The sequence below is a fragment of the Spea bombifrons genome, chromosome 11 (genome assembly GCF_027358695.1).
Source record: "Spea bombifrons isolate aSpeBom1 chromosome 11, aSpeBom1.2.pri, whole genome shotgun sequence".
Lineage (NCBI taxonomy): Eukaryota > Metazoa > Chordata > Amphibia > Anura > Pelobatidae > Spea > Spea bombifrons.
The window spans coordinates 5,902,612-5,961,694 of record NC_071097.1 but is presented as its reverse complement, the minus strand read 5'-3'; the positions used below and the strand labels follow the sequence as shown (position 1 = coordinate 5,961,694).

General features: G+C 49.1%; 11 protein-coding genes across 11 annotated transcripts; 4 read left to right on the top strand and 7 right to left on the bottom strand.

The window, feature by feature from the left end:
* Window positions 1-7,762: 7,762 nt before the first annotated feature.
* LOC128469004 (histone H4) lies at window positions 7,763-8,109 on the bottom strand. Its single transcript, XM_053450806.1, has one exon. The coding sequence runs from the start codon at window positions 8,075-8,077 to the stop codon at window positions 7,766-7,768; it is 312 nt and encodes a 103-aa protein (XP_053306781.1). The 5' UTR covers window positions 8,078-8,109; the 3' UTR covers window positions 7,763-7,765.
* Window positions 8,110-8,844: 735 nt separating this feature from the next.
* On the top strand, window positions 8,845-9,278 carry LOC128468881 (histone H3). The gene has a single exon (XM_053450699.1). It carries the CDS (start codon window positions 8,868-8,870, stop codon window positions 9,276-9,278), a length of 411 nt encoding a protein of 136 aa, XP_053306674.1. The 5' UTR covers window positions 8,845-8,867.
* A 489-nt stretch (window positions 9,279-9,767) lies between these two features.
* On the bottom strand, window positions 9,768-10,413 carry LOC128469046 (histone H1B-like). The gene has a single exon (XM_053450842.1). The coding sequence runs from the start codon at window positions 10,389-10,391 to the stop codon at window positions 9,783-9,785; it is 609 nt and encodes a 202-aa protein (XP_053306817.1). The 5' UTR covers window positions 10,392-10,413; the 3' UTR covers window positions 9,768-9,782.
* Window positions 10,414-27,973: 17,560 nt separating this feature from the next.
* On the bottom strand, window positions 27,974-28,369 carry LOC128469059 (histone H2A type 2-B-like). Its single transcript, XM_053450853.1, has one exon. It carries the CDS (start codon window positions 28,364-28,366, stop codon window positions 27,974-27,976), a length of 393 nt encoding a protein of 130 aa, XP_053306828.1. The 5' UTR covers window positions 28,367-28,369.
* Window positions 28,370-28,648: 279 nt separating this feature from the next.
* Window positions 28,649-29,134, top strand: LOC128468981 (histone H2B 1.1-like). The gene has a single exon (XM_053450786.1). The coding sequence runs from the start codon at window positions 28,722-28,724 to the stop codon at window positions 29,100-29,102; it is 381 nt and encodes a 126-aa protein (XP_053306761.1). The 5' UTR covers window positions 28,649-28,721; the 3' UTR covers window positions 29,103-29,134.
* An 860-nt stretch (window positions 29,135-29,994) lies between these two features.
* LOC128469007 (histone H4) lies at window positions 29,995-30,347 on the bottom strand. The gene has a single exon (XM_053450808.1). The coding sequence runs from the start codon at window positions 30,313-30,315 to the stop codon at window positions 30,004-30,006; it is 312 nt and encodes a 103-aa protein (XP_053306783.1). The 5' UTR covers window positions 30,316-30,347; the 3' UTR covers window positions 29,995-30,003.
* A 645-nt stretch (window positions 30,348-30,992) lies between these two features.
* On the top strand, window positions 30,993-31,406 carry LOC128469051 (histone H3). The gene has a single exon (XM_053450846.1). The coding sequence runs from the start codon at window positions 30,996-30,998 to the stop codon at window positions 31,404-31,406; it is 411 nt and encodes a 136-aa protein (XP_053306821.1). The 5' UTR covers window positions 30,993-30,995.
* A 479-nt stretch (window positions 31,407-31,885) lies between these two features.
* Window positions 31,886-32,572, bottom strand: LOC128468863 (histone H1B-like). Its single transcript, XM_053450683.1, has one exon. The coding sequence runs from the start codon at window positions 32,537-32,539 to the stop codon at window positions 31,901-31,903; it is 639 nt and encodes a 212-aa protein (XP_053306658.1). The 5' UTR covers window positions 32,540-32,572; the 3' UTR covers window positions 31,886-31,900.
* Window positions 32,573-56,524: 23,952 nt separating this feature from the next.
* LOC128468948 (histone H2A type 2-B-like) lies at window positions 56,525-56,927 on the bottom strand. The gene has a single exon (XM_053450757.1). It carries the CDS (start codon window positions 56,915-56,917, stop codon window positions 56,525-56,527), a length of 393 nt encoding a protein of 130 aa, XP_053306732.1. The 5' UTR covers window positions 56,918-56,927.
* A 293-nt stretch (window positions 56,928-57,220) lies between these two features.
* On the top strand, window positions 57,221-57,659 carry LOC128468965 (histone H2B 1.1-like). The gene has a single exon (XM_053450772.1). It carries the CDS (start codon window positions 57,270-57,272, stop codon window positions 57,648-57,650), a length of 381 nt encoding a protein of 126 aa, XP_053306747.1. The 5' UTR covers window positions 57,221-57,269; the 3' UTR covers window positions 57,651-57,659.
* A 955-nt stretch (window positions 57,660-58,614) lies between these two features.
* LOC128469019 (histone H4) lies at window positions 58,615-58,973 on the bottom strand. Its single transcript, XM_053450819.1, has one exon. The coding sequence runs from the start codon at window positions 58,941-58,943 to the stop codon at window positions 58,632-58,634; it is 312 nt and encodes a 103-aa protein (XP_053306794.1). The 5' UTR covers window positions 58,944-58,973; the 3' UTR covers window positions 58,615-58,631.
* Between the last annotated feature and the right edge of the window lie 110 nt (window positions 58,974-59,083).

The following is a 59,083-nucleotide window of genomic DNA, read 5'->3' as shown; positions in this document are numbered from 1 at the left end:
ATCCTGTTATTTTAAATAAATGGAAAATTTACATTTATTTTTTTTTAATCCAAAAAAAAAAAAATCGGCCAACTAATTGATTATGAAAATAATCGTTAGTTGCAGCCCTAATTCCCACTAAAATCTGCAATTTCTGAACAGATAAACACCCATCCATAGCACTGGCCAAGCCAGCACTAGAGTTGAGTTCAGCATATCCTGTGAAGGAATATTTGTCCGGCTGAACAACGCATGCACACAAAATAGCCGGGGGAGGGAATCTCTAGGATTTTGCATTTCATTTGCAAGAAGGATATCACAAAAAAGGTGCCATGTAGTTATCATATGCATTACAATGATTTTAGCTGCAGTATCCTGTTAAACAAAGCCTAAAAGGCAGTGAATACAATGAGAATAATGCATGGTGCAGTTGCCACACTTTCTGCCTAAAAAAAAATAAAAAATGGAGCTAGCACTTACTATTTACCACACTTTAAATACCCTGTAGTGTCTAGTTTTTAAAACTGGTTTGATGAGATAAATTGAATTGGCCGAGTTCAAGGATATCCCAAATAAGACATGGGGGCAGGATAACCAGATGGTAAAGTTCTAACTTGAAGAATGCACACCTCCCAAATGTGGCATTTGAGACCCAAAACACTACTTGTACTTATTGCCCAATAACTTGCAAGAAAAACACTTGGTAGCAGTTTTTTTTCCCATTAGCTTTTGTAGATGAGTAAGAGATTTTTTTCTTTTCACATTTTCAGCATATTTTTTTTTAGAATAATTAAAGCCCTTCTTGTTCTGAAAGAAAAAAAAAAATATATAACTTGTGTGGGTTCACTAAACAAGACAGAAGAAATTTACAGCTAAACACGAGCACCAAAAAAGTGTTAACAGTCTGGGTCACAAAGGGTTCAAAAAATAAACAGCCTGCTCCTTAAGGAGTTAACTAAATAGGAGAGAATGATTACGTCACTTCTCAAAATAGGCAGGGCCGGACTGGGACTGAAAAGCAGCCCTGGAAAAATTTGGAGACCAGCCCCATATAGTTTATCTCCCGGTCGCGCTCTTTAACCACACGCACCCCTTATACACACCCGAGTCACACTATGTGCCATTCTTTTTATCTCATTATTTGTATTAAAATGCCAGAAAGCAAAAGTGTTAAAAGGCCTTAATAAATGAAATACATTACACATAATGGGATCAAAACATTTACTACTGCGAACATTCTAGATGAAAAAGTTCAGTGGAACAAAACACTGATCACATTATTCTTCACGATATTCTGGTAAGAAACTTTTGTTTCTTTATTAATTCATGTAGACTATTTTTTTCATATTTAATATAAGCTATGATTGAGACATGTGTTTTTTTTTTCCTTTTATTTGCCAACCTACCCCCGAGTTATGCACATCTGCCCCCCTGATATGCCTTCTAACCCCCTATATGCCACTCTGCCTCCAGAAATGCCTTATACCCCCATTCTGCCATATAGGGGTCAAAAGGCATATCATGGGACAGAGTGGCATATAGTGGGTATAAGGCATTCCTGGAGGCAGAGTGGCATAAAGGGGGTTAAAAAGGCATATCATGGGGCACTCTGCCTCCAGAAAAGCCTTATGCCCTCATATATGCCACTCTGCCTCCCCGATATGCTTTATACCCTCCTATATGCCACTCTGCCCCGTGATATGCCTTTTAACCCCCTTTTTGCCACTATACCTCCAGATATGCCTTTTGACCTCCTCTGTGTCACTCTGCATCCAGAAATGCCTTATACCCCTATATGCCACTCTGTCTCATGATATGCCTTCTAACCTCCTATATGCCACTCTGCCATATAGGGGGTTAAAATGCATATCATGGGACAGAGTGGCATATAGGGGGGTATAAGGCATTTCTGGAGGCAGAGTGGCATAAAGGGGGTTAAAAGGCATATCATGGGGCACTCTGCCTCCAGAAAAGCCTTATGCCCCCCTATATGCCACTCTGTCCCATGATATGCCTTTTAACCCCCATATGCCACTCTGCCTCCCTGATATGCCTCAACCCTCCTATATGCCCCTCTGCCCCGTGATATGCCTTTAACCCCCTTTTTGCCACTATACCTCCAGATATGCCTTTTGACCTCCTATATGTCACTCTGCATCCAGAAATGCCTTATACCCCTATATGCCACTCTGTCCCATGATATGCCTTTTAACCCCCTATATGGCAGAGTGGCATATAGGGGGTTAGAAGGCATATCATGGGACAGAGTGGCATATATGGGTATAAGGCATTTCTGGAGGCAGAGTGGCATAAAGGGGGTTAAAAGGCATATCATGGGGCACTCTGCCTCCAAAAAAGCCTTATGTTCCCCTATATGCCACTCTGTCCCATCATATGCCTTTTAATCCCCTATATGTCACTCTGCATCCAGAAATGCCTTATACCCATATATGCCACTCTGGCATATAGGGGGTTAAAAGGCATGTCATGGGACAGAGTGGCATATAGGGGGATAAAAGGCATTTCTGGAGGCAGAGTGGCATATAGGGGGACACACTTACATACACACATGACGATTTTTTTGTTTTTAACAAATACAAAAAACATTATACAGTACAAAAAATACATTATTTTACTCACCTTCTACTTCTCTTGACTTCCTGGTAGCTGCACACTGTACTCCTCTATGCTGACAGGATGTCACTGAACTGACATCCGGTGCTGCAGCAGTCTGAGTGTGAGGGGGCGGAGCTTCCACCTCACGCTGCTCCCATCACTATGCAGCCGTCAGACTGCTGGGAATGTAATCTAAACGGCCGGTGCGTGCTGATGCCGCCGGCCGGAGCTACTTTAACACTTTTTTTTTTATTTATATGGTAAGCAGGATCGGCTCGCCATATAAAGTAAAAAAAAAAAAGTATTAAAGCAGAGGCGGCCGGCGGCATCAGCACGCATTGGCCGTTCAGATTACATTCCCAGCAATCTGATGGCTGCATAGTGATGGGAGCAGCATGAGGGGTGAAAGGTCAGTGCGAGGGGGCGGAGCTTTCACCCTTCACGCTGCTCCCATCACTAAGCGGCCATCGCACACGGCTGCTGGGTGCCGATGTGGCCGGCTGGCGATACTGTAATACATTTTTAAAATTTAATATGGCAAGCCGGACCAGCTTGCCATATTAAATTAAGAAAAAAGTATTATAGTAGTGCCGGCCTGCCGCATCAGCACCCAGCGGCCGCTCAGGTCCCAGCCCGCCCCTGGTCCCAGCCCACGGACCTGCCGGCCCACCGGGAAATTTCCCGGTATCCCGGTGGGCCAGTCCAGCCCTGAAAATAGGTATTTGTTTGGAATACTTAACAGATCCACTTTAAGACGATTTACCTTTTTCCTTCTGAGGTGTCAGTCTTTGGAACCGATAGGGAGCCGAACATTCTTTGAACATATCATGTATGTTGTCAGCTGAGCTCCGCTAAAGGAAATGTCAGATGACGTATAACAGGTACGAACATAATATTGGGAACATCATAACGGCACAATTACTTGAGAAGTGTTAATGGAGGATATTAGAATAGCTATAATAATGTTAAATACAATCAGAATACCGTATTTGCTCGATTATAAGACGACCCTGATTATAAGACAACCCCCCAAAAGCTGAATATTAATTTAGGGGGGGGGGAAGAAAAAAAACTGAATATAAGACGACCCTAAAGGAAAAAAGTTTTACCAGTGAAAGTTAATTCATGTATTTATTTTTTTTTGTGTTTTAACCCCTTCGTTCCCCTATAGACATACCGGGACGTCCAAAAAACGCCCACTAAGAAAACCCTATGGACGTCCCGGTACGTCCAGCCCTTCGTGCAGCGTCAGGGACACATCCCTGCCGCTGCACGGGAGACCAGGCTGTCGTTTGACAGCCTGGACTCCCCACTGACAGCAGAAGCCGGCTTTGCCGGCTTTCTGCTGTCCGATCGCCTGTAACAGCTTCCGGCATGAAAGCCCTCCGATGAGGCAGAGACGCTACGATCTCTATGCAGGTCTGTGAGGACCTGCATAGAGATTGTGACGGGACCGACCTGTACCCCGACTGGGTACGCCCGCCGAACGTTGCTTCCTTCGCCCCATGGCCACCGGGGCACCAGAGATTAACCCCTTCACTGTCTGTGGCTAGCCGAAACTGAGCTACACAGGGTGGCTATCGTCCTGAAAAGGACAATACGTGATCATAGCAGAGAACACAGCTCTTCAGGAACCTCGGCCGTACTGTAGTATACCGAAGTATAGCAATACAGCACCCTACCGCCCTAATAAGGGCAGCACCGAGGCTTACCTCAATAACAAGACAGGACTCGTAGTGAGGTAAAACAGGAACTCCCTTTATTTGGGAACACAGGGGTATTTAAACAGTACAAAGGATTGAGTTACGTCCAATCGACACACAAGGGAATTGCGTCCAATAGACACAAGGGAATTGCGTCCAATAGACACAAGGGAATTACATCCTGCCCTCCTTTGCATATGACTGAGCATTAGCACTCAGCCCAGTAGGGGGTCTCTACTGTAGTCTGTGTAAGGAGGGAGGGGGCAGGACATGTGGCACCTGGACAGGGTAGCAAACAAGGGGAACAAAAGCACACACCATAATCACAACATATACTGGGAAATGCAGGTATCACAAACAAGAACTATCACAGACGGCACTGATTAACCCGGGGCCGTCACAGAGATCACAGTGTGATCGGTGCAGGGGGATCGCGGGGAGGGGAGTGAGAAACCATCTCTCTCACTCCCCCTCCCCCTCCCGTCCTGTAACAGAAAAGCTGGGAAAAAAAAACCAAAACGGTTAGTGATTTAAAAATAATATTAAATAAATCATTAAAATAATAATATAAATAATACTAAAAAAAATTATATTGTGAGCTGTGATGTCACTGTGACATCACTGGCATGTTCAGGAGGTCCCTAGGAGGACCTCTTACCATTACTGTGTAAAAAAAAAAATATATATAAAAAATGAAAAAAAAATTAAATAAATTTTTTTTTAAAAATATATATAAAAAAAGATAATAAAAAAAATTCTTAAAAAAACCTTACATCCCATTGCCCCCGTTCACAACCCCCAAACCCGTTAAGCCATAGGCATAAAAATTATACAAAATTGTACACCTAATAGTATGCTCCCTGGTGCTGGGAAAGTATGGAAAATCTATATAAATTAGGTATTTCTGAAATCAGGACACCTGAATTGATAAACTTGGAGGGGATTTTCCATCACTTTACCTAATTTTGTGAGGATTCAGAGGGAAAATGTAAAAAAAAATTAGTTTATTTTTCTAATCTTCGCTAGTTTTTACTAAATTTCTCATTCTAAATTTTCAGCTAATCATCCAACTATGGTATCAAACAAAAGCTCTATCTCTCCTTGAAAAAAACAATATATAGTTTACATGGGTACACTATTCACAGGAACAGAGAATAATCGCTAAACCGACATACCCCAAAAATGGCAAAATTGCTCTGGGCTTTGAGGTACCAAAAACCCCTGGGATTGAAGGGGTTTTAACAAAAGCTATGATTGAGAAAAATATTTTGTTTTTATTGCCTTGTATTTTCCAACCTGCCCCCCCCAGTTATGCACATCTGCCCCAGAAATGCCTTATACCCCCTATATGCCACTGTGCCCCATGATATGCCCTTTGACCCCCCCTATGTGACACTCTGCCTCCAGAAATGCCTTATTCCCCTATATGCCACTCTGGCATTTAGGGGGTTAAAGGGCATATTATGGGGCAGAGTGGCATATAGGGAGGTATAAGGCATTTCAGGAGGCAGATTGGCGTATAGAGGGTTAAAAAGCATTTCTGGAGGCAGAATGGCATTAAGGGGGTTAAAAGGGATTTCATAGAGCACTCTGCCTACAGAAATGCCTAATTCAAAGGGGGGGGTATGGTGTATAATGTAGTTTGTATGAATGGTGTTTAGCCAGCGTGAAGCTCAGCAACTAAACATCGGGCTGAAAAACTGCAGTGGAAATCAGTTGCCTTTAGGCTAGGTTTCCACTTGGGTTTTTTTAGCTAAAAACGCCTAAAAAAACGCCAATAGCGCCACCTGGCGTTTTTTTGTGAAAAACGCATGCAGCCAGATGTTAGCTGTAATTCAATAGGAAATCGCAAAATGCCATTTCCACCTGGCGTTTTTCTGTTTGGCGTTTTTTTAGTCCTCTTTGGCGTTTTTCTGCTTTTTTGGGCTCTGTGGCAGTTTTTCAAAACTGCAGCATGTTGACACTCTGGCGTTTTTTGCAAGAAATCTTGGCTTTTTTTCTCCAATAGAAGTCTATGGGAGAGAAAAAACGCCATGAAAAAGCCATGTGGGTTTATTGCCTTGGCGTTTTTTATGGCGTTTTTTCCACAGTTACAATGCAGAGGATGGACCCAGTATCTGTGTGTCCTACGAGAAATAGGCTGAAAACAAACAGTTTCACACAAAACAAAGTCCTGGACTGGTTCATATTGAATTTTACACCATTTGGAACAAACATGCCATTACAAACAAACATACGCGACCGGATCCTGCGTGCCAAAAGCAACAGCAAACAATTTGCACCATCATTTGGGGCCAATCTTCCCAGAGGAGCAGACATTCGGAATAAAGCATGCCTTACAAACCACAGAAAAGAGACAAAAGGGTCTACCAAGTAAATGACATCAGGAGAGGGCAGATACTTGCCATTTATCCTAATCCCTTTTAGCTGGGTGAAACTTCTAACTTGTAAAGGCTGGAAAAACTGCCTAAGGTCAAAAAAAGCAATTTCCACAGAAAGGCTAAAACGCCAGAAAAAACTGCAGAAAAAACGCCAAAACGCAGGTAAATGCAGTGGCAGTTTTCTTGGCAGTTTTCCTGGCGTTTTTCATCAAGAAAAAAACGCCGGACAAAAACCCAAGTGGAAACCTAGCCTAAGGGAAGTTTGCAGCAAATTTATAGCAAGACAGATATAACTTGTTTCAGAGATTATGGGTGGCTCTGAAAAGAGCCTTTGGTGGTGTTGGCTAATTGCCCTGCGGTTACCGATTACCGCACTCACTTGCTCTTGGCAGGCTTGTGGCTCTCGGTCTTCTTGGGCAAGAGCACCGCCTGGATGTTGGGTAGAACACCTCCCTGAGCAATGGTGACCCCTCCGAGCAGCTTATTGAGCTCCTCGTCGTTGCGATGGCAACGACCTGTACTCTGTCTGGGTATTCCAGCTGCTTTCTACTGCTGGGACCCCAGAAATTAACTCCTTCACCGCCGGACAGAACCAGCGTTGCGGAGAGAAGGGGCTGCCTTAAGACTGTGACCCCAATACGACATGAATGGGTAGTGTCATGGGCAAGACATGTGGCACACGGACAGGATAACACATGAGGAGACAACTAAGGCATAATAATCACACACATACAGGATTCAGATAACTACCACAGACGGCACCTATTAACCCTGTGCCGTCCCAGCCCCCATTCAAGCGAGCCCCGTGCCGTCCCAGCCCCCATTCAAGCGAGCCCCGTGCAAGCCTTTGGAGGACACCAGCTGCCGATCCCAGCACATGTTCTGCAAACGGGCCCAACTCCCAGCACTCCGATCCTGCCAGTAGCTCAATCTATAGCCAGACACAGCCACTGTTCAGCTGGTTATTTCAAGGTATGTATAGAAAAGCGCGGGCAGACTCTGGGACAACATGATCATAGCCTAAGAGAGGGTGTGGGTGGCTCTGAAAAGAGCCGTTGGGTGTTTCAGGGTGACGAGTCAACAAGCTTATCCTCCGAAACCGTACAGAGTACGGCCTTGGCGTTTCAAGGCATACACCACGTCCATAGCGGTAACGGTTTTCCTCTTGGCATGCTCAGTATAAGTGACTGCGTCACGAATCACGTTCTCCAAAAACACTTTGAGCACACCACGGGTCTCCTCATAGATCAGTCCAGAAATACGCTTTACACCTCCTCTGCGAGCCAAACGGCGGATAGCAGGCTTGGTGATACCCTGGATGTTATCCCGAAGCACCTTCCTGTGCCTCTTTGCGCCACCTTTCCCGAGTCCCTTACCTCCTTTGCCACGGCCAGACATGCTCACGCTTACTCCACGAGTTCCACAGCACAATACTCGCCTACGGCCGGCCCGCTTTCTTTAATGCTTACTGGACGGACCTGATGGGGAACTGCACCATTCTGCCTCAAGGGGGCGTTGCTTTTTGAATATATGCTTCACGTTGGTTGGCTGGAGAATCTTCCAAGCATGCCTCAGACACCGATTGGCTATTTAGGAAATTCAAAGGAAACCGGATATGAACAATTCAAACCAACCTCCTTTGTGCCACTCCCTACACCAAGGCCGCATCTGCTTTCAAAGACGCCTAGCCTTTATTAATCAAGCCTCTCTACTGCATGACGTACGTTAAGCTTCTGCCTCCCTCACCTCCACGTGATCGCTTTCGACGATCCCTCATTTACCACTAGGTGGCAGCATATCGCTGTAAATAAACGCCAAACGGCGGCCAAGGTAAAGGCGGGCTTTTAGCTTTCGCCGTATCGCTGTTAACGGTCAGCCAGTACACAGGTTCACTAGGTAGGAGGCTGACCAAAAGAAAGGAGATCAAATAAATAAACAAAAAAAGAACCGCAGCTAACGAATAAATGAACGATTCGAGCATTTAATAAAATAAAATACTCTCCACACCGAAGTCTCTTGATCAAAGTATGGCTTTTTCAAAACATCGTCCTAGCCTATGAAAAAGAGGGGCGTGATTAAGCGTATCCAATCACATCTACCGCTACTCTATAAAGAGCTTGAGTTGGCCACAGAATCGCTATAGTTACGTTGTGTCCGTCGGTGAATCGGATCAGCACGCAGAAGCAGCATGGCTCGCACCAAGCAGACAGCCCGTAAGTCCACCGGAGGAAAGGCTCCCCGGAAGCAGTTGGCGACCAAAGCTGCGAGGAAAAGCGCTCCAGCTACCGGTGGCGTGAAGAAGCCACATCGCTACCGCCCGGGCACCGTAGCTCTTAGGGAAATCCGCCGTTACCAGAAGTCTACGGAGTTGCTTATCAGAAAGCTGCCTTTCCAACGGCTGGTCCGTGAGATTGCTCAAGACTTCAAAACCGATCTACGTTTCCAGAGTTCTGCTGTTATGGCTCTCCAGGAAGCCAGCGAGGCTTACCTCGTGGGGCTTTTCGAAGACACCAATTTGTGCGCTATTCACGCTAAGCGGGTTACTATCATGCCAAAAGACATTCAGCTGGCTCGCAGGATCAGAGGAGAACGTGCCTAAGTAAATGCGGTGTGGGCGAACGCTGTTTCCTCCTCACCCTCCCACAAAGGCTCTTTTAAGAGCCACCACATTGTCACTCAAACGAGCTTATGTTTTGTGTTTCCCTTCGCTTGCGCGAAATTAACCCTGTTGCCTCGGCCAAGCTTCAAACTTCTCACACCATTGATCCTTGGCCCTCTACCGAGCGAGCCGTTAAGCGGCCGAATCCCCGGCTGGGCATAACGATTAACGGCAAAGCACAATCTTTAAGACCGCCCCTCATCTCTATTATGTTACGGACAGGGCTCCGAGCGAGAGCTCTGGCCGAATATGTGAATCCATGCATAACACACAAGTATGGGGCTAGGCTTTCAGCGGGTGGCCCACATAGCCGCGGCCGGTGATTAAACGCTTTTTTTTTTTTCTTTTTCGGAGGATATGATGGTTCTGAAAAGAACCTTTTGTGTTAAGAATTAAGTGAGAAAGCACACACCAGAGGCGCTGCAAAACCCACGCCCCCCCTTCTCACTTTTTGGGGGCTGCCTTTTTAGCCTTGGGCTTAGCGGGGCTTTTAGCCTTGGGCTTTGTGGCCTTCTTAGCTGGGCTCTTGCCAGCTTTCTTCGCTTTAACAACCTTAGGCTTCTTGGGACTCTTGGCAACGGCCGACGGTTTCTTGATCTTTTTCGGGCTTTTCTTCACTCCTGCAGGGGCTTTCTTGGGCGACTTCACAACCTTCTTAGGGGCTACTTTTTTAGGCTTTACGGGAATTTCCTTCTTCTTTGATGTCTTCTCTCTGCTCTCCAGCTGCTTCTTGTTCAGCTTGAAAGAGCCAGAGGCACCGCTTCCTTTCAGCTGGATCAGGGTCTCTTTAGACACCAGACCCTTGAGAGCGAGCTTCAGGCGGCTGTTATTCTTTTCTACGTCGTAGCCGCCAGCAGCGAGTGCTTTTTTAAGAGCTGCGAGAGACACTCCGCTGCGCTCCTTGGACGCAGAGACCGCTTTCACAATCAGCTCGGAGACACCGGGACCGGACTTCACAGGACGGCTTTTTGCAGCTGCCGGCTTCTTCGGCTGTTTCTTCTTGGCAGAGGTTTCTGCCGGTGGAGGCGCCGGGGAAGGAGCTGTCTCGGCCATCTCACTGCCTGGATCCCGCCACAAAACAGTTCAAATCGAACGTAAACACGGGGTTAAACCGCCAGAAGTTTGGCTTTTATAGACGAGCTGCCGCACATTCATTGGTTCATGAGCAGTAGCCTGCGAGCCTATGATTGGACGCCGTTTCTGAAACCTCCCCATGCTGCCGATCGCCGGGGCATCGCTGGATTTGCAGTCGGGGGAGGGGGGTTTGAAAGGAAAATATATTTACCGTTTGCGCGTAAACGTCTCATCACACTTCTAATTATAGATCCTAACTCCAAAGCAGTTGAATTTCTTTAACCGTGCAGCCCCCCCCCCAAAAAAAGAAAGAAAAAATAAACTGCCAGGGAACAGCACCCAAGAGGTGTGAAATAATAAATAAATAAAATAATGAATACAGATAATAAAATAAATTATTTAATACGGTATCACCTATTAAAGATTAATTTACCCTTAAACTTAATCTACAAATTTATATAACCCAATCATTTATTATTATTTAAGAATCGCCTAATATTTATACATTAAAGAATAACATTAAAAATGATGGATATTTTTAACTAATAATAATCAATTAAATAATTTAAAATAAAGTGTATTTCTACTGCTAGTGCCTGGCTGCCTGCCGGTCTGATGATTGTCTTAGGACTCGTAGCTGACAAGAGTTTACTTAGGGGTTATTTATTATTAACGTATTATATTATTTATTTATTATTCAAAATAATAAAAGTAATTATTAAGATTAGGTTCTGTCTTATCAGGACGTTTTATGTGCGAGAGTGTGTTTGTGTGTATTAGCGCGTGAGCATACGTTAGTGAGGAAAGGGTTAAGCGTGAGAATGTGTTTGTGTGCATGCACCACTGTGTATTAATGATGTATATACTATTTCTTTAACGTGAGTGCGAGTGTATAGAACTAGAAAGGGGAAATAACAGGAAAGATCCTTGTGAATTGTGTGTGTGAACTCTGTAAAACACAGCTTTACATCTATGATCATATAGACTGACCTCTGTATAATAACACACAGCCTGACTTCTATACAAAACCCCCTGACCTCTGTATAAACCACACACCAGGACCTCTGTATAGTAACACACAGACTGACTTATGACTATACGTTAATATTGGGGGCCCAGAGCAGCAGAGTTGACAAGGACTAGCGTGCCCCCTCCCCCTGCCCCCTCCCCCCTCCCCCTGCCCCCTCCCCCTGCCCTCTCCCCCTGCCCTGTAATCAGCCCTTCGAAGCCTGTATTTTTGTGACAGGGGGAGCCGGCACCAGACTTACTTAAGAGGGCGGGGCTTCCTCTTCAGCAGCCGACACCAATACAGAGACAGGGGAGGGACTATCTAGCCGTCTACTACCTCATTCTCCTAGCCCCTCCCCCGAGTGTCTGTTTGGATCAACCCCTTCCTTTCTTGTGTCTTCTGGAGATCCCAGATCTGCTCAAGGTAAGAAAAAGTTGGAGGAGGGAGAGAGCGGATGGACGTGAAGTTACATTTTTAATATATTTTTTAAATAACATTTTAAATGGATTCCTGCCTTGAATAGGGAGCCGAGTCCCGCTCCTTAGGTATTTAGTTTCTTGTTGTTCTTGTTGAGTACTTTGATGGTTTTGGCAGCAGTCCCGGTGTTCTTGTTGCGGTTTGGCAGAAGTCCCGGTGTTCTTGTTGCGGTTTGGCAGCAGTCCCGGTGTATTGATTGGTTGCGGTTTGGCAGCTGTCCAGGCGTTCATTGACTTGGTGTTGTGATAAATGAATGCCGGCGAGTAGAGGGTGCCGAACGTTCCTTTAATTGTCAGTAACAGGAGGGGATGCTTCTCCGTGCGGATTGAGAAAGCTCACACAGCTCCCTGACTGCGACTCGGATGATTGACTGCCACGCGGGGGCCACTCTCCCACAGCTTCCTGACGGCCACTGGCCCCCCCCCTCCAGAAGGCCACTCGGGGCCCCCACCCACAGCTTCCAGACTGCCATTTGGGGGCCCACATCCCAAGGATTCCAGGGGGCCACCCGGGGGCCCCCTCCAAACGGCCAATGGGGGTCCCCCTCAAACTGCTTCCGGACTGCCACTCGGGGCCCCCCTCCCAAGAATTCCAGACTGCCACTTGGGGGCCCCCCTCCCACAGCTTCTGGACTGCCACTCATGGGCCCCCCTCCCACAGCTTCTGAACGGCCACGCGGGGGCCCACCTCCCAAGGATTCCAGACTGCCACTCTGGGGGCCCCCTCCCAAGGATTCCAGACTGCCACTGGGGGACCCCCTCCCACAGCTTCTGGACTGCCACTCATGGGCCCCCCTCCCACAGCTTCTGAACGGCCACGCGGGGGCCCACCTCCCAAGGATTCCAGACTGCCACTCTGGGGGCCCCCTCCCAAGGATTCCAGACTGCCACTGGGGGACCCCCTCCCACAGCTTCTTGACTGCCACTCATGGGCCCCCCTCCCACAGCTTCTGAACGGCCACTCGGGGGCCCCCTCCCACAGCTTCCAGACTGCCACTCGGGAGGCCCCCTCCCAAGGATTCCGGACTGCCACTTGGGGTCCCCCCCTCCGAAACCTTCCAGACTGCCTCTCAGGGGCCCCCCTCCCAAGGATTCCAGACTGCCACTTGGGGTCCCCCCCTCACAAGGACTCCAGACTGCCCCTCGGGGGCCCCCCACCCAAGGATTCCGGACTGCCACTAGGGCCCCCCCTCCCAAAGCATCCGGACTTCCACTCAGGGGGCCCCTTCCCACCGCTTCCTGGCCTCATAATGTGTATTTATACCAGCAATGTATTATATATATAAATAAAGTTAGTTCCATTTATATGTGATGGCTCAGAGTAATAGTATTGTTCGACAACTAAATAATGGATAATAAATTACACTGACATACTATATACAGTGCTGCAGAGTATGTTAATGTATTCTGTTACAGTATTATATAATTGTGGCATATTTGTTACATTGTGCATTCTATTTGATAATGTCATATATATATTCATTGTCGCTTCCCAATGGTATTTCTTTGATTTACTGTAAAAGTTATGCCATAGTTAGTAAAGGCAGACAGATGCCCAGACTATTCTTTAATTCTCTGATCAGGCCCCAGTTACCCCTGCATTCCTGTGAAAATATTTTGTCGTTCCATGTCAGTAATGTCACAGAGCTGGCTAGTACGACCGACTACCTCCGCTGACTTGTGCTCCCTTAGCTTTGGACAACTCGCCCTTCCCAGATTCCCCAGTCACTAGCAGTGTAGGGTATATAAAAATGAAGAACACTTTATTTTTTACACACATGGCTAGATATAGCCAGCAAAGCGAACATTAACATAAACAGTCAGGTATTGGATTACAACGGCTACAGAACCGCCCCCTTAATCTGGGTAATTTGGACTCCCAGGGGCAATAGGGCAATTAAAGTGATTAACAATACAATGGGGTCCCCACCTCCACTATATATTACTGGCCAACATTTCCAGGGAAAACAATGGTTTGGCCGGTGTCAGACAATTATTGCGTGGAAAGAGTTAAAATGCTAGCATGTTAAATGTCCATGGGTTGTCTAGTGTTTTTTTCAAAATGTATGATTCGATGGGTAAATTGAATTGGCCGGGTTCAACAATGTCCCAGATAACACGGGGGGCAGGGACCACACGTCACATTTCCAATTTGAAAAATGCACACTTCTCAAATGTGGCCTTTTAACCCCCCAGACGAGGACAACAGTCCCACTCGCCAGGGGAGGGAGGCAGGGTCCATAATCTGTGGGTAGCACTCCATCACACTGTTGAGGTGTAAATATACTAAGTATGCACTGAGTTCAGCCTTTGGAAATTGAGAAACAATTTCTTTTTAGTGCCTGGATTAACTAGCAAATCCGGCAACACTGAAATCTGGTACAGAAAAAGATGGAAAATCTTTTAGTTATCCCACCACTGACACCACATTTGTCACGTTCAGGACTACTTGCCAAGCTGTGACGGTGTGGAGGGTGTGGGCATGAACAGAGCCGGCCTTAGGTGTTCCGGCGCCCTGTGCAAACTACTCCTCTGGCGCCCCCCCTCACTACCCCCCCTCTGCCCCTTCAAACTACCCCCCCTGTGCCTTCAAACTACCCCCCTCTGCCCCTTCAAACTACCCCCTCTGCCCCTTCAAACTACCCCCCCATCCCTTCAAACTACCCCCCTCTGCCCCTTCAAACTACCCCCCTCTGCCCCTTCAAACTACCCCCCTCTGCCCCTTCAAACTACCCCCCTCTGCCCCTTCATAAACTACCCCCCTCTGCCCCTTCAAACTACCCCCCTTGCCCATTCAAACTACTCCCCCGCCCCTTCAAACTAACCCCCCTGCCCCTTCCTTCAAGCTACCCCCCCTCTCCCTACTTCTCCTTATCCTAACTTACCTTGAGGAGTCCTGCCGGCGCTCAACATGAGATGCCGGCACCGTGACGGAGAGTAAGGGGCGTCGAGCCGTTGCTGAGAACTTCCCGAGCAACTGCTTGGCGCCCCTGCCCGGGACATAAATGAAAACATTGTTGGTTTTTTTTGTTGTTGGTTTTTTTAACTTTATTTAACATCCTCCATGTTAAATAAAGTAAGAAAAAACTTAATTTAACATAGAACAAAAAAAAACAACGTTTTCATTTAGGTGCAGAGGGGGCGGCAGCGGACCCCGCGGCGGCGGCGGTGGAGGAGGACCCCGCGGCGGCGGAGGAGGACTCCGCGGCGGCGGCGGACCCCGCAGCGGCGCCCCCTGGAGTGTGGCGCCCCCTGGAGTGTGGCGCCCTGTGCAGTCGCACACCCCAAAGGCCGGCCCTGGGCATGAAGTGGTTAATAGCACCAGGCCTCTGTATTTACTATCTTCACCACTTAACAAGGCATCAGTTATACCAAATGAACCCCCAAATCCTGCCTTTATCCCCTCAGGTAGTCTGCCACCACTCACGATTTTGATACCGGATTTGTGAGAAATCCGAACTAGAACATTTATCTCTCTATGTATATAACAACCCACCACGTATTTGCCCGAATATAGGCCGCACCCCCCCCCCACTTTAAGTCTTTAAAGTGGGGGTGCGGCCTATATTCGGGGTCTAGCGCCCGACACCCGGGACATGCGTCCCTTTATGATACAGATCCCCCGCAGCGGTGCAGGGGACCTGCATCCTACTCTCTGATGCGCTCAGACAGCCTCCCCTGCCGGAGGTTGTTTATGCTCACGTCGCCGCAGCCGGTGAATATCTGCGTGATGTACGTTAACAATCTTCCTTTCCGGTACTTCCCACGGCGGAGGGGGTAGAGTGGCAGCAAATCTCGGGAAGGGGGGGATAGAGTGGCAGCATATCTCGGGGGTGGCAGAATTTTTTCCTTTAAAAAAGCACCTAATTTTTAGGGTGCGACCTATATTCGGGTGCGGCCTATATTCACGCCAATACGGTATATATCCTCTAGAACTTAATAACAATACGGTAACGTGTTATCCTCTCTTAGGGTTTGTGGATATCTATAGTAGAGCCAGAGCCGGCTTAGGTGTTCTGGCGCCCTGTGCGGACTACTCCACTGACCCCCCCCAACCCCCAAAAAGAAAGGAAAAAAAATCTTGTCACGAATCTCCCCTTTCTCACTATCTATCCCCTCTCCCCCTTTATCACTATCTACCACCTCTGCCCCATCACACTATCAACCACCTCTGCCCCTTCTCACTATCTACCACCTCTGCCCCTTCTCACGGCCTCCCCCCCGCCCCATCTCACTGCCTTCCCCTCCCCCCCATCTCACTACTTCTCATTATCCTTACTTACCTTGTTGAGTCCTGCGGTAGGAGTGGGAGGCGTCCATCTGCCGCGGTGCATGTTCACAGCTGAGCGCTGGAATATGACATCATATTTTGGTGCTCAGCATGAAACGCCGGCACCGGACGGAGTCACGGAGAGTGAGGGGCACCGAGCGGTTGCTGAAAACTTCACAAGAGTCGCTCGGCGCCCCTGCCCAGGACTTAAATTAAAACATTGGGGTTTTTTTTTGTTGTTAAATATGTTAAATAAAGTTAAAAAGTGTATTTAACATGGAGGATGTTAAATAAAGTTAAAAAAAACAAACAAACAAACTAAAAAAACAATGGTTTAATTTAAGTCCCGGCCACACAGGTCGCACACCCCTAAGGCTGGCCCTGACTAGAGCCCAAAGACAGACTTGGATTATGAATATTTTAATAACAAAAAGACAAAGATTACACAGTGCCACAATTACAAAAAAACAAGAAGTACAAAAGAAAACCAAAATGGCAAACAGTTCTTAAAACGATGGGCCTTAAACACAGAACCCTCACTCACGAGTTTCTTCAATAAGCCGGCCTGTGGGAACTCCTTAAGTCCAGACGGTTTTTTTATGATGTTGTTCCGATTAGAGTATATCGTGAAGTTCTGCTTTGAGGTCGCTGCATTGCCCCTAAATCAGATTCTGTTTCAAGAAAACATCCCTTTGACCACATGGCCAATTATATGACACCTTTTCCAAGAATTGGTTCCCATCTTTGATGTGCCAATAAATTATGGTGGGGTAAAGGTGATGGAAAACCCCTCCACTTAAGATAGGAATGGAATTCCTACAACTAAGGATCCTTATCTGTTAGGCCATGAATCACCACAGGGGTCCTGGGAAGATGACACCTCTTGCCAGATCAGATATGAAGGGCATGTACAAAGAAACTGATTTAGATGAACATTGCTAACACAAAAGAATTAACCACCTCTGCTGGATTATCCTTCCATGTATCCACTACATTATATGAGTTAATCATGACAACTACACTTCCGTATACTACAGTGCTGACGAGGCTGTATTTCCTGTTAATCCAAGTCTTGTATGTCCGGTGACTATGGGCAGAGGGAAGCAACGTCTGGCAGGTGTAACTAACCTGTTTATAAGCCCGTGTGTTTCCCAAATAAAGAGTCCCCGTTTTGCCTCACTACGAGTCTCGTCTTGCTATTTAGTTAAGCCTCGGTGCTGCCCTTATCAGGGCCTCCGAGCCCCGCAATGGCCGTACCACATTAAACCGGTGTTTTCGGGGGTGATCCTGAAGGAGCGGCGGCGATCCCCGGGTGCCGATAGCTTGGGGTCCTGAGTATATCCTGTCCAAAAGGTTAGGCGATCGGTCGAAGGGACCTCGAGCGGCAGCAGTTCAAAGTTTCCCCGTGACGGACCGTGAGATACCCCACGGGTGGTGGGTGCACGGACCAGGGGTGGTTCGGGGAAGAGGCCTCCTATAGATTACCGGCTGCTGGGGCTGCTAGGAGAGCAGAGATCAGCCGGCGTCGTAACCGAGGTTGGTAACTTGTTTCTGGCTCTTCATCAAGGTATCAGCTGCATCTTTAGAGAGACCTTGTGACGGATCGTCCTGTGCCCCAGACTGGACACATCCGCCAGCCAGCTCCTTCCCTCTCCCAGTCAGCGGACACGCTGTGGCTGTCCGAAGAAAGCAGTCACAGACCAGCACTTCCCTCAATCATGAGACAGGACTTCATGCTTTGAGGTTAAAACAGAACTCTCCTTTTATTACACACAGAATTTATATACAATCTCAATTCAATGAGCACCGAACCCAACCCCCAATCCCATCAGCCATATCCCATCACAAATCCCATCAGCCACATCCCATCACAAATCCCATCAGTTTCCAGGGGATGTATCGGGTGAGGAGATTAAGAGATACAATGGGTTTCCCCCACCTGTGTTATCCCCCCTGTAGTGCGGGTGCCGCCTGGGCAGACAGGGCTGTGCTGGCTGATTAAGAGCCCCAGCCGGATTACAGGATTGTCTCTGAAGGTTGGAGCTGCAGCTACATTCAAACAGGTTACAAATAAATATAATAATAATAACAGTGAAGATGAGACATGGTTCTTCACAGAAATGCCTGAATTAAAGTCTCCCTTTCAGGAGCCAAACTGAAAGACTGAAACAGGCGGGATTTGGGTGGAGGACAGGCCCCTGCTGGAGCAGGTCTGGTTTGATCTCCAACCTTAGAGGGCTCTCTATGGACAGACAAATTTAACTCCGGGTACCAAATCCTTTTGGGCCAGTCGGGAGCTATCAGAATCACCCGACATATGTCCCAGGCGATGAGAGGAAGAGGGGGCAAGATATAACCCAGGTCGAAGGCCCAAACCTGAGAAAAGGCATTCAGAGCTAAGGGATGGCCTGCTGCTGACAGAGAATAAAACAGAGGGAGTTTCTTGTTGGCTGTAGTAGCCATGAGGTCGATCTCTGGAACTTCCCAGATCTTCGTGATCTGATGAAACGTCGCATAGCTCAGGCTCCACTCTCCTTGAAGAACAGAAGTTCTGCTTAGGAAATCTGCAGTGACGTTCTCCTTTCCATGGATGAAGACGGCCGAAAGGTGAGAAAGATGAAATTTGGCCCACTTCCCGATCTTCTGACGAAGACTTCCTAACTGAAGACTTCTCGTGCCACCTTGTTTGTTCAGGAAAGCCACTACCGTGCGATTGTCCGACAGAATTCTTACCGCTTTCCCTCGTAGCCTGGACTGCCATGAGAGGAGAGCTTTCCAAACTACCCGAAGTTCCAGCATATTGATTTGAAGATGGCGCTCGTGGTTGGACCAAAAACCTTGACGGAATTCTTTGTCCATCGTAGCTCCACAACCGGATAAACTGGCGTCCGTGGAAACGACTGTCCAAGAGGGCTCGGTCCAGACCAGACCTGAACCCAGCCTTTTCGCCTGAAGCCACCATCTGAGGGAAGAACGGACGCTGGGAGGAAGAGAGACCTTCCTTGAAAGTGCCGGAACGGATCGATTCCATGACTTCAGGATGAGACATTGTAGAGGACGGATATGCAGAAGCGCCTATGCCACGGCAGGCCTTGTAGAAACCATCAGTCCAAGAAGTCACATGAGAAGCCGTAGACTGGAAAGACATCTGGAAAGAATCAAGCTGGTAAGGCTGATAATGTTCTGAATTTTGTTCTCCGGCAGAAAAATCTTTTGACACGTAGTGTCCAGGATAAACCCCAGGAAGGGAATCATTCTGTTGGGAAGCAGGTGGGATTTTCGAAAATTGACAATCCATCCCAAATCCTGAAGCATGGAAACAGTCCTGTGAATCTGTTGAGACTCAGCTGATAGAAGCCAGTCGTCTAGGTATGGGACTACCTTGATTATTTCCTGAGGAAAGCCACGATCCCTGATAGTAGTTTCATAAAAATTATCGGTGCTGAAGCGAGACCGAAAGGAAGGGTCTGGAACTGGAAATGACGAATCCCTGATGTAGACGGAATGGCCACCCGAAGGAACCTCTGAGAATCTTGCTTGTTGGGAACATGGAGATAGGCGTCTTGAAGATCGAGAGTAGCCAGGAAATCCTCTTCGGAAAGAAGTTCCACGGTGGATTTGATAGATTCCATCCTGAACTTCCTGGAACTCACTAATTGATTTAGAAACTTGAGGTCTATGATAAGCCTGAAGTCTCCTGATGGTTTGTGTGACGAACCCTGTCTGATCTTCACTGTTATTATTATTACCGTATTTGCTCGATTATAAGACGAGGTTTTTTCCAGAGCAAATGCTCTGAAAAATACCCCTCGTCTTATAATCGGGGTCGTCTTCTAATCAGACCCCAAAAAAATGGCTGGGGCCATGCTGCTTACCGGTCGCGAGCAGCGTCTCTTCCGTTAGAAGCAGGAGGACAGGAAGCTTGTAGCTTCCTCACAGAACTCTATCTCCCCCTCCCTCCTCTGGGGGCGGGGCCAGAGAAGTTGCTGGTACAGCCGGTCCCCTGCAGAAGTCTTCGAGTGAGAGATCTGCAGTTCAGGTAAGGGGGTGGGGGAGGGTTTTTGGGTAAGTATGTGTGATTAATGTGTGAAGTATGTGTGATTAATGGAATGAATGAGTATTTAAATGTTTGTGAATGTGTGTTTGTGTGTGATAGCATGGATGTGTAAGGGGGGTGGGGGTTGTAGCATGGCATAGGGAGGCTGTAATCCCACTACTATCATCCCCAGGTTCCAGCATGTACTGGCTGCCTTGGCTTGATAGTAGTGTGATTGCTGTTAGCAGCAATCACACTCCTATCAAGCCAAGGCAGCCAGTACATGCTGGGTTAAAAGGCATATCATGGGGCTGAGTGGCATATAGGGGGTTAAAATGCATTTCTGGACCTCCAGAAATGCATTTTAACCCCCTATATGCCACTCAGCCCCATGATATGCATATATACCTCCAGAAATGCATTTTAACCCCCTATATGCCACTCAGCCCCATGATATGCCTTTTAACCCCCTATATGCCAGAGTGGCATATAGGGGTATAAGGCATATCATGGGGCAGAGTGGCAAATAGGGGGGGGTATAAAGCATTTCTGGGGGCAGAGTGGCATAACTGGGGGGGCAGGTTGGCAAATAAAAGGAAATTTAAAAAATATATTTACATGAATTAATATTTACTGGTAAAACTTTTTTTCCTATAGGGTCGTCTTATATTCAGGCTTTTTGTTTTTTTCCTAAATTAATATTTTGATTTTGGGGGGTCGTCTTATAATCGGGGTCGTCTTATATTTGAGCAAATACGGTATTATATTTATGTGTACCCGGTTTGAATGTGGCTGCAGCTCCAGCCTTCAAAGAGACGATCCTATAATCTGGCTGGAGCTCTTAATCAGCCAGCACAGCCCTATCTGCCCAGACGGCCCCCGCACTACAGGGGAGATAACACAGGTGGGGGAACCCATTGTATCCCTTAATCCCCTCACCTGATACATCCCCTGTATACCGATGGGATTTGTGAGGGGATGTGGCTGATGGGATTTGTGATGGGATGTGGCTGATAGGATTGGGGGTTGGGTTCGGTGCACAGTGAATGGAGATTGTATATAAGTTCTGTGTGTTTGTAATAAAGAGAGTTCCTGTTTTACCTCACTACGAGTCCTGTCTTGTTATTGAGGTAAGCCTCGGCGCTGCCCTTATCAGGGCGGTAGGGTGCTGTATTGCTATACTTCGGTATACTACAGTACGGCCGAGGTTCCTGAAGAGCTGTGTTCTCTGCTATGATCGCGTATTGTCCTTTTCAGGACGATAGCCACCCTGTGTAGCTCAGTTTCGGCTAGCCACAGACAGTGAAGGGGTTAATCTCTGGTGCCCCGGTGGCCATGGGGCGAAGGAAGCAACGTTCGGCGGGCGTACCCAGTCGGGGTACAGGTCAGTCCCGTCACAGTTTGGGAACCACGAAGATGTGGGAGTAAACACCTCTTCCTCTTTGGGCAGCAGGCACTGGGATAAGTACTTGTTTCTTGACAAAATCCTGCACCAGATCCAAAAGCGCCTTTCTCCTGGAAGGATCCGCGGGAGGTGTAGACATCATAAAACGCTCTGGGGGAGTGCTGACAAGCTCCAGACCGTACCCTCTGGAAATGATCCCCAGGGTCCAAAGGTCTGGACAAACAAGAGCCCAAAGGTGGAAAAAAAATTCTCAGCCTGCCCCCTACCGCACAACTCCTGGCGTCAAGGTCTCTTAGCGGCTCCATCTTCATGTTTAGATGGGAAGGGTCTGCCCCTACCACAAAACCGAGCCTGGGGTCGGAATCTTGACCTCTGGAGGACCTGAACGAACAATTTGGACGAAAACGAGGTAAGGGTTTACGTTTAGGCAAGAAGTACTTATCCCCAGTAGCCTTTTCCAATAAAGTTTCCAGCTCTTTCCCAAACAGATCTTTGCCAGAAATGGGAATCCCGCACAAATGTTGCTTGGAAGCGGAGTCTGCTGACCAGGCTTTGAGCCATAGAGCCCTTCTAGACACAACCGACAATGCAGAGGCCCTAGCAGCCATGCGTACGGATTCCATAGCTGAGTCACATAAAAAAATCAGCAGCGCTCTTCACATCTGAGATGCCACGGAGGATATCCTCTTCTCCTGCACCGCTTAGGATATCATCTTCAATTTGTTGAAGCCATCAGCGCATAGCCCTAGCTACTGAGGCTGCTGCAATGCCTGGCTTAAAGATAGCTGCTGAGGCTTCAAAAGATCTCTTAGCTGCCCCTTCTGCCTTCCTATCCATGGGATCCGAAAAATGAGAGGAATCTTCTAAAGGTATAGCAGATCTTCCGGTGGCTCTGGCCACTGGAGCATCAACTTTGGGAGTTGAACAGAGCTCAGAGAAATCGTCTGGAAAAGGAAAGAGTCTGGACACCCTTTTACAGGTAGTTAGCCTTCTTTCCGGAGCCTTCCACTGGTCAGTGATTATGGATTTTAAGGTTTCATGAATAGGAAAAACCTTAGATTTCTTAAAGGAGCCCTGGTTTGTCTTTTGGCTGCTCTTCTTCCAGATCCGGAGCAGCCCTTACGGCAATAACCAGCTTGTTTACTTCTTCTGCTGGAAAGAAGAAGGATTCTTCCGATAGTTCCCCCTCCTCTAGGGATTAGGGATCTTCCATATGCCATTCCTTTTCAGAATCTGAAGTGTAAGGTTCCTGACCAGAGGGCCGGAACCCAGGCCGAGGGTCGGGGCCCACAGATCTAGGCTGAGGTAAAGAATCCATAACAGAGGTTTTAATCTGCTGAAAAGTGGACTGAAGCTCAGCTTTCATCCATTCCTTGAATTCTGAAATGGACTCCTCTCTGGCTTTGAGGCAGGATGAGCAAAATTTCCTAGAGGCGTCAGACATTGTAGCCTTGCGGTTTTTACAGGCAAAATGTTTTGTCTTGGATGCAGCCTTCCTAGGAGCTGGTGACTCTTCAGGGAAGTCTGGCTTATCTAGCGACATCCTAATAATAAAGGATAGGAGACGGTTAAAACAAAAAGAAAAAACAAATGCAGACAAATTCCCATAGACTCATAACCTACTTGGGTTAAGAGGCAGAAAACACCAGAACAGAAAATCTCAGGAAGCCAGTATTCTTCATCAGAAGAAAACTGCAAACTAAAAGCAGTACAAGCTAATAAAAAACCTTACCAAACCGAGGGACAAAGGTCCAGAAAACCGCCAAAAAACCTTCTCTGACCTGAGAGCTGCTTACAGATCTGCCCCCTTCCTGACCTCAGATGCCTCCTGGCAGACTGAGATGAAACCGGAAGCACGCCACCGCAAAGATCAGACGCTTCCTGGCTGAAATCGTCGGCAGACTGAAGCAGAGTCCCGATGTTCTGCTTACAGCTAGCCCGCCCAAGGGCTGCTAAAGGTAAGTAGGCTAGAGTCCTTCCGAGGACCCTGCCTGAAGGAGCCTTTCCCTGCTCCGGTAAACAGGTTCCTACCGAGGACCGGACCGGAGAGGGTTAAAACGGGCAAAAAACCCTTGCCCACTACCCAAAGCGGGACTGCAGCGCTGGACAGGAGAGCTCTCCCACGAGCTCTGAAAACAACAAATGGGGGATGTACCTACCTGGATAGGGCAGGAAAGTACTGTGGGTAAAGGGTTCTGGGGGTTTAAATCTTTCCTACCTTATTCGGATAGGCGGCGCTATCTCCTATGCTACCGGGAGTAACAAGGGAAATATATCCTCACTGTCGTGGACTATGCCACCCGTTACCCGAAGGGCCGACCATAGTAGAGTACGTGTTGGCCTTCTGGGATAGATTGAAGGACCACACGGACATGGTCCGGGAAAACCTTCAAGTGGCGCAAGGTTGGCAGAAACGGTGGTACGACCGGACCGCCCCGGAGCCGCGCCTTTGAAGTAGGGCAGAAGGTCCTAGCGCTTAAACCATCCCGTCAGGATAAGCTGCAGGCGGTGTGGCAGGGACCGTATCGGGTGGTGAAGCAACTGTGCAACACCACCTACATGGTAGCTAAATGTGCAGACGGAAGGATCCAGCGAACCTTCCGTGTGAACATGTTGAAAGCCTACCAGGAGCGTCCTGAGGAAGTAGCAGTTATTTGCGCCCCGGCGATAGATGACCCTGAGGGATTACGCTGCTAGAATTGCCCAGGTAGTGTCAGGGACGAGGGAACTTGGCGCGATACAGTTAGCGGCGTGGTTAGGGAAATCCCAGAAGGCCCAAGTTCGCCAGCTGTTAGACCAGAGAGGCGGCTTACTCTCTGCCCTCCCGGGATGCACCACCGCGTGGAGACTCCAGGGCAGACCCCGTTACGCCAAGCTGCGTACCGAGTTCCTGAGTCTGTCCGAGAAGGTATGTTAAGGGAGTTTAAGGAGATGCTCGATCTGGGAGTGATTGAGCCGTCCGAGAGCCCCTTGGCTTTTCCGGTAGTCCTAGTGCCTAAGAGAGACTACCGCAGGCTCAATGACCGGACTGTGACTGACACGTACCCCATGTCCCGAGTAGATGATTTGTTACACCGCATCTCTCGTGGTAAGTTCCTATCCACCCTCGACCTATGCAAGGGGTACTGGCAGATTCCTCTTGTGACGGGCCTCGGGTACCCCGGCTGGGTACACCCGTCAATTCTTAGTTGCTTCCTCCCGGAACCACAAGGGTTAACCACTTCCAGCTGTAGCCTATACTAGCAGGGAAGGGAGTAGGAATGCGGCTTGGATTCTTGGGTGAAGGAGCACCTTAGCTCGCCGAAGCGTAGCTGAATCCGGTGCTGTAACTGTCCTGAGAAGGACAGTGAGTGATCCAGCAAGCCCCTGAAGCATTAGACAAGACTAATGTCCAGGGAAGTGACACACTTTATTGGGAAACACACAGGCTTATATACAGGTTAGGTGATAAAAAGGTCATAAATCAGGACACATCTTCCCGCCCTGCCCAGACAGTCCGGCGCCGTGCTTAGGCTACCGAGCCCCGCAATGTCCGTATACATTTGTTCATCGTTCTCGGGGTGATCCCGATGGCGCAGCGGCGATCTTAGGGGTGCCGAGGGGGCGGTCGGGGACCAGGAAGATCTGGTCCAAAAAGCGACGTGATCGGTCAACGGGGTCCCGAGCGAAACAACAGTTTCAAGTTTCCCTGGGACGGACCGCGAGATAGCCGGCACGCGTTCGGCAGCCGCGCCGTCCGTTTTCCGCTCCTCCGGAAGTCCCGGCGACCAGGCATCCAGGGGAGGCTTTTCCCCACGAATTGGTCTTGCTCCATACCCCACCCCGGTGGGTTAATAGCAAGGTAAATGGTGCGGTAGGTGAGGGCTGATGGCGTCCGGGATACGAGGGGTTAACGTATGGGGGCAGGGCATGTGGGACATGGACAGGGGCAGCACGGGAGGGAGAACAAAGGCACAGAAGACAGACACACAGATAGATATACATAACTATCACAACAATGATATTAAACTGCATTTTTCAGCCCAGGTTTGTGACACCTCTGGCGGCGGAGGCAATTCCGAAGTCGGCCTTCATCACCCCATTCGGACTATACCAATTTAGGATTATGCCTTTTGGGATGAAGAACGCTCCGGCGACGTTCCAGAGGATGGTAGATCGACTCCTCGATGGCCTCCAGGACTATGCTTGCGCGTTGTCTCGGCAATCGGAGTTAGCCACCTAACCAAAGAAACAGCCCTAAGCCGACCCGTTGGGGTCTAGCCGGGTCTGTCACTGCAAACAAAGGGGGGAGTAATGTGATGGTTCCTACAGTCACCCTACCCCTCAGATAATGTTATCCAGTGACATGAAACTCTTTAATGTGTTATTAATAAAAATGTATATTATTGCCTTATTTTGTAAAAGTTTGCACACGGCACACTAAGGTCTGAGAGATAATCTAATAAAGATAATGTGTGCTCTTTATCTCCCAGACTTAGTGGTCCCGGTGTCCTGTTGTATTGCTCCTCCCCCCCTCGTGGTGTCCCTACCTATAAAAGGCGACACCTGTCCCATAATAAACAGTTATTCCTTTTGTTGTACCTAAAGACTAGTCTTGCCTGGTTATTTGGGTACCGGATAGCGATATCCCTTTACTTTGCTTGGGGATATTGCCTACAGATTGCGGGGAATTATTGTCCTGAAGGGAGAAGTCGCTCTTGGCGGAGAGGGAGAACCTGAGGTCCCTGGTCGGTCCGTCACACCGACACTAGCGGAGCAGGGCTCACGAGCTGGTCCGGTGACCCTAGCTTCACGGCACCGGAGCCCGCCGAGGCGTAGCTGAGTACAGTGCCGTAATTGTCCTGAAAATGACAATTAGTGATCCAGCGGGTCCCTGAAGCATTAGAGGAAACTAACGTTCCAGGGAAGTAACAGACTTTATTGTGGAAACACACAGGCTTATCTACAGGTTAGGTTATAAAAAGGTCATAAATCAGGCACACATCTTCCCTCCCTGCCCTGACGGTTCGGCGCCACGCTTAGGCAACCGAGCCCCGCAATATCCGTAGGGACCCCAGGCGGCAGCAAATCGAACTTTCCCCGGGACAGCCGGCGTTTGTACGATAGCCGCACCGCCGGATTGCCACCTCTCTAGCGGCTCCAGTGACAAGGGATCCCCAGTCTCTGCGAGGGTGTCTGGGCTACGAGAGCCGAAGTCCATGGGTAGAGCAGGTGATACATGGATGAGGTAGGACAGGAAGGGGAGCCAAGCGGCAGTAGGTTGAAGCTTCCCCCGGGATGGACCGCGGGACAGCCGGCGTGGGTCCGATAGCCGCGCTGGGGCAGTTATGGTTAATGAGGGTCTTTAGGGTTAATTTAGGGGCAGTAATGGTTAATGGGGTGTTTAGGGTTAATTTAATGCTGAGGACTGAGGGTTAATTTAACAAAGTTAACTAAAGGTGCAGTTAGAGGTAAAGCAATCTAAAAGCAATCTTAAGGTGGGTAATCTAAGAGGAATCTAAATCCTGGGGGCAGTGAAGATTATTAATGTATTTATTTATAAAAGTGTGGTGTCAGTGATATTCTCTGAATGGTTCGAATCTCTGAACGATTCTCTTCCTTCAGTGACATCGCTAGAGTAGGCAGCCAGGCAGGAGGGTTCATTGACCCTAATGAAAGGGGCGGGGCCAATCGTTAGTTTGACTGCAGGGAGGGACTGGGGAAACAGTAACTCCTATGAGTCACACTGAGTGATCCGAAGATTCGGATCATAAATCGGATCATTTCAATGACCGACTCGAAATGATCCGATTCACTTTACTGATCCGAACTTCGCATCACTACTTTGGGGTATAGGAAGGGTTAATCCCTTCTTATCAATAAAGCTTTCAGAGGCAAGGGAGATGTCTACAGTGGAGCTACTCACGGCTCTCTCTCAGTGATTATCAAATTCATTAATACGCTCCCCAGACCATTGCCAGCTACACGATCATCACACAGCTGAGGGATTCCCCGGCTTCTGCCACATTAATTTGCGGTAAACCACAATTTCCTATGCAATGCTGCCACCGTGTGGTAGCACTTGCCCACCCACCTTTCTTGAGAACCATATTTATCCGTGTAAGTGCTGGCAGCTTTGCCTCGAATTTTAGCCCTGAAACGGGGTATGGTGTATGATGTAGTTTGTATGAATGGTGTTTAGCCACCGTGAAGCTCAGCAACTAAACATCGGGCTGAAAAACTGCAGTGGAAAGCAGTTGCCTTTAGGGAAGCTTGCAGCAAGTTTATAGCAAGACAGATTTAGCTTGTTCCAGAGATTATGGGTGGCTCTGAAAAGAGCCTTTGGTGGTGTTCGCCAATTGCCCTGCGGTTACCGATTACCGCACTCACTTGCTCTTGGCAGGCTTGTGGCTCTCGGTCTTCTTGGGCAAGAGCACCGCCTGGATGTTGGGTAGAACACCTCCCTGAGCAATGGTGACCCCTCCGAGCAGCTTATTGAGCTCCTCGTCGTTGCGAACGGCAAGTTGCAGGTGGCGAGGAATGATACGGGTCTTTTTGTTATCGCGTGCAGCGTTACCAGCCAACTCCAATATCTCAGCAGTCAGATACTCCAACACCGCTGCCAGATACACGGGTGCGCCGGCTCCTACTCTCTCGGCATAATTACCCTTGCGAAGAAGCCTATGCACACGGCCAACAGGAAATTGCAAACCAGCACGGGAAGAACGTGTCTTCGCCTTAGCACGAACCTTTCCGCCTTGTTTACCTCTGCCAGACATGATATCTCTCGAGAAAAATCCACCCTAATAACTGACGAAGAGAAACACGTTAAAGATGATCCGCCGCACACTTACCCAGCTATTTGTAGCTTCCCCCCGTGACGCTAATCGTCACTGATTGGTTCCTTTTCAAAACATCCAATCGGGTGGACATAGTCTGAGACACCAATCGGTGTAGGCACTGCGGTTCATGGGCGGCCGCATCTGCACACGTGACAACCTCATCGAATCGGACGCGAGACAGCAGAACGGCCTTATTTGCATGCGGTGCCTATAAAGGGAAGGGCCCAGGGCAGTAACGCTTCGGTGTTCATCACTTTCTTCTGCGTTGCGTGTTGAAAGGAAAGCAGACGCGATGCCTGATCCGGCGAAATCTGCGCCTGCTCCGAAGAAAGGCTCTAAGAAAGCTGTTACGAAGACTCAGAAAAAAGACGGGAAGAAACGCAAGAAGAGCAGAAAGGAAAGCTACGCGATCTATGTCTACAAGGTACTGAAGCAGGTGCATCCAGACACTGGCATTTCCTCCAAGGCCATGGGCATCATGAACTCGTTTGTTAATGATATCTTTGAGCGCATTGCCGGGGAAGCTTCACGCCTAGCCCATTACAACAAGCGCTCCACTATCACTTCTCGGGAGATTCAGACTGCTGTACGCCTCCTCCTTCCTGGAGAGCTGGCCAAGCACGCTGTGTCAGAGGGCACCAAGGCTGTTACCAAGTACACCAGCGCCAAGTAAAGTTCTTTGTTCTCTCTCTTTAAACAAAGGCTCTTTTGAGAGCCACCCACACGGTCTGTCTCAGAGCTATGTGAATGATCTAGCCCTTTTGTCGGACTGTTAGCTCTCCAGGTTAGCTGGGGTATTGTGCCCATCGACCAGACTGCCTGGGAAGAGAAGCCCAAGGTGAAGGGGCTCCTGTGATGGCAACGACCTGTATCCCGACTGGGTATTCCAGCTAATCGCTGATTTCTCTTGCTGGGATCTAAGGGATTAACCCCTTCACCGCCAGACAAAACTAGCTTTGCAGAGAGAAGGGGCTGCTTTACCACTGCGGCTAGCCGAAGCTGAGCTACACAGTGGGGCTATTGTCCTGAAAAAGAAAATGCGTGATCCTAGCAGGGGACACAGCTCTTCAGAAACCTCGATGGCGCTGTAGTATACGGAAGTATAGCAATACAGCGCTCTACCGCCCTGAAAAGGGCAGCGCCGAGTCTTACCCCACTAAGACATGACTCGGTAGTGCGGACATGTGGCACACGGACAGGATAAGACATGAGGGGACGACAAACTCATAATAAAAAACACACACATACTGAGACATACAGAGTAAGAGAACTACACCATAGATTGACCTACTAACCCTGGGCCGGCCCCCCTTCAAGCCAGCCATGGGCCAGCCTTTGGAGGACACCAGCTGCTGATCCCAGCACATGTTCTGCAAACGGGCCCAACTCCCAGCACTCCGATCCTGCCAGTAGCTCAATCTATAGCCAGACCCAGCCACTGTTAAGCTGGTTATTTCAAGGCGTGCATAGAAAAACGCGGGCAGACACGGGGACAACATGATCATAGCCTAAGAGAGTGTGTGGGTGGCTCTGAAAAGAGCCGTTGGATGTTTCCGGGTGACGAGTCAACAAGCTTAACCTCCGAAACCGTACAGAGTACGGCCTTGGCGTTTCAAGGCATACACCACGTCCATAGCGGTAACGGTTTTCCTCTTGGCATGCTCAGTATAAGTGACTGCGTCACGAATCACATTCTCCAAAAACACTTTGAGCACACCACGGGTCTCCTCATAGATCAGCCCAGAGATACGCTTTACACCTCCTCTGCGAGCCAAACGGCGGATAGCAGGCTTAGTGATACCCTGGATGTTATCCCGAAGCACCTTCCTGTGCCTCTTTGCGCCACCTTTCCCGAGTCCCTTACCTCCTTTGCCACGGCCAGACATGCTCACGCTTACTCCACGAGTTCCACAGCACAATACTCGCCTACGGCCGGCCCGCTTTCTTTTATGCGTACTGGACGGACCTGATGGGGAACTGCACCTTTCTGCCTCAAGGGGGCGTTGCTTTTTTAATATATGCTTCTCGTTGGTTGGCTGGAGAAGCTTCCAAGCGTGCCTCAGCCACCGATTGGCTATTTAGGAATATCAAAAACCTTAATGCTTTTGCCTCCCTCACCTCCACGTGATCGCTTTCGACGATCCCTCATTTACCACTAGGTGGCAGCATATCGCTGTAAATAAACGCCAAACGGAGACCAAGATAAAGGCGGGCTTTTAGCTTTTGCCGTATCGCTGTTAACGGTCAGCCAGTACACAGGTTCACTAGGTAGGAGGCTGACCAAAAGAGAGGAGAAGAAATAAATAAAAAAAGAACGGCAGCTAACGAATAAATGAACGATTCGAGCATGTAATTAAAATAAATATATAAAAAGATAACGCTCCACACCGAAGTCTCTTGATCAAAGGCGGGCTTTTTCAAACCATCGTCCTAGCCTATGAAAAAGAGGGGCGTGATTAAGCGTATCCAATCACATTTACGGCTACTCTATAAAGGGGTTGAGTTGGCCACAGAATCGTTACAGTTCTGTTGTATTCGTCAGTGAATCAGATCTGCGCGCATCAGCATGGCTCGCACCAAGCAGACAGCCCGTAAGTCCACCGGAGGAAAAGCTCCTCGGAAGCAGCTGGCGACCAAAGCTGCGAGGAAAAGCGCTCCAGCTACCGGCGGCGTGAAGAAGCCACATCGCTACCGCCCGGGCACCGTAGCTCTTAGGGAAATCCGCCGTTACCAGAAGTCCACGGAGTTGCTTATCAGAAAGCTGCCTTTCCAACGGCTGGTGCGTGAGATTGCTCAAGATTTCAAGACCGATCTACGTTTCCAAAGTTCTGCTGTTATGGCTCTCCAGGAAGCCAGCGAGGCTTACCTCGTGGGGCTTTTCGAAGACACCAATTTGTGCGCTATTCACGCTAAGCGGGTTACTATCATGCCAAAAGATATTCAGCTGGCTCGTAGGATCAGAGGTGAGCGTGCCTAAGGAAACGTGGTGTGGGTGAACACTGTTTCCCCCTCACCTCTCACAAAGGCTCTTTTAAGAGCCACCACATTGTCACTCAAACGAGCTTGTGTTTAGTGTCTACCTTCGCATGCATGAAATTAACCCTGTTGCTCGCACCCAAGCTTGAAATATCTCACACCGTTATCCCACTACCGAGCGAGCCCTTGAGCGGCTGAGTCCCCGGCTGGGCATAACGATTAACGGCAAAGCACAATCTTTAAGACCGCCCCTTATCTCTATTATGTTACGGAGAGCGCTCCGAGCGAGAGCGCTGGCCGAATATGTCAATCCATGCACAACACACAAGTATGGGGCTAGGCTTTCAGCGGGTGGCCCACGTAGCAGCGGCCGGTGATTAAACGCTTATTTTCTCTTTTTCGGAGGATATGATGGTTCTGAAAAGAACCTTTTGTGTGAATAATTAAGTGGGAGAGCACACACCAGAGGCGCTGCAAAACCCACGCCCCCCCTTCTCACTTTTTGGGGGCTGCCTTTTTAGCCTTGGGCTTAGCGGGGCTTTTGGCTGCCTTGGGCTTTGCGGGGCTTTTGGCTGCCTTGGGCTTTGTGGCCTTCTTAGCTGGGCTCTTGCCAGCTTTCTTCGCTTTAACAACCTTAGGCTTCTTGGGACTCTTGGCAGCGGCCGACGGTTTCTTAATCTTTTTCGGGCTTTTCTTCACTCCTGCAGGGGCTTTCTTGGGCGACTTCACAACCTGCTTAGGGGCTACTTTTTTAGGCTTTACGGGAATTTCCTTCTTCTTTGATGTCTTCTCTTTGCTCTCCAGCTGCTTCTTGTTCAGCTTGAAAGAGCCAGAGGCACCGCTTCCTTTCAGCTGGATCAGGGTCTCTTTAGACACCAGACCCTTGAGAGCGAGCTTCAGGCGGCTGTTATTCTTTTCTACGTCGTAGCCGCCAGCAGCGAGTGCTTTTTTAAGAGCTGCGAGAGACACTCCGCTGCGCTCCTTGGACGCAGAGACCGCTTTCACAATCAGCTCGGAGACACTGGGACCGGACTTCACAGGACGGCTTTTTGCAGCTGCCGGCTTCTTCGGCTGTTTCTTCTTGGCAGAGGTTTCTGCCGGGGGAGGCGCCAGGGAAGGAGCTGTCTCGGTCATCTCACTGCCTGGATCCCGCCACGAAAGAGTCCAAATCGCACGTAAACACGGGGTTAAACCGCCAGAAGTCTGGCTTTTATAGACGAGCTGCCGAACATTCATTGGTTCATGAGCAGTAGCCTGCGAGCCTATGATTGGACGCCGTTTCTGAAACCTCCCCATGCTGCCAGGGCATCGCTGGATTTGCATTCAGGGGAGGGAGGAGGGGTTGCAAGGAAAATATACTTACCGTTTGCGCGTAAACGTCTCATCACACTTCTAATTCAAAGCAGCTGAATTTCTTTCACCTTGCAGCCCCCCCCCCAAAAAAAACAAACAAACAAAAAATAAACTGCCAGGGAACAGCACCCAAGAGGTGTGAAATAATAAATAAATAAAATAATGAATACAGATAATTAATAAAATAAATTATTTAATATCACCTATTAAAGATTAATTTACCCTTAAACTTAATCTATAAATTTATATAACCCAATCATTAATTATTATTTAAGAATAGCCTAATATTTATACATTAAAGAATAACATTAAAAATGATGATTATTTTTAACTAATAATAATCAATTAAATAATTTAAAATAAATTGTATTTCTACTGCTAGTGCCTGGCTGCCTGCCGGTCTGATGATTGTCTTAGGACTCGTAGCTGACAAGAGTTTACTTTGGGGTTATTTATTATTAACGTATTATATTATTTATTTATTATTCGAAATAATAAAAGTAATTATTAAGATTAGGTTTTGTCTTATCAGGACGTTTTATGTGCGAGAGTGTGTTTGTGTGTATTAGCGCGTGAGCATACGTTAGTGAGGAAAGGGTTAAGCGTGAGAATGTGTTTGTGTGCATGCACCACTGTGTGTTAATGATGTATATACTATTTCTTTAACGTGAGTGCGAGTGTATAGAACTAGAAAGGGAAAATAACAGGAAAGATCCTTGTGAATTGTTTGTGTGTGTGTTTGTGTGTTTTGTTGGGTTGGTTGATTGAATCATAAGGGGAAAAAAGAAAGAATAGGAAGGAGCAAGGAAAAAGAATCAAAAGGAAAAAGAGAATCATAAAGAAGAACCATAAGGCAAAAAGAAGAAAGATTAGGAAAAAGCAAGATTTGTAAAGAAGTAGGAAAAGAAAAAGTAGATGCATATGTGTCACGGATCTGGCCAGTCCGACCGACTACCTCCGCTGACTTGTGCTCCCTTAGGCTGGGACAACGCACTCTTTCCGTGCTGGGGACGTCACATCTCCCTCCCAAGCCTGTTAGTCCCGGTAGTGGTTGGGCTGTCTTGGTACTGAGGAAGCATCCCACCGCTACCAGCAATGTGACGGGACCGACCTGTACCCAGGCTGTGTACGCCCGCCGAACGTTGCTTCCTTCACCCTGCCAGGCTGCCTGCAGTTTGTTTTGCTTGACCGGACGGAGAGCCAATACTTTTTGACGGCTAGGGTGCGATCCCTAGCCGTCCTGTCATACCACCTCTTCTGTCTGCCCTGAGCTCTCTGGAGATTGTCCTTCACTGGGGTCGTGTATCTCTGGAGCCTATCTCAACGCCCCAATGTTGGTACCGTGCCTTCCCAGTGTTCCCGTAGGAGGTCTAAGGGGCCTCGAACCCTCCGGCCGTATAACAGCTCAAAGGGGGAGAACCCTGTGGATTCCTGTGGGACTTCCCGGTAGGCAAACAAGAGATGGGGCAGGTGGCGCTCCCAGTTCAGGTCCGAAGCATCTGCTTCAGAGTGCCATTAAATCTCTCCCATAACCCATTGGTTTGCGGAGCAATAAAGGGGTTTAATGCCGCACAACTTCCAGAGCTGTTGGGTTACCTCTGCGGTGAACTGTGTCCCTTGATTGGACAGCAGCTCCTGGGGAAACCCCACCCGGGAGAATATTTGCAACAGCGCCTCCGCTATGGTTTTGGCTTGGATGTTGCTTAATGCTACAGCCTCAGGGTACCGGGTGGCATAGTCCACCACGGTAAGTATATATTTCTTCCCCGCGGGGCTTCGCTTAGCTAACGGGCCAATAAGATCGACTGCAACCCGGCTGAAGGGTTCTTGCACTATGGGCAGGGGTCTTAATTTAGCTTTCAGATGATCCCCTCTCTTGCCTACCCGCTGGCAGATCTCGCAAGTGCGCCAGTAGTCCCTAATGTCCCCGGAGATACCAGGCCAAAAAAAGTTCTGGGTGATTCTATACCTCGTTTTTCTCTGTCCTAAATGTCCGGCCAAGGGAATGACATGTCCGATGCGTAGTATGTCTGCCCTATATTTCTGGGGTATCACTAGCTGCGGCCTGGGCGCTTTACCAGTCTGTTTCCCCCCATCCGCGGCACTACGATAGAGTCTGTCCCCTTCCCAATGGAACCAGTAGTCGTCCATCCCCCCAGGCTTACTGAGAGCCTTCTGTCGGTACACTGCTAGGGTGTCGTCCTGTTGTACTTCCTTACTGGAGTCTGTCGGGGAGTCCCAGGTGAGGAGGTCGGGGCCAGAGTCAAGGTCAGTGGGTCTTACCTGGGTCTCTTCGAAGGGAGGTGGCTTGGTTTGTTGGGCTTGTAGCCGGGTGGTTACAGGGTGTGCTTCCGCAGGCTTGGAGGGGCCAAATGTGGAGGTGAGATGGCCTAAGTCGTTGCCCAGTAGAATTTCCTCTGAAAGCCCAGTCATGAGTCCAGATGCACCTGAGCCGTGGGGATACGATATACTTTGCCCCCTGCGACTTGTACTGCTGTGACGAACCCTGTCTGATCTTCACTGTTATTATTATTATTATATTTATGTGTACCCGGTTTGAATGTGGCTGCAGCTCCGGCCTTCAAAGAGACGATCCTATAATCTGGCTGGGGCTCTTAATCAGCCAGCACAGCCCTGTTTGTCCAGACGGCACCCGCACTACAGGGGGGATAACACAGGTGGGAGAAACCCATTGTATCCCTTAATCCCCTCACCTGATACATCCCCTGTATACCGATGGGATTTGTGAGGGGATGTGACTGATGGGATTTGTGATGGGATGTGGCTGATAGGATTTGTGATGGGATGTGGTTGATAGGATTGGGGGTTGGGTTTGGTGCACAGTGAATGGAGATTGTATATAAGTTCTGTGTGTTTGTAATAAAGAGAGTTCTGTTTTTAACCTCAAAGCATGAAGTTCTGTCTCATGACTGAGGGAAGTGCTTGTCTGTGACTGCTTTCTTCGGACAGCCACAGCGTGTCCGCTTACTGGGAGAGGGAAGGAGCTGACGGGCGGATGTGCCAGTCTGGGGCACAGGACGATCCGTCACATTGGTGGCAAGCGGTGGGATATACTCCTTCCAGACCAGAGCGGACCAAAGCAACTAGCCGCAGAACAAAGTTATACCCTGGCGAGGAAGAGCCAAACGGATCCACAGATGGAGTGGATTGAACAGTCACCGGGATGCGGGGTGACTTGGAGGGGAGTCGAGACCCTCGAATCGGAGACTCCAGTATGGGAGTTTGAGAGATGGACCCGAGCCCGGCTCGTGAGATGGAGAGCGGCCCTAGAAAAGTGGAGCGCCCACCAAGGTACACATCTGCCCACCCTAGAACAACGAATCAGGGACCAGGTGAATGGGAGGCTCTACTTGTTCGGGGGACCTGCGTCTCCAGGTGAAGTTGCAGAGCTAGAGAGGCTGGTCCGACAGGAGATTGGGCTCGAAGAGGAGTACCGAGCCATATACTGGGAAGCCCGAGGCCCGCAGCGAAAATCCAGAAAGCCCCATTCTCCGGAAGGGATGGATGTTGGCGGGCCTGGCCTGTTGTGGGAGGCATTCGAGGAAAGGGGTTTCTTTGGCAGTGGCAACATGGACCGATGGTGGGACATTAGTGACAAGCACCAGAGATCCCTGCCGCCCACTGCAACAAGTGAACTCAGCCAAGACCTTGAGAGACTAGTAGACAGAGAATGGTGCCTCGAGGCAGAACACGTGGCGCTATTCGAGGGGAGCTACGCCCTGCAGTGTGAGCCGACCGATGTTACAGAGCAAGCTCCGGAGGCCACTCACTGTAAGTGGCAAGCCTCCGGACTTGAAGGTTCAGCCACTCTGCCCCTGGTATTGCAGCCAGAGCCCGAAGAGGTGAAAGTGGGCAATCACTTTTGGGAGGAAGTCTTCCGGGCGATTATGGACCGCATGCAGTCACCGGAATTTGAGGCAGCGGTCTATGGGTTTCCACTAGAGGGGGCAGAAGCGCAGACAACAGGGCAGAGGGACGCTGTCCTCTGCCCAGCACCGCAAAATGTCAGACCGGCAGAAGAGCCGGCCACGGGGCAGAGTGCTACTGGCCTCTGCTCATCCCCCAGCACAGTGTTCCCGTTGGCTAACGAGGACCAACCAGAAGTGCTGGCACCCGGAGAGAGAGTCGCTGACCTCTGTCCTGCACCAGCAATCCTCGCTCTGGCTGAAACACCGGCAACAGGGCAGAGTGCTGCTGGCCTCTGTCCACCCCACAGTGAAGGGTCCCCACCTGCTAGCAGGGAATCCCCAGCGGAAGAGCTGGCCACAGGGCAGAGTGACGCTGTTCTCTGCCCAGCTCCATTCCCTGCACCAGCAGAAGCACTGGCAACCGGGCAGAGCGTCGCCGACCTCTGTCCTGCACCAGCAATCCTCGCTCTGGCTGAAACGCCGGCAACAGGGCAGAGTGCTGCTGGCCTCTGCCCGCCCCACAGCGACGGGTCCCCACCTGCTAGCAGGGAACCACCAGCGGAAGAACTGGCCACAAGGCAGAGTGACGCTGTTCTCTGCCCAGCACCGTTCCCTGCACAAGCAGAAGCACTGGCAACCGGGCAGAGAGTTGCGGACCTCTGCCCTGCACTGCTTACACCCCCATTATCTGGCTCTCCCCAGCACGAGCATCCGGGAGGGGGCGCAGGCGGCGACCCTCCCCAGCGGCTGTCACCAATTATGGGAGGAAGGGCAACCGGCACTCCTCCCCAGCGGCATGGTCTAGTGGGCAAAATGAGCCCCAGCTCGGAGAGCCAGGTAGGGGTAAGTGAAACTGCTGCTGCTTTGGAGTGGGCTCTTGTTGTTTGGGTGGGGGAATGTGGAGCTGACTCGGGACAAGCCCGTAGTCAGGGTAACCATGGGAGGGTTCCATCAGGTTGGGAGGGAGCCGAGTCTGGGCTGAGGGCCCAGAGGGGAAAGGAAGCCCTGGAGATAGGTCTCCCATGCCTGCAGAGGAGTCTAAAGAGGGCTGCCCACTGGAGAGGCTTCTGGGCTGGCCTCTTACCCTTTGATTACGGGCCAGGCCTAGGGGCCTGGGTGACTGACATGGGGCTGCCAGGGTGCCCCATAGGCCGCACGCCCGCTCTCCCTACCCCGCAGGACTAGAGGCAGTAGAGGCCCGGTCATCCCCAAGCCGATCCGTTAGGGATCTGGCTGTGTCTGCCGAATGTTTGCACAAGAGGGGAGAACCCTGTCTGATCTTCACTGTTATTATTATTATTTTATTTATGTGTACCCGGTTTGAATGTGGCTGCAGCTCCGGCCTTCAAAGAGACGATCCTATAATCTGGCTGGGGCTCTTAATCAGCCAGCACAGCCCTGTCTGTCCAGACGGCACCCGCACTACAGGGGGGATAACACAGGTGGGTGAAACCCATTGTATCCCTTAATCCCCTCACCTGATACATCCCCTGTATACCGATGGGATTTGTGATGGGATGTGGCTGATGGGATTTGTGATGGGATGTGGCTGATGGGATTTGTGATGGGATGTGGCTGATAGGATTGGGGGTTGGGTTCGGTGCACAGTGAATGGAGATTGTATATAAGTTCTGTGTGTTTCTAATAAAGAGAGTTCTGTTTTAACCTCAAAGCATGAAGTTCTGTCTCATGATTAAGGGAAGTGCTGGTCTGTGACTGCTTTCTTCGGACAGCCACAGCGTGTCCGCTTACTGGGAGAGGGAAGGAGCTGACGGGCGGATGTGTCCAGTCTGGGGCACAGGACGATCCGTCACAACTGCCACGAATTTTCCAGTTGTTACCGGGTACTGGTACCCTCTGGGGATCCACCATGGTTAAGGTGGCTCCGGAATCACGGAGCCCCCTGGCCGCTTTTCCATTGAGTAACACAGGCTGGCAGTGATGATGGCGGTTGACCCCCGCAATGGCTTGTACGATGTCAGCCTCGTGTAAAATTCCCCAGTCTTCTTCCTGACCAACACCTTGAACCACTTTGCGCCGGGGCCTTCCTCGATATGGTCCCGATGGCTGGGTGTGAGGTTCGTCTTACCAGGAGGAATCCGAAATGCAGGACTGGAACACACTTGCTCAGAAACAGAACACACACAAGGGGCCTGGTGAGGTTAACAGGGCACTTGGCAGTGAACTGTAAGCACGAGTGGTCAGAGAGAAGGCGTTTAGCAGACCAGGGTCGGGACGTCAGAGATACACAGGAACCGTTTAGATAGCCAGGGTCAGGATGCCAGAGGTACACAACGTTGCAGGGAGAGCCAGAGTCAGGAAGCCAGAGATAACACGAGAGCCGTTTAGCAGACCAGGGTCGGATACCGGGATAACGAGAGAAGTAAATATACACACTGGAGGAGCTCACGATATACAGAAGGGATCAGTATAACTGAGCACTGGACACACTGAGAGAGAAGTTTAAATAGCCCGGGGGGGCGTTCCCCGACGTCTGGGACGTGATCGCGTCCTGCGTAGCCATAGCGACGCAGCGGAATCCAGTCGGCGGTCAGCCTCATAAATATGCATGAAGCGGCCGCACGTGCGAGCGGCTGCTTCATACTCCAGCGAACGGTGCCGGCGTTTCAGCCGGGAGGGAGAAGAGGACGTCCGGGAGCCACTTAAGGTAGGTGCCTTACAGGATTCCCCCGCGAGACGCGACCTCCGGGTGCGTGGATGACCTGGCTTGAGGGGATGTAATTTGTGAAATCTTTGAACACACATCGGAGCGTGGACCTGACTCGCAGGTTCCCAGGTATTCTCTTCCGGGCTCTACCCCTTCCATTGTATCAGGTATTCGAGATGTCCTCGATGGATCCTGTAATCGACAATTCTTTGTACCACGTATTCTTCAACTCCATCGATGACAACTGGAGCCGGAGGAGGAGGTATCCGGTTAGGAAAAGGATTGGCTACCCAAGGTTTGATCAGTGACACATGGAATACCGGATGGACCCGACAGGTAGAGGGGAGTTTCAGCTGCACTGTCACTGGGTTGATGATCTTTGTGATGCTGTATGGGCCAATGAACTTAGGTCCCAGTTTCTTGGAGGGGATCTGCAAGCGCAAATGACTTGTGGATAGCCAGACTTTATCGCCGCAGTGGTAAGTAGGGGGACTGGAACGATGGCGATCCGCATATAATTTGTAGGCTTTACGGGCTTTGATTAAATTTTGCTTCAGGACTCGAAATTGCCTTGTTAAAGTGGTGACTCGATCTGAAATTCCGGAAATCGTGGGTGCGGTTGGTAGACCTGGAATCATAATGGGATGGTACCCATAGTTCGCATAGAATGGTGACATCTTTATAGATCGTTGTTTTTGATTGTTGTAGGTAAATTCTGCGGAAGGGAGGAACTGGAGCCAATCATTCTGAAGGTGCGTGGTGTAACATCTTAGATAATGTTCTAATGTTTGATTTAGACGTTCAGTCTGACCGTTGGTTTGTGGATGAAACGCTGTGGACAAGGTGGGACGAATGTGTAGATTGCGGCAGAACACCTTCCAGAAACGAGACGTGAATTGTACTCCACGGTCTGAAGTGATGGTGTGTGGTAATCCATGAAGCCGGAACACAGTATCCAGGAACAAGGTGGCCGTGGTGGAAGCGGAAGGGATGCCAATGGTGGGAATAAAATGTGCCATTTTGGTGAATCTATCAATCACCACCATGATTGTGTCGTGTTTCTTTGAGGGTGGTAAATCTACAATAAAGTCCATAGAGATTTCAGACCAGGGAACCGAAGGAGTGGGTAATGGGCGGAGAAGGCCCATTGGCCTTCTGCGTAAGGTCTTGGTACGAGCGCAGGTGGTACATGAACGGACAAACGAGGTCACATCTTGATCCAGCAAAGGCCACCAGAATTGGCGACGAACAAGGTCTGTGGTCTTCTTAATGCCCCCATGTCCGGAGAGGAGAGAATCATGGCAGGTTTGTAGAACTTTTAAACGAGCCGGAGTCAGAACGAATATCTTATCACGGTAGTATAATAGGTTTTGGGTACGACGAATAGGGGGGTTTGTTCTTGGGACTATGGCTCTGCGGGATAAAGAGCGAATAAAGTCCATAAGAGATGGTTGAAGGGTGAGGAAGAGGCTGGAGGGAAGAATAGTGTCCGGTTGGGTCTCTGGACAACTCGATACAGGAGGTAACCGAGACAATGCATCTGCTTTGGTATTGCGAGACCCAGGGCGGTACGTGATATGTAGATTGAATCTTGTGAAGAAGAGAGCCCACCGAGCTTGTCTAGGACAGAGTCGCCGTGCGGAGCGAAGATATTCAAGATTCCGGTGGTCGGTATATACCGTTACTGGATGTTGAGTCCCTTCCAGCAGATGACGCCAGGTGTCCAGAGCCTGTTTCATGGCCAGTAATTCTCTGTCCCCCACGCTATAGTTCATCTCAGCTGGAGTGAGTTTACGCGAGTAGTAAGCCACCGGATGCAATCTTTGTTTCTCCCCATGTGTCTGGGACAGGACTGCTCCTACCGCTAGATCCGAAGCATCCACCTCCAAATGGAAAGGTTCAGCCACCGTGGGTTGAATGAGGATGGGAGCGATGGTAAAATGTAGACTTGGGCACCAGGGGGCTCTTCGTGTTCGTGCTCGTCTTCGGGGGGAAAAAAACCTTCGTATTCCACGAATATTCGCCCGTTCCTGTCTTCTCTTCGGGCAAATATTCACGGACATTCTTCGTGCTCGTTTAATCTTCGTTTCCTTCCCGGTTGCCTAGCAGGGGTTAATACGGGGTTAACAACACATCGGAGCAGCAGCAGCTGCCGTGAAGGAACGTGTGTGCAACTCTATTGGTCGTTTCGGCAGGGGGCTGGTCTGGCATCAACTAGTGAATTGCAGAATGCACTTCATTCGTTGATGGCAGGCGAGCCCCCTGCCGAAACGACCAATAGAGTTGCACACACGTACTGAGGTGTACTGTACACAAAATGACCTAGAGACAAATGCTCCAAGGAACTTGGCCTCCGTTTATCATACACAGTCACACATCCATAGATGTTTAATAAAAGAATAAAATTTTACATTTTTAAATTGAGTTTGGACCACTTGTAATACATGCCTAACATTTGCTACCTATTTACAATGGCATACTTTGCAACAACCCAACTTTTACTGGACAGGACTGGAAAAAAGCAGGACTGTCCATCAAAATCTTGGGTGTGTTGGCAGGTATGCGGATGGAAAAATGTTGGACAAGAACTAAAAAATAGCTTAGGGTTAATGTACGGTTATGTTTAAGATTAGTAGCAGTGCACTGGTTTGGTTAAAGATGTATTATGTCAAAATAATAATTTAATTTTAATTTTAATGGGTTTTTAAAAAAAATTAGGGGTTTATTTAAATGTATTTTAAAGTTATATTTATTATTTAGTACTTTATTATATTTATTTAATGTTTATACTAGTGCTACCTACCGAGCTATAACTACCAACGTGTATTTGCATACCTAGTTTAGCTCAATTAGATGGGACAGGACTGGAAAAAAGCAGGACTGTCCCTGAAAAAGTTGGGTCTGTTGGCAGGTATGTGGATGGAAAAATGTTATAGTATGAAGTGTGAGTTATAGCGTTAATGCTAGTGAGTGTAGAAATGAAGGCCAGGACAAATAACAAGAGGAAAGGTCCTTGTGATTTGTGCATTGTACGTGTATGTGTGTTATGTGTGTTATGTGTGTTGTCACTGTGTTATATGTGTTATGTGTGTTATGTGTTATGTCACTGTGTTATTTGTGTTATTGTGTGTGTTATGTTTGGTTGGTTGGTTGTGTATCAGAAGGAAAATAATGAAATGGAAATGGAAAAGGAAATGGAAAAGGCGAATGAGTGGGCAATTGGCGACCCACTCACCTGTTTCACCCCAGGGCAAAGCACCCAAACACTGTCAGTCTTAGACGTTTGGCAGCAGACTTCCAGAGCTCAGACACTAGGCCCTAGCGTAAGCTGGCCACTCCGGCGGAGGTAGCAGGCGTTGCCACACCGCAAACAGACGCAGCCAGGGGGGAGAAACTGCCCTTACCATTAGGGACATTTGAGGCATGACACTAGCCAGGAAGCGAACTGGCATCGAAGAGACACTGGCACCACCACCAGCAGCAGCAGCAGAATTGGGAAAGGCGAATGAGTGGGCAATTGGCGACCCACTCACCTGTTTCAACCCAGGGCAAAGCATCCAAACACTGTCAGTCCTTGGCGTTTGGGAGCGGTCTTCCAGAGATCAGACACAAGGCCCTAGCGTAAGCTGGCTACATTGGCGGAGGTAGCAGGCGTTGCCACACCGCAGCAAGTGCAACCAGGGGGGAGAAACTGCCCTTACCACTAGGGACATTTTGGGCATGACTCTAGCCAGGAAGCAAACTGGCACAGAAGAGATGCTGGCACCACCACCAGCAGCAGCATTGAAAAATGGGAAAGGCGAAGAGTGGGCAATTGGCGACCCACTTACCTGTTTCACCCCAGGGCAAAGCACCCAAACACTGTCAGTCTTAGACGTTTGGCAGCAGACTTCCAGAGCTCAGACACAAGGCCCTAGCGTAAATTGGCAACACCGGCGGAGGTAGCAGGCATTGCCACACCGCAGCAAGTGCAACCAGGGGGAGGAACTACCCTCTCCATTAGGGACATTTGAGGCATGATTTCAGCCAGGAAGCGAACTGGCAAAAGATGCTGGCACCACCACCAGCAGCAGCGTTGGAAAAGGAAAAAGGTGAATGAGTGGGCAATTGACGACCCGCTCACCTGTTTCACCCCAGGGCAAAGCATGAAAGTCTGTCAGTCCAAGTCGTTTGGGAGCGGACTTCCAGAACTCAGACACTAGACCCTAGCGTAAATTGGCTACACCGGCGGAGGTAGCAGACGTTGCCACACCGCAAACACGTGCAACCAGGGGGAGAAACTACCTTAAACATGACAGAGAAAAAAATTAACTTTCCAAGCTAAGAGCTGGGTAACCCAACTTGGGCAGATTGAATTTAAGGAAGGCAATCTGCTCCATCAGATGAGGTGCCATGCGTGAGCGCTGTGGACTCAGTATGTTTCCAGTCATAGAAAACACGCGCTCACTTTGAACAGTGGTTGGCGGACATGAGAGTAGCTGCTGCGCAACCCATGAGAGTGCAGGCCACACACTCTTCTTTTTATCCCAGTAGCTAAGAGGATCAACATTAGGTGCAGAAGGAACTTCACAGAGGTAAAGTTTGACCATTTCAGCAGCACTACTCTCCTTTCTGCTGCTAGCTCTGTCAGATGGTCCAACTGTACTCCCAAGTGCCTCTTCCCAAAACGCAGCTGCTCCACTCAGCTGTGTTGTGCTGCTTGTGGCACTGCTGCTGATGCTGCTGCTAGGAGTAGCAGACCACATCATCTCTTCCTCCTCCTGCACCTCTCCCTCCTCGGACAGCATTCCCATTTTACGCTGCCAGTCACGCACCTTGTTGACCAATTGCTCCCGGTAGCTACTGAGAACATTAAATTTCAAAGCTAGCTTTCCCTTAATTCTTGGATCGCAAAGGCACGCTAGCATCATTTCGGGACTCTTTTCCATTCGTTTGCGAAGGTGTACTTTTAGCAGATCCTTCAGCTTCCTGACTATGGCTGCTACGTCAGGATGTAGAGTGCCACCTTGAACAGCCTCACGGTTTCCAAGGAACACATCCATCTTGCTGCCTAGATGGGAGAACACTGGGATTACCTGGGCCAGACTGGCAGTGTTTGAGCTTAAATTTTCTGTGGCATCCCTGAATGGTTTAAGGACTGCCACTAGCTGGGCGATCACTGTCCAATCCTCCCTATTCAATGGAGAGGTAATCCCAATATTGTGCTCTGAGGCAAGATTATGAATTGCCCTCTGTTGCTCCAAAATCCTCTCCAGCATGTCTAACGTAGAGTTCCACCGTGTACTGACATCCTGACGTAGGCAGTGTACGGGAAGACCCGACCTCTCTTGCTCTTCCCTCAAAAGTTGGCTAGCCTTAACACTATGGTGAAAGTGCCCAGCGATCTTTCTGCAGCGGGACAGAACTACTGCTGCCACATTAGTTCCTTCTGACATTGCTGCCTTCACAACAATATGACCATCTCGCAGCGCTTTCACCATATTGGCACCTCCGTCAGTTACCACAAAACCAACATCAACATTGGTGCCTGCCTCTGCTCCCACCCAAATATTTTCCTCATTGCATGCAGAATATTTTGGGAAGTGTGCTTTTCATCCATCACTTCTGCATGGAGAAGGAAAGATCGGTAGCCTGCTGCAGCAGCTTCCTTAGACACACCGGGCTGCCACCAGTGTGCTGTCAAAGAAAGAAAGGCATGCTGGCCGCTAGGTGCACTCCACAAATCTGTAGTGAAATGAACAGACTGACCAGCAGCCTTGGAAAGCTCCTCTTTCACTGCTGCAACACAGGACCGATACAGCGAGCGGACAATGTTCCTGCTGAAAGCGGAACGTGACGGAACTGTATATTGTGGAGCCACAGCCGCCATCAATTGTTTGAAAGGCTCCCCTTCGATCATAGAGAAGGATGCCCCTCCAACAGCAATGACCTGACCAATCAGTCGCGTTACTTTATTGGCCTGCTGTTTGGGCATTGACCTTTTGGATTGGAATGCCACAAATTGTTCCAGGGTGGGCTGGACATGCAGTGCTCCAACCTGCCTTGGTCTCTGGCTGCCAGCACTAGCTGCTGCTGCTGCTGCTGCTATTGGCTCAGAAGAAGAAGCTGTTGGGGTTTTTCCACGGCCACCAGCTATGCTGCCTGCACTAAGTTTTACTTCTGCATCTTTCCCCAATAGCACAGCGTTGTGTTGAGTGCTGAGGTGATGCTTCATGCTAGCACTGGTAAAATGGCCAGACACTTTCCCTCTGCTTATTAGCTTCCCACAATGTTTGCACTTTCCATAGCGCCCTTCTTCAACATTTTCAAAGTGCTCCCAAATTGGGGCGCGCATAGCCTTGGAGTGTGCCTTGGGTGCTGCTCCTACTGCTCGGGGTGGATGAACAGAGGCAGAACTAGTGGTGGTGGGACTGGTGGTAACAGTACTGGCCATAATTGCTTTAGCTTTAGATTTGCTAGGTTTTGCTGCTGCTGCTGGTGGTGGTGATGATCGTAGCGGAGAAGGTGGAGGCTCAGGGGAAAATTGTGCACTAGTCATTTGGACACTGCTCCCTGAGGAATCTGATTCCTGACCACTCATCTCCTCTACTTCCTCTGGCTCATAGTCTAATTAGCCAGATCAAATGGAATTCCTGCTAGGCTGGAGCTAAGACTGATATCGTCGTGAGACTCGTGACTAGTAGTAGTGCGAGCAGGAAGAATAGACTCTGCACTTGGCCTCTCAGTCTCAGGCTCCTCTGCTACCTCGCTAGGTGGAGTTCCACTATGTGAAGCCCTCTCATTAACTGTCTTTACAAAAATTTTGTAAGGACTTGGTGGCTTGCTAGAGGTACTAGGAGGACATGGCGTGGCGGTACCAGTGGGAACAGTAGGCGCAGCACTAGCGGTGGTAGATGCGGTAGAGGTGGGGGTGGGGGTGGTTTTCCCTTCAAAGGAATGAGATCGCTTTGGTTTGGGACCCCTCTGAGTCTTGCTGCTAATTTGGCTCTGCTTGGTACCTTGCATGCTGCTGGTGGATGGGGAAGATGCTGCTTGGAGCAAAAGGCACTTCTTTTTAGTCACTGGGCTGGTACTACTTGTGCTACCCTTTAACTTTGAACGTGCTTCTGGTGCTTTAGGCTTTCCGTAAAAAAACATAGAGCTTGTGGGCCTAGCCGCACTACTACTGCCTGCTTTTGGTGCCTTTCCTTTACTTGATGATCCTTCAAGCAATGCTTCCCCAAATGATAAGCGAGAGCTTGGCCTACTTGGCCAACTAGACTGACGCAAAGGCTGCATCTTAGAACTGGTGGTGGTGCTGGTGGTGGTGCTGGTGGTGGTGGTGGTAGATGGAGCTTGTCCCTCCTTAGTCCCAAAAGGAGGATCCATTTCAAATTTTGTGTTGTGTGTGTAGTGTAGTGTAGTGTAGTGTAGTGTTTAAAAAACTATAAAAAAATAAATAAAAAATAAAAATAAAAAAAAGGAAAAACGAATTAAAGACAAAAAAATTAGAGGAAGTTCTCTTCAGTGCTACTGCTTAAAAAGTAAAACTATGCACTACTGCACTGTGCTGTGTGCAATCTGCCAACGTCCTAAAGTTATTTAAATTATTAACTCAAGATTAACTATTTAAGAACTAGCAGTATTTTATTTTTAATTTGAATTTATACGGGCCTAAGAGCTTAGCCTACCACTATGCTAGCCTAAAGCTTTATTTCCTTACTATAAGTCTACCTCTAGGCAGACGCTCTCAAACCCACTAAGCTAAAGTGAGGTTAAATCAGATTCAGTATATGATTTATTAATTAATATTAAGTTATATAATATTAATAGATTAGAACTAATTTACTTATATATTATGTATTATAGATAGAAGAATATAGATTATGAATTAGAATTTAGAATTAGAATTACTTATATTATAGGTTATGGATTAGAATATTATTATTTATAATATATTATAGATTAAGATTAAAGAAGATTAGAATTATTTTAGTACTACAGCTAGTAGCTTGAAGCTTTGCTTAGTACAGCTCGTCACAGTCAATTTTTCTTGAAAAGAATTAGAAATAAAATAAAATGTCAAAGCAAAACAGTTAGCTTCACTGCTTGCTGCACTCACTAGCCCAACAAGTTCACTTCACTGATGGACTGAGGTGAGCAAAACACTAAGGGTACTTTTAATAAAATTGAAATAAAATGTAAAATAAATGAGAAAATCTTTGCAAAACAGTTAACGTCACTGCTTGCTGATCAAAAAAAAACACAGCACTTATGCGGCTGCACTCACTAGCCCAACAAGTTCACTTCACTGATGGACTGAGGTGAGCAAAACAAATGAAATAAAATGAAAGATTAATTAAGAAAAATTGACTTGGTCTCTTACTGTTGCTAAAACAAAGCACAAACTATAGAGCTGCAGCACCAGTACAAATAAGATTAGCTGAACTATACGCTAGTAGTAATTAATTAATATTATTACTTTTATTTATAGCTAATTTAATTAACTATTAAGACAAGAAAGAATTATAGAATTATTGATATTAATGATTTTAGATTAGACACTAGTAGATGTCTTGAATGTCTACAGTACACTCTACACTAGTATACTATTACTAACTATAACTGAAAAATATATATATAATTTTATAATGAATTCAATTATTAATTATATTAATTAATATTACTGATTTTAAATTAGACACTAGTAGATGAATGTCTACAGTACACTCTACACTAGTATACTATAATATATATATATATGACTGACAAATATATATATATAATAATGAACTATTAAATTATAGATTCTATTAAATTATTATTTATATATTCTATTTAATTTATTTACACAGGACAGGCAATAGGCACTAGTGCCAGCCCAGGGCAAGGGCACCCCAGTGCCACTGAGGCACTGGGTGCACTGTCAACTCAACAGCACTTACACTACAGTTTTTTTTTTTGTCAAGTCTCCGTTTAATAAAAAATCAGGTATACAATAGTGTGTTACATCCGAGAACATACCAAAAAGCACACGTGGGATATAAAGGCATAAAGTACTGCATAATAAATCACGATGAAACAGTGGTCATAAGGCATACGATACATTATTACACAGGACGAGGACCATGCATAACAGAGAGCATCATGACAAATACCACCAGATAGAAGTACATGCGAGTACAGAGTGCGTGCCAAAGGTGCACAACAATCAGGGCACACAAGAGAAGAGCAACACGGTTCCAATACACAATGCATGTGACAAGAAGGTACGCATGGAAGCACACAAGCATGTCAGTGCACGGAGAGGGAAGTAACAGAAACTAAAAAACATCAAAATCATGAACACAACATAAAAGTCAGATGGCGCGCGTCGCTACAACCCCACAACACAGGGGTACGGGAGATGCAATCAAAAGGCACAGAAGGAGAATTACACCCAGGAACAGGAAGGAGGAGCCGCGTAAGTGAATCCGAGGGAGGCGAATCCGTGCTGACCCAAGGGTACCTCAGGTGGACTGTAAAAGAGCAGGGAAACGCGGGGAAGAAGTAAGCTCCCTCCACCAGAACCAACGCTTGTTGTACAAATATTCCTTGCCCCTGGAAGCCCACACCAATTCCTCCATGTGGGCAATAAAGTTCATCCTACTAACCCAAGCCTGGATCGGTGGAGTGTCACGGCTTCTCCAAAAACGGGGAATGACAGCTTTGGCCGCACTCAATATATGGTACGTCACTGAGTGCCCATAAACAGCGACCGGTAGCGGTGTATAGTGCAAGAGAGCCGCCTCAGGCGTCAGCACATAGTTACGGTCATTAACTTCCCGAATCACTCCCTCCACAAGTTTCCAAAAGGGGGCAACCAAGGGACAAGTCCACCAGATATGTAAAATAGTGCCAGAACCAGCCTCACACCTCCAGCAACGGTCCGGGTGCGGGAACGCATCCTCCTCCAGTGCCACCCACTGCTTAGGAGCCCTAATAGTCCACTCAACCACTCGACGCAGATGAGCTGCATGGTAATACAGCTCCAAATGTGGGACACCCAGGCCTCCCATGAGCTTAGGACGGACCAGATGGGAAAAAGCGAGGCGATGGTGTCCGGACGACCAAATGTACTTCAAAAAAACACGGTGGCATTGCTTAAAATAATCTCTGGGAATAAAAATCGGTAGTGCGTGAAAGAGGTACAGGAACCGAGGCAAGATGTTCATCTTAACCACGGCCACCCTTCCAAACCACGATACGTGCGGGAAGGCCCACTTACACAGGTCCTGAGAGACACGCTGGAGGATAGGGACAAAATTCAGGGAGAATAGAAGGGAGAGATCCGCAGGCAGTTGGAGGCCCAAAAATCGAAGGGACGAGTCGCACCATTTAATGGGAAACCTAGAGCCCAACTCCCGCCTAGTAGCGTCCGCCAGGTGAACACCCAATATCTCCGACTTACCTAAATTAATCTTATAGTTAGAAAAGGCTTGGTACGTCTCCAGTTCCTGGAAGAAATGGGGGAGGGACGTAAGGGGAGCAGACAGGATCCCCAACATGTCGTCTGCGAACAAGGCGAGTTTATGCTCCACCCCCGAAACCAACATCCCGGAGATACCAGGGTTGGCTCTAATGGCATTGGCCAAAGGCTCCATACTAAGTGCGAAAAGAAGGGGGGAAAGGGGGGAAAGCACCCCTGACTAGTCCCATTGGCCAGGAGAAACGGGTCAGAGAGAAAGCCATTAATCTTGATTCTAGCAGAGGGATTAAAATAGAGCACCGAGACCCAGTTACAGAAAGTCGCACCCAGGCCCAAGCTGCGCAACACTTGGAATAGACAGGGCCACGAGACCCTATCGAACGCCTTCTCAGCGTCCGTGGAGACCAGAGCCAGCAGGATGTTAAGGCGCCCAGCCCGGTCAAGAACGTCAAGCACTCTGGCGGTATTATCCCTCGCCTCCCGCCCTGGGACAAAGCCAACCTGGTCCAGGGTAGCAAGAATCTTAGCCAATAATTTTATGTCAGTGTTGAGTAATGAGATGGGACGGTAGCTTTCGCAAAGGTCAGCCGCCTTGCCCGGCTTCAGGATAACAGTAATATGGGCAGTGTTGGTATGTGGGTCAAAGTGGTCCCCATTAGTCATGCCATTAAAGTGGCAACGAATTGTTTGTAATAAGCTTTCGTAAGTCCGTCAGGGCCAGGACTCTTGCCATTGGGGAGAGATTTAATGGCCGCCACCACCTCAGCAAGGTCAATCGGGGCATCCAGAAGCGCAGCATCTGACGGAGAAACACGCCTAGGTAAATATTTAGCCAAATACTGCCGCAAGGAGTCCCGAAAGGAAGGTGCCAAGCCCGGAGCAGGAGGGAGGTTGTATAGGGAGGCATAATAATCGCGGAAGCAGGCAGCTATGTCAGGTGTGGAGTGTCGGGTGGCGCCGGAGCGATCCCGGACCTTCGGTATAAAGGACTGGGCCCTCTTAGCACGGAGAGCCCTAGCAAGCAATCTACCCGCCTTGTCCCCAGACTCATAGAAGTGACTACGGGTCAAGAGATAAAGCCTCCTGGACTGACTATCCACTAGGGACGCCAATCTCTCCCGCAGAGCAACCAACTGGACCAGGAGGGAGGGGTCTAAAGTAAGCTTATGCGTAGTCTCCAAACGAGCGATATCATTAGTAAGACGCATGATTTCACCCAAGCGGGCACAAGCACTTACACTACAGTTGATGACAAATTACCGTATTTATCGGCGTATAACACGCACTTTTTTAACTAAAATATTAAGCTGAAACCCTACCTGCGTGTTATACGCCGATAAATCCTAGAGCCAGTGGCGGAACTACCGGGGTCGCAACTGCGACCGGGCCCTGGAGTTCTGCCAGTCAGGGGGGGCCCAAGGGGTGCCGAGCGGTTGCTGAAGACGACCGCTCGGCAACTCTCGGGCCCCCCTGACTGACAGAAATCCAGGACTCCTCTGCTGGCGGCCGCCGCCGCCGCCTGCCTCAGCCGCCTGCCGCCTGCCTCAGCCGCCGCCGCCTGCCGCCTGCCTCAGCCGCCGCCGCCGCCTGCCGCCTGCCTCAGCCGCCGCCTGCCGCCTGCCTCAGCCGCCGCCGCCTGCCGCCTGCCTCAGCAGCCGCCGCCTGCCTCAGCCTCAGCCTCAGCGCTTCAACTCCTGTGTTGGAAGCGTGAGGCGTTTGTCTCGGGTGCCGGCGCTCAGCAGTGAAGCGCCGGCACCCGAGACAAATGCCTCACGCTTCCAACACAGGAGTTGAAGGTAAGTGACCGGGATGGGGTTAGGGAGAGAGAGGGGAGATCCTGAGAAGGGGGGTTAGGGTGTGTGTGTCTGAGTGTGTCTTACTGTGTGTGTGTCTTACTGTGTGTGTGTGGTTTCCCAGATAGCAGTGATTCTGATGAAGTTTGTTTTGTTCAGTTTTTTTGTTCAAAAATGGGGGTGCGTGTTATACGCCAGTGCGTGTTATACACCGATAAATACGGTAAATAAAAAAAAAATTAAATTAATCAAATTATTATTATTAATTATATTAAGTAGCACTGAAGTGAGGATGAAGTACACTGTGAGAAATGGCAGGCTAAGGCTTACCAGTCTCACACAGAACAGAACAATCTCTCTGTAACGCTCGGATGCAGCACAGCAGTGTTGCCAAAGCAGTCACAGCGAAAAATGAATGGATCTCTCAGGCAAGCTCTGGTCTTATAAAGGCGCCTTCAGAATTCAAAAAACAGCAGCACAGGCATTGGACGAGACCCTTAGCGTGACGTCACAAGAGTGAGCTGATTGGACAGACGAGATCAGCTCACTCCTGTTTGAAATTTTGGCGGCTGCGTGGCAAAAACGAAGACGATCACGAAGAATCTTCGATTCTGTATTCTCTTCGGCGTGTCTTCGGAACGAACAAAAAAACGGCCTCTTCGTGCTCGTTTTCATGTTCGCCCGAAGACGAATGCGCAAGTCTAGTAACCAGCTTGTTTACTTCTTCTGCTGGAAAGAAGAAGGATTCTTCCGATAGTTCCCCCTCCTCTAGGGATTCGGGATCTTACATCTGCCAATCCTTTTCAGGATCTGAAGTGTAAGGATCCTGACCAGAGGGCCGGAACCCAGGCCGAGGGTCGGGGCCCACAGATCTAGGCTGAGGTAAAGAAAACATAACAGAGGTTTTGATCTGCTGAAAAGTGGACTGAAGCTCAGCCTTCATCCATTCCTTGAATTCTGAAATGGACTCCTCTCTGGCATTGAGGCAGGATGAGCAAAATTTCCTAGAGGCGTCAGACATTGTAGCCTTGCAGTTTTTACAGGCAAAATGTTTCGTCTTGGATGCAGCCTTCCTAGGAGCTGGTGATTCTTCAGGGAGGTCTGGCTTATCTAGTGACATCCTAATAATAAAGGATAGGAGACGGTTAAAACAAAAAGAAAAAACAAACGCAGACAAATTCCCATAGACTCATAACCTACTTGGGTTAAGAGGCAGAAAACACCAGAACAGAAAATCTCAGGAAGCCAGGACTCTTCATCAGAAGAAAACTGCAAACTAAAAGCAGTACAAGCTAATAAAAAACCTTACCAAACCGAGGGAAAAAGGTCCAGAAAACCACCAAAAAACCTTCTCTGACCTGAGAGCTGCTTACAGATCTGCCCCCTTCCTGACCTCAGATGCCTCCTGGCAGACTGCGACGAGACCGGAAGCACGCCACCGCAAAGATCAGACGCTTCCTGGCTGAAATCGTCGGCAGACTGAAGCAGAGTCCCGGCGTTCTGCTTCCAGTTACCCTGCCCAAGGGCTGCTAAAGGTAAGTAGGCTACAGTCCTACCGAGGACCCTGAGTGAAGGAGCCTTTCCCTGCTCCGGTAAACAGGTTCCTACCGAGGACCGGAGAGGGCTAAAATGGCCGAGAAACGCTTGCCCGCTACCCAAAGCGGGGGATGTACCTACCCGGATAGGGCAGGAAAGAACTGTGGGTACAGGGGAGGTTCTGGGGGTTTAAATCTTCCCTGCCCTATTCAGATAGGCGGACCTATCTCATATGCTACCGGGAGTAAGAAGGGAAATTTATCCTCGCTCTCGTGGACTATGCCACCGGTTACCCCCCTAGATTTGCTTAGAGAGCACTGGCAGGGACCGAAGGGCCGACCATAGTAGAGTACGTGTTGGCCTTCTGGGATAGATTGAAGAACCACACGGACATGGTCCGGGAAAACCTTCAAGTGGCGCAAGGTTGGCAGAAACGGTGGTACGACCGGACCGCCCCGGAGCCGCGCCTTTGAAGTAGGGCACAAGGTCCTAGCGCTTAAACCATCCCGTCAGGATATGCTGCAGGTGGTGTGGCAGGGATCGTATCGGGTGGTGAAGCAACTGTGCAACACCACCTACATGGTAGCTAAATGTGCAGACGGAAGGATCCAGCGAACCTTCCGTGTGAACATGTTGAAAGCCTACCAGGAGCGCCCCGAGGAAGTAGCAGTTATTTGCACCCCGGCGATAGATGACCCTGAGGGATTACCGTTGCCCCAGGTAGCGTCAGGGACGAGGGAACTTGGCGTGATATAGTTAGCAGTGCAGTTAGGGGAATCCCAGAAGGCCCAAGTTCGCCAGCTGTTAGACCAGAGAGGCGGCTTACTCTCTGCCCTCCCCGGATGCACCACCGCGTGGAGACTCCAGGGTAACCCCGTTATGCCAAGCGGCGCACTGAGTTCCTGAGTCTGTACGAGAAATCCCTTCATCCCGTTAATGGAGATTAGGGAGATGCTCGATCTGAGAGTGATTGAGCCGTCTGAGAGCCCCTTGGGTTTTCTGGTAGTCCTAGTGGCTAAGAGAGATGGGACGACACGGTTCTGTGTAGTCTACCGCAGGCTCAATGACCGGACTGTGACTGACACGTACCCCATGCCCCGTGTAGATGATTTGTTACACCGCATCTCTCGTGGTAAGAGAGATCGGCCTTCATCACCCCATTGGGACTATACCAATTTAGGGTAATGCAGTTTGGGATGAAGAACGCTCCGGCGACGTTCCAAAGGATGGTAGATCGACTCGTCGATGGCCTCCAGGAATATGCTTGCGCGTTGCAATCGGAGTTAGCCACCTAACCAAAGAAACAGCCCTAAGCCGACCCGTTGGGGTCTAGCCGGGTCTGTCACTGGAAACAAAGGGGGGAGTAATGTGATGGTTCCTAGAGTCACCCTACCCCTCAGTTAATGTTATCCAGTGACATGAAACTCTTTAATGTGTTATTAATAAAAATGTATATTATTGCCTTATTTTGTAAAAGTTTGCACACGGCACACTAAGGTCTGAGAGATAATCTAATAAAGATAATGTGTGCTCTTTATCTCCCAGACTTAGTGGTGCCGGTGTCCTGTTGTATTGCTCCTCCTCCCCTCGTGGTGTCCCTACCTATAAAAGGCGACACCTGTCCCATAATAAACAGTTATTCCTTTTGTTGTACCTAAAGACTAGTCTTGCCTGGTTATTTGGGTACCGGATAGCGATATCCCTTTACTTTGCTTGGGGATATTGCCTACAGATTGCGGGGAATTATTGTCCTGAAGGGAGAAGTCACTCTTGGTGGAGAGGGAGAACCTGAGGTCCCTGGTCGGTCCGTCACACCGACACTAGCGGAGCAGGGCTCACGAGCTGGTCCGGTGACCCTAGCTTCACGGCACCGCAGCCCGCCGAGGCGTAGCTGAGTACAGTGCCGTAATTGTCCTGAAAATGACAATTAGTGATCCAGCGGGTCCCTGAAGCATTAGACAAAACTAACGTTCCAGGGAAGTAATAGACTTTATTGGGGAAACACACAGGCTTATATACAGGTTAGGTGATAAAAAGGTCATAAATCAGGCACACATCCTTCCCTCCCTGCCCAGACGGTCCGGCGCCACGCTTAGGCAACCAAGCCCCGCAATATCCGTAGGGACCCCGAGCGGCAGCAAATCGAAGTTTCCCCGGGACAGCCGGCGTTTGTACGATAGCTGCACGGCCTGATCGCCACGTCTCTAGCGGCTCCAGTGACAAGGGATCCCCAGTCTCTGCGGGGGTGTCTGGGCTACGAGAGCCGAAGTCCATGGGTAGGGCAGGTGATACATGGATGAGGTAGGACAGGAAGGGGAGCCAAGCGGCAGTAGGTTGAAGCTTCCCCGGGATGGACCGCGGGACAGCCGGCGTGGGTCCGATAGCCGCGCTGGGGCAGTTATGGTTAATGAGGGTCTTTAGGGTTAATTTAGGGGCAGTAATGGTTAATGGGGTGTTTAGGGTTAATTTAATGCTGAGGACTGAGGGTTAATTTAATAAACTTAACTAAAGGTGCAGTTAGAGGTAAAGCAATCTAAAGGTGGACAATCTAAGGGGAGTCTAAATCCTGGGGGCAGTGAAGATTATTAATGTATTTATTTATAAAAGTGTGGTGTCAGTGATATTCTCTGAATGGTTTGAATCTCTGAACGATTCTCTTCCTTCAGTGACATCGCTAGAGTAGGCAGCCAGGCAGGAGGGTTCATTGACCCTAATGAAAGGGGCGGGGCCAATCGTTAGTTTGACTGCAGGGAAGTACTGGGCAAAAGATTCGGATCATGAATCGGATCATTTCAATGACCGACTCGAAATGATCCGATTCACTTTACTGATCCGAACTTCGCATCACTACTTTGGGGTATATGAAGGGTTAATTCCTTCTTAGCAATTAAGCTTTCAGAGGCAAGGGAGATGTCTACAGTGGAGCTACTCACGGGTCTCTCTCAGTGATTATCAAATTCATTAATACGCTCCCCAGACCATTGCCAGCTACACGATCATCACACAGCTGAGGGATTCCCGGCTTCTGTCACTTTAATTTGCGGTAAACCACAATTTCTTATGCAATGCTGCCACCGTGTGGTAGCACTTGTCCACCCACCTTTCTTGAGAACCATATTTATCCGTGTAAGTGCTGGCAGCTTTGCCTCGAATTTTAGCCCTGAAACGGGGTATGGTGTATGATGTAGTTTGTATGAATGGTGTTTAGCCACCGTGAAGCTCAGCAACTAAACATCGGGCTAAAAAAACTGCAGTGGAAAGCAGTTGCCTTTAGGGAAGTTTGCAGCAAGTTTATAGCAAGACAGATATAGCTTGTTCCAGAGATTATGGGTGGCTCTGAAAAGAGCCTTTGATGGTGTTGGCTAATTGCCCTGCGATTACCGATTACCGCACTCACTTGCTCTTGGCAGGCTTGTGGCTCTCGGTCTTCTTGGGCAAGAGCACCGCCTGGATGTTGGGTAGAACACCTCCCTGAGCAATGGTGACCCCTCCGAGCAGCTTATTGAGCTCCTCGTCGTTACGAACGGCGAGTTGCAGGTGGCGTGGAATTATACGGGTCTTTTTGTTGTCGCGTGCAGCGTTACCAGCCAGCTCCAATATCTCAGCAGTCAGATACTCCAACGCCGCTGCCAGATACACGGGTGCGCCAGCTCCTACTCTCTCGGCATAATTACCCTTGCGAAGAAGCCTATGCACACGGCCGACAGGAAACTGCAAACCGGCACGGGAAGACCGTGTCTTCGCCTTGGCACGAACCTTTCCACCTTGTTTTCCCCTGCCAGACATGCTTTCGCTCGACAAATAATCCCGCGGATACTTGGCTAAGTAATACGCTACAAAGAAACGCCGCTCACTTACCCAGCTATTTGTAGCTTCCCCCCGTGACGCTATTCGTCACTGATTGGTTCCTTTTCAAAACAGCCAATCGGGTGGAAATAGTCTGAGACACCAATCGGTGTAGGCACTGCGGTTCATGGGCGGCCGCATCTTCACACGTGAGAACCTCATCGAATCGGAAGCGAGACAGCAGAACGGCCTTATTTGCATGCGGTGCCTATAAAGGGAAGGGCCCGGCACAGTAACAGTTCAGTGTTCGTTACGTTCTCTTGTGTTCCGTGTTGAAAAGAAAGCAGACGCGATGCCTGATCCAGCGAAATCTGCCCCTGCTCCGAAGAAAGGCTCTAAGAAAGCTGTTACGAAGACCCAGAAGAAAGATGGGAAGAAGCGCAAGAAGAGCAGAAAGGAAAGCTACGCGATCTATGTCTACAAGGTACTAAAGCAGGTGCATCCAGACACTGGCATTTCCTCCAAGGCCATGGGCATCATGAACTCGTTTGTCAACGATATCTTTGAGCGCATTGCCGGGGAAGCTTCACGCCTAGCCCATTACAACAAGCGCTCCACTATCACTTCTCGGGAGATTCAGACTGCTGTACGCCTCCTCCTTCCTGGAGAGCTGGCCAAGCACGCTGTGTCAGAGGGCACCAAGGCTGTTACCAAGTACACCAGCGCCAAGTAAAGTTCTTTGTTCTCTCTTTAAACAAAGGCTCTTTTGAGAGCCACCCACGCGGTCTGTCTCAGAGCTATGTGAATGATCTAGCCCTTTTGTCGGACTATTAGCTCTCCAGGTTAGCTGGGGTATTATGCCCATCGACCAGACTACCTGGGAAGAGAAGCCCAAGGTGAAGGGGCTCCTGTGATGGCAACGACCTGTATCCCGACTGGGTATTCCAGCTAATCGCTGATTTCTCTTGCTGGGATCTAAGGGATTAACCCCTTCACCGCCAGACAAAACTAGCTTTGCAGAGAGAAGGAGCTGCTTTACCACTGCGGCTAGCCGAAGCTGAGCTACACAGTGGGGCTATTGTCCTGAAAAGGAAAATGCGTGATCCTAGCAGAGGACACAGCTCTTCAGAAACCTCGGTGGCGCTGTAGTATACGGAAGTATAGCAATACAGCGCTCTACCGCCCTGAAAAGGGCAGCGCCGAGTCTTACCCTACTAAGACATGACTCGGTAGTGCGGACATGTGGCACACGGACAGGATAAGACATGAGGGGACGACAAAGGCATAATAAAAAACACACACATACTGAGACATACAGAGTAAGAGAACTACACCACAGACGGAACCTAATAACCCTGGGCCGGCCCCCCTTCAAGCCAGCCATGGGCCAGCCCCCCTTCAAGCCAGCCATGGGCCAGCCCCCCTTCAAGCCAGCCATGGGCCAGCCCCCCTTCAAGCCAGCCATGGGCCAGCCTTTGGAGGACACCAGCTGCTGATCCCAGCACATGTTCTGCAAACGGGCCCAACTCCCAGCACTCCGATCCTGCCAGTAGCTCAATCTATAGCCAGACCCAGCCACTGTTAAGCTGGTTATTTCAAGGCGTGCATAGAAAAACGCGGGCAGACACGGGGACAACATGATCATAGCCTAAAAGAGCGTGTGGGTGGCTCTGAAAAGAGCCGTTGGATGTTTCCGGGTGACGAGTCAACAAGCTTAACCTCCGAAACCGTACAGAGTACGGCCTTGGCGTTTCAAGGCATACACCACGTCCATAGCGGTAACAGTTTTCCTCTTGGCATGCTCAGTATAAGTGACTGCGTCACGAATCACATTCTCCAAAAACACTTTGAGCACACCACGAGTCTCCTCATAGATCAGCCCAGAGATACGCTTTACACCTCCTCTGCGAGCCAAACGGCGGATAGCAGGCTTGGTGATCCCCTGGATGTTATCCCGAAGCACCTTCCTGTGCCTCTTTGCGCCACCTTTCCCGAGTCCCTTACCTCCTTTACCACGGCCAGACATGATCACGTTTACTCCACGAGTTCCACAGCACAATACTCGCCTACGGCCGGCCCGCTTTCTTTTATGCTTACTTGACGGACCTGATGGGGAACTGCACCATTCTGCCTTGCTTTTTTAATATATGCTTTTCGTTGGTTGGC

Coding starts and splice junctions, on each gene's coding strand:
- LOC128469004 (XM_053450806.1), bottom strand. CDS start 8,077: ATGTCTGGCCGTGGCAAAGGAGGTAAGGGACTCGGGAAAGGTGGCGCA.
- LOC128468981 (XM_053450786.1), top strand. CDS start 28,722: ATGCCTGATCCGGCGAAATCTGCGCCTGCTCCGAAGAAAGGCTCTAAG.
- LOC128469046 (XM_053450842.1), bottom strand. CDS start 10,391: ATGGCCGAGACAGCTCCTTCCCCGGCGCCTCCACCGGCAGAAACCTCT.
- LOC128469051 (XM_053450846.1), top strand. CDS start 30,996: ATGGCTCGCACCAAGCAGACAGCCCGTAAGTCCACCGGAGGAAAAGCT.
- LOC128469019 (XM_053450819.1), bottom strand. CDS start 58,943: ATGTCTGGCCGTGGTAAAGGAGGTAAGGGACTCGGGAAAGGTGGCGCA.
- LOC128469059 (XM_053450853.1), bottom strand. CDS start 28,366: ATGTCTGGCAGAGGTAAACAAGGCGGAAAGGTTCGTGCTAAGGCGAAG.
- LOC128469007 (XM_053450808.1), bottom strand. CDS start 30,315: ATGTCTGGCCGTGGCAAAGGAGGTAAGGGACTCGGGAAAGGTGGCGCA.
- LOC128468863 (XM_053450683.1), bottom strand. CDS start 32,539: ATGACCGAGACAGCTCCTTCCCTGGCGCCTCCCCCGGCAGAAACCTCT.
- LOC128468965 (XM_053450772.1), top strand. CDS start 57,270: ATGCCTGATCCAGCGAAATCTGCCCCTGCTCCGAAGAAAGGCTCTAAG.
- LOC128468948 (XM_053450757.1), bottom strand. CDS start 56,917: ATGTCTGGCAGGGGAAAACAAGGTGGAAAGGTTCGTGCCAAGGCGAAG.
- LOC128468881 (XM_053450699.1), top strand. CDS start 8,868: ATGGCTCGCACCAAGCAGACAGCCCGTAAGTCCACCGGAGGAAAGGCT.